General features: G+C 34.8%; 3 long non-coding RNA genes across 3 annotated transcripts; 2 read left to right on the top strand and 1 right to left on the bottom strand.

Annotated features, from left to right (window-relative positions):
• The first annotated feature begins 14,516 nt into the window (after positions 1–14,516).
• LOC105489950 (uncharacterized) lies at positions 14,517–32,120 on the top strand. Its single transcript, XR_011614749.1, has 4 exons — positions 14,517–14,622; positions 18,025–18,157; positions 19,035–19,120; positions 32,004–32,120. It is a non-coding gene; the product is annotated as an uncharacterized lncRNA (long non-coding RNA).
• Positions 31,744–59,309, bottom strand: LOC139359222 (uncharacterized). Its single transcript, XR_011615137.1, has 4 exons — positions 59,029–59,309; positions 48,605–48,686; positions 44,415–44,498; positions 31,744–32,150 (listed from the first exon to the last, which is right to left on the bottom strand). It is a non-coding gene; the product is annotated as an uncharacterized lncRNA (long non-coding RNA).
• Positions 49,983–64,015, top strand: LOC139359097 (uncharacterized). Its single transcript, XR_011614750.1, has 3 exons — positions 49,983–50,129; positions 63,672–63,769; positions 63,898–64,015. It is a non-coding gene; the product is annotated as an uncharacterized lncRNA (long non-coding RNA).
• The last annotated feature ends 8,074 nt before the right edge of the window (positions 64,016–72,089 follow it).

Here is a 72,089-nt window from a genome sequence, read left to right as displayed (position 1 = left end):
GCTTGATTTTAGAGTTAGAAATGTTAGGCAAAGTAACAAACTGTTGGCTAATTTCTGCTTGCCAACATAATTTCACAAAGCCCCAGATTCTGTGAGGAGGTGCAGCTCTCCTGAAAGATGCTTTGAAGACAAAACAGGAGAGAGCACGTGGTCTCCTCTATGTATTGCCCGAGTCACCACATTCCTGAAACAATAAATGTTCCTAGCCTTGCCTTTTCCTACACGTAAGATATTGTCTGATGGGAATAGTGATTATGCCTCTTCTAACATACAACCTGATGTACTCTTACACCCAAACCTTGATGAGATTCTGCTGTAATGTAACATCTGAGCAAGTGTGATGTGATTTTCACATAGCGAACTCTCGCGACCTGTATGTAAGCAGTGGGCTGAAATCCTGTGCTGGAACAGTCTAACAGAATTGCTCATGGGCTGTAGTCATCTGTAAGACTTCTGAATGAAACTGACTTCAATTCTTTAAAAGCTTGACTCCTTTTTCTTTAGTCAATATAAATAACTTTAACAACTAGGAGAATTCACAGATACAAATTCTGCAAGTGATGAGGATTGACTGTTTAAGGTAGGCACTATCCTAACTACTGCAGACAAACAAATAAAATCTATGCCTTCAAAGATCCTTATTTTTTTAGTATAAGGGAAACTTCAATACTCATAAATGTTTTGTAACTTATTTTCTTCACTCTTTAAACAGATATTTGTTAAGTACTGACTATGCATTAATCACTTTGTTATTTGCTGGAGGTATGTCAGAGATCAAAAAAAAAAAAAAAGGTGCAATTTCTGGTCAGCACAAAAACCCTACTGAGAGATATGGGCCAGCAAAAAGACAAGCAGTATGATATTCTGAACTGGAAAGCCTAGGATACAATTGGGAGACATGAAAGCAGTACCCAACATAAAAATAGGTTAATAATGACATCTTAGTGGACATGACTTTAAAGATGAAACTTGAAAAAATACGAATTTTAAAATTACCAAGTAGAAAGTCAGTGGACAAAAGTAAACAAAACATATATTTAATGGGTTAGAGGTGAGGAACAGCAATTGAAAGTAACACAGTATAGCTATTGGCAGTGGGAAGTGAGGAAAGTTAATGCATGAGAATTATTGGTAAACGGAAAAGGGAATGATAAAGAAGGAGCAGTGATATAAATTAATCTAGAAATGCAGGCAGGGGTGCTCACGGAAGGCATAAAAGGCATTAATTTAAATGCCTTTCATGAAATGCAGGCAGGGGTGATCATGAAAGGCATTAATTTAAATTAGTTTAAGGAGTTGTCAATTTTTTCTGAGAGCAAGAATAATAATAAATATAGAAACAAAATGATTGGAATTAATTTGTATAAGGATTGTTTGGTTCTAGATTTGAGATTCACTGAGGATTTGATGGGTGGGGTAGGGCAGGGCCACAATGAGTAAAGGCTGTTTTAGTAATACTAATGAGAGACAATGTGAAGTTGCCTGAATTAGGATAATGACAGTGGAGATCAAGACCAATGGATTAATTTAAAAGCTATTTAAGAGTTGAAGTCAACTGGAGTTGGTTATTGATTGGATGTGAATAGTGGTTTTTGGGAGAAGCATTCTACCTTGGGCTCTGAGGATTATGGTTGCATATGGTAAGATTTAGGGATGAAATAAACAGCAGGACTACTAAATACTCACTGTAAAAGCAGTAAATTCCCCAAACTCAGTTTTGTCTGTTTTAAAGCAATGCACTGAGTATGCTGGTATCTCTCTGGGCTGATCTGCATTGCCCCCATGGAATTTGAGGGTTATGGTGAACTCTGAATACTTTTGTCTTGAGTAATAATGTCTTTTGTCTCTGACTCAGAAGCCACCAATCCTCTACCTATATCCATACAGTAGTAGCAGGCCAGTTTTTTAGGTTGAACATAGGGTAAATTCCAAGGCCTTTCGGAGTTCCTAACGGTGGTTAATTACGCATGTCTGAAAAATTTTTCAGTAACCAAAGATCACTGGAACAGGGAACGCAGGATGGAGGATGAGCTTAAGTGAGAAGAAAACAAAATCTGTTTTAGAAATTTTGAACTTGAAGTGTTGAAAGCACGAACAAGAAGAGATGCCCAACAGACAGTTGGATGTATAGATCAGTGGACAAGGAGATAGATTTAAAAAGTAGGGATTCTAAGATTACAACTTAGTGAATAGAATAATATGAGAAAACCTAGCATGAACATCTAGACTGATTAAAAACGGTTTATGCAACAGAGTTTTGAGCCATGTAAACATTTATGGGACAGTAGAGAGAAACATTTCAGTGTGTCTAAAACATCAGAAGTGTTTGGCATATAGGATAGCAGGCAATAGAATGGTTTAAGAAGAAAGTGCTGTATAGAGTGAAATCATACTAACACTCCAACATGACAGTTATGTATAGCAACATGAAGGACATTGACAACTTAGCACGAACACTTTTACAGATTTGATGGAAGCAAGAACCAGAAAATAATAGTTTGTGCATTGAATAGGCTGAGAAGTAAAAATAAGATATTAAGAAGGAAAAGAATGTAATATGGTAATGGAAAAGAACGTAAGATTACAGGAGTATGTTTCCTAAAATGTAAAAGATCTGAGCATGCTTTGGTCTAATGTGAATAAAGAAAATATGTTTTGCAGCAAAAGTTGAAGGAGGTACTTTCCGTTGGCCTCTATTTTCTCAGGGCTGTGAAAAAGACAGTCCATCAGCAGCGAGAGGAGACAGGTGAGAAAGTCAGAGGTTTGATGGTAGTGCATAAAATTTAAAAGAGTTGCTGTTTAGAACTAGAGAGAGCTGCCTGAACATATGAAATAAGATTCTTGAGTGGTTTGAAAAGACAGTTGCTGCTGAAGACCACGTGTACAGGCATTTGAGGTTCTGCCTGATATTTCTAAGGCAACCCTCAGCATATGGTAGATTCATTCTATAATGTACATAAGAAATAAGAGATCTTTAAATTCATGGGGTCGAGTGGCTTTTCACAAAGTGGTGGGACAGAAAAGCAACGAAACAACTTACATGGATATATTGGCAAAAGATGGATTAGGTGATAAGTCTTAAGTAATGATTTAGTTGAGCAGGGAACATAGAAACATGGAAGAAAAAATATTAGAATAGTTGAAAGGCCTGGATATCTTATTGAGATTGAGAAAATTACTAGCAGGGGTAATTTAAGGGGCAAATTAGATGATGAAGAAATTATTTTATGAATTGAGATATTGCATTTGGATTTCACATAAAGCAGTTCTAATTCAATACATAACAAATATGTATTGAGATCCCCATATATACTGAGAACTATTTTAGGTGCTGGAGGTATATCTGTGTAAGAAAAAGTCCAACTGCCTCCATTCCTGCAGTCTATATTGCAATGAAAAAAATTTACTGCAATTTTATTTGGTGAGTAAACCTCCATATATTTTTTCAATATGTATGTGTTTAATTTATTTTGATTTTCCCTCTTTGAAAAAGTATTATATTAGACACATTTTTTTTCAATCTGCATTTTTCTGTTAACAGACCCTATCTAGATCTAACTCACCATTTTTTTACAGCTATAAAGTTATAGTGTGAAAGTAGCATAAATATCTTTTGATGGTATTTGTATATCTAATTTTCTAATTACATTTTTTGGTCACCATTGAAGTTGAATGACTATAGGGGAAGAATAAAAAATAGAAATGGACATATTGTGACAAAGTATGTGAAAACTTTTATATTTATAAGAACTATAAATATATGGGAAATATATGGACATCTAGATCCAAGAAGGTCAAAAATCTCCAATTATATTTAAACCCCAGAGATCATCTCCTAGACACATTACAATCAAACTACCAAAACTCAAAGATGGAAAATTTTAAAAGCTGCAAAAGTGTCAAGTCACATGCAAGTGAATCTCCATTAGACTATCAGCAGATTGTTCAGAAGAAACCTTGAATACTAGAAGATAATGGAGTGATGTATACAAAATTCTGAAAAAGAAAGAAAATTTTCAGCCAAGAATAGTACATCCAGCAAAGCTATTCTTTAGAAATAGGAGAAAAATAAAAACCTTCCCAGACAAGCAAAAACTGATAATATTTGTTACCACTAGATTCACCTAATGAGAAATACTTACAAGAGTACTAAAACTGGAAGTAGAAGGGCAATAATTACCATTATGAAAGCATATGAAAATATAAAACCTACTAGTAGATATAAATTCATAATCAAACTCAGAATACCCCGGTCCTGTATAGGGACTATGTAAATCTTTCCGTTCTCTAACATGAAAGTTAAAATTTAAAATAGTCAAAATTAACAACACTTAAAAAGTGGCTAGGTAACCACAATTGATAAAGATGTAAATAAAGGAATCAAAAATAGAAATTGTGAGGGGGAAGGTAAAAAGGCTAGAGTACTTTCATGTGACAAAGTGAAGTTGTTATCAGCTCAAAATAATTAATTATAACTAGAAGACTCTTTATGTTAGCCCTATGGTAACTACAAAGAAACAAAATACAGTAGATACCCGAACAAGAAAGAGAAGGAAACAAAGCTTAGCATCATGGAAAATCACCAAACAGAGGTAAATAACAATAAAGGAGAAAAGAATCTGCAAAACAACCAGAAAACAATAACAAATGGCAGAAGCAAATGTTTACCTATAAATAATCATCATAAATGTAAGTGAATTAAATATTCCAATTAGACATAGAATGGCTTAATAGATTCAAATATACATATATATATGTGTGTGTGTGTGTGTGTGTGTATACACACACACACACACACACACACAAAGTCCAACTGTATGCTGCCTACAAGAGATTTATTTCACTGTTGAAGATACTCATAGGTTGAAAATGAAGGCATGGAAAAAAATATTTCATGAAAATAAAGCTAAAAGCAAGCAGTCATACTTAGATAAAATAAACGTTAAGTAAAAACTGTAAAAATAGACAAAGAGTCATTATATAAAGATAAAAATATTAACTCGACAAGACAATATAAAAATATATATGCATCCAACATTAGAGCACCAAATATGTGAAGCAAAATTAATTAGATCTAAAAAGAGATATACAGTGCCATGTAACAATAGGAGGGATTTCAGCACCTCACTTTCAACAATAGCCAGATCATCTAGATAGGAAATCACCAAAGACATAATGGACTTAAACTTCACCATACCAAATGGACCCAAAAGACATGTACAGAACATTCCATCCAACAGCTGCACATATACATTATTCTCAACTACATATGTGATATTGCCCAGTATAGATCATATTTTAGGTCACAAAAAATTTAACAAATTTAGGAAGACAGTGATAATATATCTTTTCTGACCATAATGTTATAAACTAAAAATTAACAAAAAAAATTGCAGAAACTTTAGAAATATATGCAAACTAAACAACATGTCCCCAGATAGTTAATGGATCAATGAAGAAATTTAAAAAAAAATTTAAAATAATTTCTTGGAACAAATGAGAATGAAAATACACCATACCAAAACATATAGGACAGCAAAAGCAGGAAAATTTATAAGAAGAAATGCCTACATCAAAAAAGAAAAAAAAAAAGATTTCAAATAAACAACCTAACAATGCACTTCAAGGAACTGGAAAAGCAAGAACAAACTAACCCCAAATTGGTAAAGGCAAGAAAATAATGCAACTCAGGGCAAAAATAAACGAAACAGAGACTAGGAAAACCATCTAAAATATCAACAAAACCAGGTGTTTGTTTTGGGAAAAGATAAACAAAGTTGACAAACCTTTAGCTAGACTTACTAAAAAAAAAAAAAAAAAGTAAAAGACACAAATAAAACCAGAGATGAAAGGATTCAAGGAAGATTTAACATCTGCAAATCAGTAAGTATAATCCACTACATTAACAAGAACAAAGACAAAAACCCTATGATCATTTCAATAGATGTAGAAAAAGCATGTGACACAACATGAATACACAAAAGCACGTATCCCCTCATGATAAAAACTCTCAACAAATTATGTATAGAAGGTAATACCTCCACACAATAAAGGCCATGTATAACAAAGTGATGGGTAACATCATACTGCTGTCAGCTTTTCCTCTAAGATCAGGGACAACAAAAGAATGTAACCTTTCACCAATTCTAATCAGCACAGTGCTGGAAGTTCTAGCCAGAGCAATTAGGCGAGAGGAAAAAAAAAAGGCATCCAAATTGAAAAGAAGGAATTCAAATTGACTCTATTTGCAAACAACATAATCTTATATATAGAAAACCTTAAGACTCCACCAAAAAAACTGTTTGAACTAATAAACTAATTCAATAAAGTTGTAGGATACAAAATCAACATAAAAAATCAGTAGTATTTCTATATGTCAGTAGTAAACTAGCCAAAATAAATCGTGTGATTTTATTTACAATAGCTACAAAATGAAAATAAGATACCTGAGAATAAAGTTAAGGTGGTGAAAGAAATGAATTTCTACAATGAAAACTAAAAAACATTAATGAAAGAAATTGAAGAAGACAGGAATAAATCTTCTTTTCATGGATTGGAAGAACTAATATTGCTAGAATGGCCACACAGGCCAAAGCAATCTAAAACTTTGGAGCAATCCTTATCAAAATAACAATGACATTATTTACAAAATTCTTTTGAAATCCTAAAATTTGCATGGAACCACAAAATACTCCAAATAGCCAAAGCAATCCTCAGTCCAAAGTACAAAGCTGGAAACATTACACTACCTGATGTCAAAACACATTGCAAAGCATTAGTAACCAAAACAGAATGATGCTGGAATAAAGATAGATACATAGACCAATTGAACAGAATAGAGAACCCAGAAATAAATTTACACCCTGACAGCCAACTGATTTTGACACAAGTGCCAAGAACACACGTTGGGAAAGAGACAGTATCTGATAAATTGAGCTGAGAAAATTGGATATCCACAGGCAGAAGAATGAGACTAGACCTATACCTCTCACTGTATATATGAATCAACTCAAAATGGATTGAAGACTTAAATGTAAAACCTTAAACTACATAACTACTAGAAAAAAAACCTAAAGGAAACACCATGACACTGGATGAGGTAAGGATTTAAGTAAGACCTCAAAATCACAGAGAACAAAAGCAAAAATAGACAAATGGGATTACATCAAATTAAAATACTTTTCCACAGCAAAGAAAACAATTAGCTAAGTGAAGAGACAACCTGTATAATGGGAGAAAATATTGCAAAGTATGTATCTAACAAGGGTTTAATATCCAGAATATATAACAAACTCAAATAAAAATAGTACCACTAATAATAAAATAACTCTATTAAAAATGAGCAAAGTACCTTAATATACATTTCTCAAAAGAAAACATACAAATGACCAACAGGTGTGTGAAAAAATGCTCAATGTCATTTATTGATAGCCATCAATTAAGTTTATCTATACAGAATCTCATTTTGAAAAATAAGTGCGACATATATCTGTATTTGCAATGTAGGTAGGAATGGACATATATGTGAATTTGCAATGTACATACACATATATCCTTGATAACAAAAAAGGACTAAAAATAAGAAGACATATATATTAGTCCATTTTCATATTGCTAAAGAGACTACTTGAGACTGAGTAATTTATGAAAAAAGAGGTTTAATTGACTCAGTTTCTCATGGCTGGGGAGGCCTCGGGAAACTTACAATCATGGTGAAAGTTAAGGGGGAAGGAAGGCATGTCTTACATGGTGATAGGAGAGAGAGAGAGTTAGGAGAAACTGCCAGTTTTAAAACCAACAGATCTCATGAGAACTCCCTCAGTAACATGAGAACAGTATGGGGGAAACTGCCCCAGGATTCAATCACCTCCCATCAGGTCCCTCCCTTGACACGTGGAGACTACAATTCAAGATGAGATTTGGGTGGGGACACAGAGCCAAAATATATCAGTATATTAATAATTATTTTTAACTAGTAGTTAAATTATGAATTTATTATATGTTTTCTATGTATTTTTCTGTTTCCTAGTTGTCTATAGCATAATTAGTCTATACTAATTTTATTGTCAAAGTAAAAAAGATGGAAAAGAAAAAAGCTTGGAATTATGAATATTTAACTTTATGGAATAGCTCTGAGCATGAATAGAAGTCATAATTTAGGGAAATGTCTGGCTATGCAGGCTCCCAATCTTGTAATGAAAGGATTCCAGTTGTTATACACTCCCCTTTCCCTTGCAGACATGGTCTTGAACACTGAACATAATCTAACCCTGACTGATCAAATGCAGTCAACTTGAAGTCTGAAACTGCACAGAGAGATGAAAAGACATCAATTGTCAAATAATTCCCATTGTGGGAAGGCAGCATCAGCTGGTGCTCAGCGGTGGTTTTAAGGGTAGAGTGACTGTAGAGCACCAGTCAGCATCTTACCCAAACAATCTTAGCAGGATCTAAGCTGGGTTTTATACCTCATTATCCTCTCTTGTTGCATCTGCTCTTTACTACTCATTTTCTATACCCAGTTTCCCTTTCTTTGCATCAAATGTTCCCATCAATTATGATTTTTTTCCATCAATTTACAAATAATATAATCTATACTTCAGATATCCAGAATTTTCACTTGTTACTAAGAAACATAACAACTTGATTTTGATTATTTCAGACAGACACACACCCAAATAGAATGAAATACAGGGGAATCCAGTTGAATGTTTAACAGTGATACATTATAAGCAATACAAAATTCACTTAAAGCATTTTCAATAATTTACTAAAGTCATATAAATACAATCCTAGTGGAAATAATTTTTCAACAAAGATACACATTTCAAAATGATCAGATTAGCTGAAATACAACCTTAGCACATCTTGCAGATTCCAGTAACTATGTACTAAAAATATATATTTACTTCAGACTTTCTGTATGTTAACCTAAAACATTAAGCAATACCAATTAGCATAATTTTTCTACTCTAGTAATATTTTACTAGAAATTTATTTTTTTCTGTTGGAAATTAAATGAAAAATTCTTCACTACTATGTGCCTTAATTACTACATATTTGGTTATAGATATTTGGACTCATAATAACAAAGTACATATTAATAGATTATAGATCTGAAAAAAAATTAAAACTCAGAAAATAAATCAAGATCAGTAAATCAAGTCAAAGGTGACCTCAAAGTCAGAAAAACTGTTTTATTATGTAATTTTCTTCCAAGTAGATTTCTGTTTAAATCTAGATTTTCCAATTCTCTTGAATAAGATGTAATGCATAAATATGAACTATATCATAGAGCATAAATTATAGAACCAATAGATGTCCAGTCAGTTACATTTTGTAAAGTTGTGTTATGTTAATCTTTCTTTTATCCAGTTAGATTTATCATAGGCTGAGGGCCGCTGTGAAAGTTTGTCAGTTATGAGACAGGTGACTGTAAGAGGAAGGTATTTTAGAGGAGACAAATTAGTCCACATAAGTTAAGTGAGTCTATGACAATATAAATTAGAGAAAGTTATAACTCTAAATCATATTGATTTAAATGTAATGGTGTATCTTCAAATGAAGGATAAGGTAATATGCAAAATAAAAAATATATTTATTTGAATTATATTAATCATCAAAATCTGAGTGTTATAACAACAAGCCTTCAAGTATTTCACAAGTGTGTTACAAGCTCTTAAAATATTTTAAGTATCTTTATTTATATTATATTTTATTTTAGATTAAATTTCATTTTTATTTTATTTTAAATTTTAATATTTTTCAATGGACATTTTATTAAGATATAGTTAATGACTTTAATCCATTGTCTTAATTTTAAATATAACTCAAAATAGAACAGTTAAAGCAGAAAATTATTTGTGAATAAAATAATTAAAAACATAATATTAATTAAAGAGTAAGAAATTTATGAATAATGTATTGAATATTTGATAAAAGCCAAAAGTTTACTAAGTATACAAAATATGAAAGTTTGCTACAGAAATAGAATTCCAACTTACTACCAAATGGAAGTTTGTAGATTTCAGAGTCAAGTTAATAACCTTTACAAATAAAAGAAACAAGACATTATATTTCTATTCTATGCATCTCTAATGGAGATTCAAAAACCTCAAAAAAAATTGTTAAGGGATGTCCATCCACACTGTGGTGTTTTTCATATGTATCATGGTTTCTAGACTCCATTGTGTGATATGCAAAAATAACAACTAATTAGCTCCCATTTTAAATAGGAAGAATGTCACCAATAACTACACATTTTAAACTTATAAATATACTAGAGTGGAAATATTTATTTAAATAGTAATTATAAAATGAATATGTACTGTGTGTGTCTGTATAGATTGTTACTATATGTACAGTTTGGTCCATCGAATCTATAAAATTATATATTTAATATTTGCATACTAATATAGTATAAAATACAAACTTGTGCACAAAGAAACTATCAACTACAAAATTTCTCTCAAATAATTTAGTAGAATTGAGACTTGAATGGAAATTTAGCTAGTTATCAACTTCATTTCCTTTCCAAATTGAAAATGTCTCCTTCAGTCTCCCAGACAAGTCCTTCTCCGACATATTCACTTGAAGAAAATTGTCACCTCACAAAATTGACAATTCCATTATTGTGTAATACTAAATTTTAGAAAATCCTTTCCCATAATGAGTGAACAAATCTTTCTCTCTGTAATTTCTATAATTTAATCTCCATTTTGCCCCCTCTATTATACGCCAGAGTAAATATGCATCTACTTGCGTGTGACATGTATGCTCTGGCTTCAAATATTTTCTTCTGTGATATAAAGGTTCTACTTACTTCATTAATTTTCCATATGACATGGCTTCTAGTTGTCACAAGACTTTATTCATCATCTTTTTTATACAACTTGAGTATCAAATATGCCCTTAAAATAGGATGCCCAAACTGTACAGATAATTTCAGATGTTGTCTAATAAATACAGAGAATAGCTGAATCTTTTTTAAAGCAAGTACTTGAAATTTGGATTAAAGTTTCTAAATGTTGAAATATATTTGAGGATTTTGTTTTATTTATAATAGTATTTATACTATATTTCTGGCTCATAAAAATAATTTTGAACAAATTTGTTTTATTAATAATATGCTATGAAATGTCTTTCATATTGTATTTCATATGTGGTTGATAATTGAATTCAAAGCTAAACTCTACATTTTTCCTAAATATCAACTAAGTCATTATTTTTTCTCAAACTTGCAAGAGGAAGAGTCTCTGGGAGAGACTGTTTTTGCCATCTAATTGATTTAAATCATCAAATTTGATCAGGATGTCCTCTAGGTCTTATCAGAGCAGCTATTTAATAGGACAGTGCTTTGAATAGATTCATGTATCCATGCTTAACGACTTCATCTGTTAACAACGAGATTAGGTTTTAGGTCTCTCATAAAATGTGATGTGATCCAGAAGATGTTTCCTTACTTGTGGTGAAATAAGGTAAGAAATACTTACTGCATGCATTTTTTTTTTTTTTTTTTTTTTTTTTTTTTTGAGACGGAGTCTCGCTCTGCCGCCCAGGCTGATGTGCAGTGGCACGATCTCCACTCACTGCAAGCTCCGCCTCCCGGGTTCACGCCATTCTCCTGCCTCAGTCTCCCGAGTAGCTGGGACTACAGGCGCCCATCACCGCACCTGGCTAATTTTCTGTGTTTTTAGTAGAGATGGGGTTTCACCGTGTTAGTCAAGATGGTCTCGATCTCGTGACCCCTTGATCCGCCTGTCTCAGCCTCCCAAAGTGCTGGGATTACAGGCGTGAGCCACTGCGCCCGGCCTATTGCATGCTTTTTGTATGTCAGGCATGGTGGAATGATTTCCGATAAATAAACTATTCAAGCTACAAGTAATTAACATTTGCTGTTTTGTCTGTTTAAGTAATTTGTTGAGAAATTACGTGAATAATCAATGTTCATGATTCTATCGTTTATAGACAATTGCCTAGTGGTCTGTAATCGCTAAGGATTAACATTTTTCGCTATTTTACTTTTTTTTTTTTTTTTTGGTCTCTGATTACTTCATTTTCCACAGTTTTTCAGAATATTGATACTGTAATTCTTCGACAATGCCTAAACATTAAGCCACAGAACTTAACAGGGCTGGACCAGCAATATCACGTTTATGACAGTACGGAACCAAAGGCACTATAATAGTCAATGAAAGATCCCAGGTATTCATCAGTTTTAATTCAATGTCAGACCTTTCTTATTTGTTCAAGGAGTACCTTTGAGTGCCACTATGTGCTCAGAACCGTGCTAAGCACCAAAGTCACAAGATACAAGTGAAGACGGTCCCTGCTACCCCAGCTGAAGGAGGAATCAGCACAGAAGCACACACCAGCCTCAAGCTAGAGAGGTCCAGATTGCGACGGAGCCCCACCAGACAAAGTGCAGGCGGTATGCAGGACAGGAGCAACTTCTGTGCCCCGAATTAAAAGGACGAGCTGATCTTTCAGAGAATCAGTGAAGAACGAGATGGGATGTCCCTTCTGAAGAATCTCCTATAACCGTTGAAGATAGGTTAATGACGGAGGAGTCAGGATGCCAGTGAGGGGCAGTAAGTTAAACAAGGGACAGGGCTGTGTCTAGTGTGACCTAATTAAAATGACAATAGACAATTTAAAAAAAAATTAGTCTACGTTAAACATTTTTTAATACTACAATATCTTACTTAGAAAGGCTTTCCCCCTAATTAATGAAATAGGTTTGGCACAGTTAAACGAATCAATTCAGTTGCTTAGATTGACGGTAGCCTGCCCTTTCCATAAAGGAAAAGAATCTATATATTTGCCATTTTTTCTTCTATTTGCCATCTACCCTTTGGCCATTTCATTGCCCATTAACTCTTCAATTAGGGGTTTCAAATGAAGTAAAATAAAATAAAGAACAATAAATTTCAAAGCTCTGACTACCTTGGAAAACTAATACAGAAATGTGACAAAGAAGGTGAATTTTAACAATTTAAAATGTAGTTAGAAATTTTAGAGCTCAGAAGCATATTTTTTCCTTAAGATTAGAGGGAATGTGCTCTACAATTATATACATAATTATCTCAAACATATATATTTTCTGCTTAGTCAGATAATAAAAATATTCTTGAACATTGTGTAATATAGACACTGCTTACCTTCCACTTTACTTTGTGCATGGGGGGGCGGGTCTTTGCTACTAACGTAAATATGAATATTAACCTTGATAAGAAGCCAATGTTTATTATTTCCCAATAACCAATTTTTACCTCACTTATACAGATAATTATTTTAATCTTCCTCTTTTGCCAGCACAAATATATTGGCTAACAAAAGGTTAGATAGGAAAGATTTATTTTCTTGTTTAAAAAATTCTGGGTGATGAGATGAATCATATTCTAAACCTCACCATCAAGTGATATAATCAAGAAACAAACCTACACACTACCCCTGAATCTAGAATAAAATTCAAAACTATTAACAATTTTTTAAATGCAAAAAACCATAATATAGAGCTTAATGAATAAAATAATACACTTTTAAACATTAATTTCAGTTATTTGTACCTTTATTCCTATTTACACTAATTATTACATTAATATTACAATTTTTGACAAATTATTTAACAAACAAAGGATGAAGGTAGACAGCTTTTCACAATTGCTTTGAGATTTTGAGAGGGAAAAACTTTGCTAATAAACCTTTTCAATTACAAAATTTTCCTAGTAATATAGTAAAGAGTAGAAATATGACATTTCTTTCATTAAAATTATTATTACATGATTATTATCATTACTGATGTTCTCTCTGTTGTAAGAAAAACATAATATTCAAGGGCATGGTTGATTCTCTAAAGAGTTTCCATTAGTTACACAAGCAAAATGTGGATATAAAATGTAACTGACCATGAGAGGTCAGTTAAATCTCAGAGGCATGGAATAGCTTAAATCTTTTCTTAGACATAGAACCCTATTGCAGTTTTCAAAATGTGAGATATTTGTCTATCAACAGTATTATGCATTTTCTTGTTTTCTAAAAAGTTGTAAGGTTAGCTGCATAAAATAAAAAATAATTAAGGGATTAGTTTTTGTGAATATCTTTGGAGACACAAGAACAGAAAGAATTTGCAATTGTACTATTAGCAGCTTTTTAAAAGAAGTCTATAATTATACAGTCTATATGTATTCAAGTCTTTGTTTTTAACAGCCTTTTATTTAAAATGAATTATACATGTCATTGAGTTATAACTTATTTTATATAAATACATGTTCCTATTAAGGAAATATTAAAGGTGATATAGTTTGAATGGTTTTTCCCTCCAAACCTCTTCTTGAAAAGTAATCCCTAAGGTTGGAGCTGAGACCTGGTAGGAAGTGTTTGGGTCATGGGGCATTCAACCCTCATGAATGGCTTGGTGTTACCTTGGTGATCTTGTGTTGTCATGAAATCTGGTTGTTTAAAGTTATAGGACACCTTCCCCCAGTCTATCTTCCTCCCACTCTCACCAGATGACTCTCCTGCTCGCTCTTTTACCCCCGCCCCCACCATGATTGTAGGCTTCCTGAGGCCCTCACCAGAAGCAGATGGTGGAGCCAGGAGAATTGTACAGCCAGGAGAATTGTAAGTGAATTGAACCTCTGTTTTCTATAAATTACCCAGCCTCAGTTATTTTCCTTATAGCAACACAAAACACAAAAGGTGAATAATTCCAGTTGAATTTATTTATTCAAAATGTTATTGATTGTCAGCTATATTCTAGGTAGTGGTGTGATCACTGAGGATATGGTGCTGTAAATGATAGACACAACTATTTCCCTCATCAATTATAGTCATCAAACAACAAATAACTAAGTTAGCTAGAGAAATAATCACTGGTTCAGGTAACACAAATAATAATAAGTATCATAGCAGATTGTGGCAGCTTATTTTACATGTATGCAAGAAAGCTTGAAGATAGAAATGCATATAGTGAAATTGGAGGATATTGGGAATGTATATCATACCTATTTAGCCTGTTTTCAAATTGTAATAATAAGTGTATTTACTTAAGAATTTGATTTCTGGCCTAACTTCCAGTATTATGTTTGTAGGCATACGCTTTCTTTAAAAATACATAATCCAGACTATTTTTATGCTTGTCATTTGTATGGCAGGATGTCAGATGACACATTTTATAAGCACATTTGATTATATAAAAAATCATGCTATCAAAATCATGTCTGAAAACTATAAAAATAGAGGATAGTTTAATATTTTAAATATGTAGACAGTACTCTATATAAGAGTTGTTCTTATGAGATAGTGTATCTTCATAGAAACATTAGAGGATATTAAATATAGTTGTATGTTTTAAAATGTCAATATAGTTTACAAACTTTTGTATCAAAATATTGTCTAAATAGCATACTATATATTGAATTGTGTATTAATCTGTTCTCATATTGCTAATAAAGACATACCCAAGACTGGGTAATTTATAAATAAAATGAGGTTTAATGGACTCACAGTTCCATATGTCTTGGGAGGCCTCACAATCACAGCGGAAGGCAAAAGTCCTTTTTACACGGCAGCAGGCAAGACAGAGAACTTATGCAGGGGATCTCCTCTTTATAAGACTATCAAATCTCTTAAGACTTATTCATTATGAGAAGAACAGCATGGGAAAGACCCACCTCATGGTTCAGTTACCGCCCACTGGGTCCCTGCTATGACATAGAATTGCAGGAGCTACAATTCAAGATGAGATTTGGGTTGGGACATAGACAAACTATATCAATTAGAAATAATATATATAATACATAATATATGTATATGCAGGACTCTTAATAAATCCCTAAGGGAAAGACAACAACCCAATAGAAAATATAGGTAAAGACAGGAGGTTTACAGAAAAGGAAATATTCAGGTCAAAAATTTATAAAAATATTTTCTCAAACTCTTTAAACATTTCAAAATTCAATTTAAGAAAATGAATATAATTTATAACAAAAATATCATAGATTTCCCCTAATAAAGTTTGATAAGACCTTGCAGAACCCTAGACATATTCAGAAAACTGTTGGTGGAGATATATGTTGGCATACTGATGATAGCCTGTGGAAGTTTTCAGCTATTATTATTATTATTATTATTTTTTTTTTTTGAGACGGAGTCTCGCTGTGTCTCCCAGGCTGGAGTGCAGTGGCATGATCTCGGCTCACTGCAAGCTCCGCCTCCCGGTTCAGCTATTATTATGTTAAATAGATTATCTATGCCATTCTCAATTTATTCTCTGTTAATCCTATGATGCAAATATTTGTTTGCTTCATGGTGTCCCATAAGACTCCTAGGTTTTCTTTGCTCTTTTTTATTCCTTTATTCCCCATGTGACTGGGTTATTTTGAAAGAACCGTCCATCATCAAGCTCAGAAATTCTTCCTTCTTCTTGATCTTGTTTATCTGTTGTTGAAGTTGTAAACTTTTATTTTTTATTTCATTCTTTTTTTTTCCTGTTCAAAGATTTCTGTTTGGTTTTTTATTGATTGTTTCTACATGTTTTTGAGAGTCCTTCTCCTGGATGTTGGTTGGGTATGGCGGATTGGCTCTGTTTCCAGGTGAACTCAGTAGCATCTCTGTCCAGCTGTAATCTGTCAGTGAAGTCTGTGATTCCATCAGTAGCCTAGGCTTTGAGAGTTTATACCAGCAGTGGTATGGTTTTGCTGTGTGCAAGAGCACCAGAGGTTACTGGGCTGGACACAAATGTGCACTGGCATAGTGGACTGCCTGGCTGTGTGGTGGTCTCTCTGGTGGTGAGGTTCTGACACACATGGGTCCCCCATCTTACTATTTGTTTGGTGGGATGTCGGTAAGCACTGGTGCAACATTCTAGCTGGCTGTATGTTGACTTTCTTGCTGTGCAGGTTTGTCTGTTCCCTGAGGGTGAAATGTTGTTTGAATTCAAATTCTGCAATTTCAGCCTTGCTGTTGGGTCCAGGCTTTAGTTATCCTGTGTTGTGGTTCTGTGGTCACTAATGTGAGCATGATAGAATGACTGCAGAGCCTCAGGGATGGTGAAAGGCAGTGGCTACTCACCCCAAGGGCAAGATGCACTCTAGTACTGGGCCCAGTTTCAAGATGGCACCATGATATAGCAGTTTAGCTCATGGGGCTGAGGAGTGTACAATTAGGCTATTACTTGGGGGCAGTGCAGGCTTACAAATAATTGGCAACCCTCCAAACTCAATTCAAGGCCTGTGAGGACTTCCGGACTCTTTTGTAGTAAAGGCTTTAAGTTTCTGCAGTAGTAATTGCAATTGCTAGGGTTCTCCAGCATACTTTGTCCCATAAGAAGTCCCCCATGGCTCCAAGCTAATCCTGGCAAGTGAGACGGTGGCAGAGCTATGGTGCTATCCTGAGCGTCTGTGCTCCATGTATATTTTGCCACTCCCCTGGTGCTCTTCAATGTACCTCCTCAGTCATTTCTATCAAAATATTGTTTTTCTTGTTTTGGGGTGTGTGGGAAGTGCTAGGAAACTCTAGTTGGTCACCTTGCTGACGTTGCCTAAAAACATAATTTGTATTATTGTACAGCATTACAGTCTATAAATGTATCAACATTAACTTAAATATTATTTTGTTGTTGAATACAGAAATTGTTCATTAGTTATTGTTATCCTTATAAGTAACAACGAACAATTTTGTTCAAAAATTGTGTATATTTTTAATTTTCTTTAGGATAGATTTCCTCAAAACAAAATTTCTGGAAATATAGACCATTTAAACATACCGATGGTTTTCCTAGGAAATTAATTAGTCTACTAGTGGTGTAAAAAATGTATTTTAAACTCTCAATAATAATATTTTGAAAAATATTACCTTATAGAAAAAATCATTGCTCATTCATTTTGGCTTAGTTTGTCCTTTTGTGAAATCAATTTATTTTACATGTATATATATTACATGTGTTACAATGTGTTAAGTATTGGGATACAATGGTAAAGAGAGACCCAAATGATTCCTTAGCTTTCATATCTTGTAATATAGAGAAATAAACACTCATGGAGCAATCAAAAGTTAGTTTGGAAGAGATCCAAAGTACAGAGGATGCTATAGGAAGACAAAATAGGAACAGCGGAGCCACAGCTCAGAAAATCACCCAGGCTTCCCAGAAGAATTAGTAAGTAACATGAGAGTATACTATATAAATGAAGGGGACCGTAGAAAAATTATTTCAGATATTGGAGAAACAGTAATTACAAAAGCTTGTTATCATGAAAGTGTAAAATAAGGAACATGAAGTTACTTAGAAAGTTAACAGTATAGAATTTGAAGGATGGTGGCATAACATAAGTCTTAAGAAATAAACAAGAGCTAAATAATACAAAGCTAAAATATAAACAAGTAGGTAAACTAAGAGATTGAAACTAAAGTTTGGCAACAATAAAGGTATATTGATTTTACTTATATATTTTTAAATCAGGAAATGTCATTTAACATTTACATATTAAGACAATTATTCTTTCTGAATGTTCCTAGAAGGAATTATATGGAGATGGAGGTAGAAAGCTGTGACAATAATTTTGATGACAGATAACGCTTAAAAAATAAACTTCAGAATTGGAAAGAAGTAAATATTTTGATTACGGATTTTGTATTGGGTAGTGAATGCGAGTGAGAGAAGGAGGAATAAAATATTACAAAGTGTTCAGTTTGGACCACAGTACTTTTTAAATGTCTCATCTGCAGGATATCTAAGAGGATATTCAGAGTAGGTGGCTACCATTTTGATTCTATCATATGTCAGAAGAGATGACTGAATGAAGAAGCAGAGAAGAAGCACTGCAACAGAAACCATTTAACACCAACACCTACCTAGAAATTAATAGATTAGTTAGTCTCTGCTCATCTTTTAAGTTTTCCTATTATGGCTGGTCATGTCTTTTTAACCCCCATTGATGTTTTATTGTTTTCCCTAACTACGTATGCAAGACCTTTGTAGTAATAACAATATCATATTCTAATAATTTCTCATTGTTTCAATTGTGTTTTTTCAGTTGTGATTGATTTTCCATAATTGTCAAAGTGACACATAGAGAAGTCAATCAGTCAACCACATAGTATTGCCAGTCTCCAAATTGTGGTAATCTTTAACTTCTTTTCTAATGTCTTTATTTTATACTTAAAATGATTCTGCTTTTTGCAAACTTACTTATACATGTAAAAGGTTTATGAGAGACTAATGCTGGGCTATTTTCTCATTGCACTAACAAAAAATGTTTTCAGCCATGGATTAGATGAGCTGTGTTGCCTAGCAACACTCTTCCATATATACTCTGAGTTGCTTAGCAGCAAACTTTCAATAAAGTGCTATCTTGAATTGGTATAATACTAGTCTTCTTTAAGTTGAGAATTTTACTGCTACCTGGTTCCAACCTCCTCAATAGTTGTATTATGGAATCTGGACAGAGAAGCAAACCAATGTTCCCAGTGTGCTTTGGCTCCTATATTCAGAGAATTGTCTTCCCAAACATATTCTTGTTATATACCAGGGGCCTGAGAATGAAACTTTGCATAATGACTATCTAATTTATCTCAAAAAACCACATATTTCATTGATCTTATACTCAGGCATTATTGGAGGTAGGATAGATATATATATATCTAAAACCCAAATCCAAAAAGAAAATTGTTTATCATAATTTTATGTTCCCATATCTACTCTTCCACATCATATAGTTTTAAAAAAATTCTTAATTACAGATTGAACTATAGCCAATAACAGTGCATTATTTGGCAGGAGAAGATTAACAAACTGTCAACTGATCTCAATTCAGAAGTCTTTGCCTTTATTGATTTCCTCAGTCCATTTTAATATGTTTATGGTATTTTCTTGGCCTCATCAGCAATAGAAATGTTACCAAAGAGGTCAACTCATTTAACATCTTGGTGGAGATATTACCTCCTCAAAATCTCAAAATCAAAATCCATCATTGGATTTTTATCATATCTAGCTAAACAAGAACATAGTACAAAACAAAGCATAGTATATTAAGGAGGGTAATTATTTCCTGAGTGAAAACAGAAGTTCAAGATACGTGACTTGGGGATTCTGTATTCAACTCTATTTATGCTTTTATTTCTCCTTAAAACTTAACCCAAATTGGATTACATCATCTAACAATAGTAAAATGGGCAAAAAGTACAAAGTATGCTTAATAAGAAAAGTTTTCCCAAAAAGAATAAGCCCAAATTTTATAAGGCACATAGAGTAATACAATTCAGAGACAAATGGTAACATGGTGGTTGCAAGGGCCTCGTGGGAGGAGATACGTCCCAATCACTGAATAGGTAAAGTCATTTGCCCAAAATTACAAAGAGAGCCAGAGCCCAAGGGCTACAAGAATTCATGTGCTTAACCATTGTGCTCCACTGCTCATATAGGGATAATTTCTATTCTATTAAGAGCTTACTATATGTCAGATGCTTTTTAAAGTTCTTTACATGTATTATTTCATTTATTCACCAGAAGACTAGGTTACTAGCTAACAGTTATCTAAATATATTAACCCATTAAAATCATGCCAGTCCTGTGAGTACTAAAAAACACTATGCATGTTAAAATATTACCTCAGTTTCTGACCTACAGTAGATACTAAATATATACTATTATCCATACCATTTCAAGATGTATAGTCTCAGAGTCATTTCTACCAAATATCCTATTAGTTATACTTCAACATCCTTGTCAATAATTCAAGAAAATGCATTATTTGGATCCTATAAACAATATGTTATGGCAAATCTCCCTGTCATTCTTTTGTCTTTTTTTTAGTTTATCTTTAAGCCTTCTTAGTGTTCAAAATTTTGTCTTTAGTCAATGACAAGTATAATAGGTACAATCTATTCCAATAATTTTTATTATAGATTTTATTATTAATATAACTGTTTAATTCATTGGTACATTTTTATGAATCACATCAAATTGGTAAGGAAGATTCTTTGTGTACCAAAGGTAAAATTTTATTCATACTTTTTTATAGGCAATGTATGTTACATTTAAATAATGGAATTTTAAATAGAATCAAAATAGTGGATAAGCAGTGTGGTTGTTCCATTCCGCCTCTAAGCTATTGTGTTACATAGATAACAAATTTGTCCTATGTAGGTCTCAGCCAACTTCAAGTCCAGGATAACAAAAATAGTTCACGTTCACTAGGACACAATCAAGGTGAATCGTGATTTATGTGCCTACCTGGATATGAGGGGCAGAGATCGGGGGATGGCATGCATTGTAATGAGCTAGCATTTTAGTTTGAAGTTAGACACTATTAGACCCATATTCTCTTATTCTCAAGAGAAGCAAGCTAAAATAAGAACTGAAATAACAATCCTATTAAGTAGAGGCACTTAAGCAAGTATTGCAATACATAATCTTTTGATAGAAAAAACATTATTCTAATTTACACATTAAAAATTATGATTATAGGATTAATAGATTTATGAGCTTACCCTCCAATGCTATTTAACTGCAACACTAAGCAAAACAACAGCAGCACTTACACATACGATTACAAAGCTAAATCTTCTCCAGCATTTACACCTACAATCACATTCAGTCCATCCTTTGACCTTCCTCAGTCTAGCCTATGCAAAATCACTAGCTTGCTATAATCTGCGAACTTTAAACTTCTTGCTCTTTTCTAGAATAATTGTACTGAGTTCTTCATACACAACATTTTAATAATGGCTTGAGATAATAAACTTGGTTAATTTATTTCTCTCCACAAGGCTTGGGAAATTCAAGGACCTTATCCAGAGAAAATAATTTGCAACAAGAAGGGCTTGAAATTAATCCCTGCCAGTCAGCAGATCAAGACTATGTTCTGGTGTTTTTTTTTTTTGTTTTGTTTTGTTTTGTTTTGTTTTGTTTTGTTTTGTTTTGTTTTGTTTTTTTTGTGACGGAGTCTCTCTCTGTCGCCCAGGCTGGAGTGCAGTGGCACGATCTCCACTCACTGCAAGCTCCGCCTCCAGGGTTCACGCCATTCTCCTGCCTCAGCCTCCCGTGTAGTTGGGACTACAGGCGCCCGCCAGCATACCGAGCTAATTTTTGTATTTTTAGTAGAGATAGGGTTTCACCATGTTAGCCAGGATGGTCTTGATCTCCTGACCTCGTGATCCGCCCGTCTCGGCCTCCCAAACTGCTGGGATTACAGGCGTGAGCCACCGCTCCCGGCCAACTGTGTTTTTATCTTTAAGGCTATGCAGCAGTTCAAAGAACAACAATGTAAATAAAACTAATGGTGATTGCCATCAACAAACAGAATGCATTGTATTATGTAAGAGGTATATTTCAACAAAAAATGTTTTGAATATTCACAGTAGATAACTACTGTCTTGGAATTCATCAAATAAAAATAAAATGACTGGGAATCTAAAATACAAAGAACTGTGTGTTTTAGTTTTGCTTCAGATCTAAACTTCTTCTAATCCACAAAAGCAGAATTTACTAGCACAGATAATTTTTTTTTCTTTTTTACATGGTATAATTACAGATATGGTTTGGTGGAAATTAGTTCTTCATTCAGAATCTGAGATATAGTAAAATTTCAAAAATTCCTGTCAATATTTCCAAGAAGATATATGCACAGTTATGCCAAATTTCTGTAATATATTCTTAAGTTTTAACACATCCATGTGCAACTTTGCTATTTATGTTACTTTACACTCGTTTAAGCATGGATATATGCGTTTCTGATTATATTATATTGCATTGTACCATATTATGTTATATATACTTTTTCTCTTGACGTGGTTTTGAAGGTTTCCAATCTTGCAAAATGTCAAGGCATAAAATAGAAATGACTCAACACATTTTAAAAATATAATTGTGTTTTAAGTGACATGATCTTATAAATATTGCAGAAAATTTGGGAGATTTTTAGGTTAATAATTGTCAGTCATAGTTTGGGCCTAATTCTACTTCTTCATGGAAACCTTCCATTATCACCCACTCAACAGCTTTCCTCTCTAACCCACTATTATGTATCCTATTAGCCTATTTATTTACTTTATATGTTTATATAGTTTTATTTGTATATTATTCATGCCTTTCACATTATAATGTAAACTTCACACACAAGCAGGATCTTGTTTCTGTTTTTGACCGCTGCATTTTGATCTAGACCAATATTTGCCTGTGAGGACAATAGATTAATTATAAATATATTTCTGAATGAATAAATAAATGAGGAAATAAATATTCTCATTATTATTATTATTTTTCTTGTTCTATATTTTCCTATTACTTACACAGAGGAAAAAACATAAAATATAGTAACCATTGACTTTATAATTTCATTATAAAGGTACATTTAGGGTACATTTCATTGTTCATTGTTCAAACATAATTATGTGAGACAGTGTAAACTGTTTAGATATCAAAATTTGAAGAAATAACCCTTCTCTTTTATGATATGATTTATCATAAGTAAAAACGTTTTAAAACAATGGATTCTGAAAAGTGTGAAATCATAACACCCACTTCAAAAATATAGCTTTAATAAATCCTAAAATAGAAAGTTGCATATTTTTACAAATTTATGAATGATGAGATCAAGTAATTTTGTTTTCATTTAGTTGGATATATCTATAGCAAAAATCATGTGGAATGAAAACCAAAAATGTAATTAAGGTACTTTGATATTTAATATTAATTTTATTATACATTGGTTATTTGTTATACAAGCTTTCTAAGCAGATAAATTTTGTAAATCTCCATTAATTGTGAATCCTTAAAATAGGGTAAATTTATGGTATTACACATTTTGTTATGTTTAATCATGGAAAGTGCAATCAAATGTGGCATTCTTAAATCCAATTGTCAAGACTTATTCATGAGTAAGTCTTATGAGAAGTCAGAGTAGGCAGTTGAATATGTCATATGATTTGAAAGCATTGGAAAATTATTTTTACTTAAAATATCTCCCTCATTACCTTTCTCTGCGCCTGAAATTTCATCTTTAGAAATCTCTCTTGGGATTTAACTTTAGTTTTCACTTAGTACTTGGAAGTGTGACTCCTCTATCTTTCACAAATGCTCTTTGAGAACTCATTTGGAGATTCAGGGAAGATATCCTTTCTTATAACCACCTCCCCCCAACAAAAACAAAATAAAACAAAACAAAACAAAAAAAACCTATTTTCTTGTTTCAGAGATGTCTTTACTTTCATCAAATTCTGATATGATACATAAAAAAGGGAAGGTCATCTTCCTAGCTCGCCAGATCAGCCAAATCATCCCTGAGGATAAATAGTAAGTCACTCACGTTGCAGTCAGATTATACTCATAAACCTGGAGGAGTTACTGGAACAGAATTAGGGCCAGGGGAAAGGTTGTGAGTAGGAAGAGCATTCACAAAATAAAATTTTTCTGATATTAAATTGAAGAGAATATCCAGTCTAACCCTTCATCTTCCTAAGAAAATTGAGGATCAAAAAATTATGAGTTGCTCAGAGAAACACAGATAGTTCTTGATAAGAAACTACACTCACATTTCCTGACAATGGTCACTCTGTTTCTCTGCTACACACAATTAATTGCTTCTCAACCAAATCAGAAAGAGGATATAATACTGTTGGAGTTAAATTATTCTCTGTTGTTCTTTCTATTGTGTGTGTGTGTTCTTATTTTGTTAGTGGTGTTAATGAAATTTATGGCTTGAACAGATTACCCATCATAATGAAGTTGTGTATTTAATTTGTTAAGCAAACAAATACAAAGTAACAAATAAAACCTCAATCCACTATTTAAACATTATTTGTTCTACTTCCCAGTTTTAACTTATGAGTAATAAATATAAACTATTCAATCACTAATATTTCCCATTCCCCTTTTCTATTTTAGTTTACACTTAACATTACTACTCTTTAACATTCCATATGTTTCACTTATTTTACTTATTTTATTGTGCATTCCCTGTACCCTCCACCAGAATTAAGCTTTATGAGAGCACAGGTTTTTACTGATTTTATTAATTGATATTCCCAGTGCCTGAAACTGCTTGGAAGATATTCAGTATCTAATAACATTTTTGAATGAATTAATGGATGAAATTTTATACAACATCAGCACAGCCTTTATTACAGCAAAATAGGTAGCTCTCCCACCACTAATACATATCATTTCTAATACCAGATACAACAAGTGTCCAGGGCAAATGCAGATGTTCTAAACATGCAGTGACAAATGATTCAAGGGGACCCAGTAGAACATGGTAATCCTAGAGAATAGCAAATGACATGGTTTAGTGGCCGGTTACTTTATAGTTCAGATGTCCTTCTTAAGTCAGTGCTATTTTACAGCTTCTAAAACTGCACTGCAAGTTTCTGCAAGATTGTAGCATTTATTTGTTTATGTCCTCCTACTTTTCATTTCAAAATTTCCTATTGAATAAAGATAAAAGTACAAAGAATTTGACTTCAGCCAATCTTCACATATTACTCAGTGCTCATCTGTATATATGTAATATCTACATACTCTAGCTACATTGAGCAGAAAAGGCCTGGTTTAAAATGTTAAAAAATAATAGGATACAGAGAGCAATTCAAGGAAAGTATAGAATTGGATTGTCTGGTGGAAGATAATGAGTGCTTGGTATTATTTTAGTTTTAAAATTATGTGTTACACATCAACCAATGGAACAGAATAGAGAACCCAGAAATAAGACTGCACACCTACAACCATCTGATCTTTGACAAACCTGACAAAAAGAAGCAAGAGGGAGAGGGTTTCCTACTTAATAAATGGTGCTGGGAGAACAGGCTAGCCATATGCAGAAAACAGAAACTGGACCAATTCCTTACATTATATACAAAAATCAACTCAAGGTGGATTAAAAACATAAATATAAAACTTCAAACCATAAAATCCCTAGAAGAAAATGTAGGCAATACCATTCATGACAAAAAGACCAAAAGCAATTGCAACAAAAGCCAACATTGTCAAATGAGATCTAATTAAACTAAAGAGCTTCTACATAGCAAAAGAAACTATCATCAGAGTGAACAAACAACCTACAGAATAGTAGAAAATTTTTGCAATCTAGCCATCTGACAAAGGTCTAATATCCAGTATGTATGAGAAACTTAGACAAATTTATAAGAAAAAAAATAAACCACATCAAAGAGTGGGCAAAGGACATGAATAGACTCTTCTCAAAAGAAGACAAACATCCAACCAACAAATGTATGAAAAAAAGCTCAAAATAACTGATCATTAGAGAAATGCAAGACAAAACCACAGTGAGATGCCATCTCACACCAGTCAGAATGACTAGTATTAAAAAGTCAAGAAATGATAGATACTCATGACATCATGGAGGAAAAGGAATGCTTTTATACTGTTAGTAGGAGGGTGAATTAGTTCAACCATTGTGGAAGACAGTGTGATGCTTACTCAAAGATCTGGAGGCAGAAGAACCACCTGACCCAGCAATACCATTACTGGGTATATACCCAAGGAAATATAAAGCATTCTGTTATAAACATATATGAACATGTATGTTTATTGCAGCACTATTTACAATGGCAAAGACTTGGGTGTAGAGGACTACGTGCTCGCAAAGGAGATGTTCCCGATAAGTCCTGCTCTTGCAAATGAAGCAGGGCATTCCTTCCCTGCAAACAGGGAGGACAAAGGGGCCAGCTGCTAACAGCAGACCCTGGGGGCTTGTTTATGTGTAAACATCTTGAAAATCCAGAAAGTCAGGGAAAGGTCAGAAAAATAACAATGTGTCTTGTGACTTGGCAACATTCCACAAACGACTGTATAAAATAAAGTAGAGCGCACCATTGGAGGTGGCCACCATGTTTGTCTTGTCTTGTGTTGTCTTGTGTGTTCATTCCTTTGTTTAGGAAACACGCAGACCCCAACATCTGGTGCAGCGAGCAAGGTTCGTGGCTCCACGAGAGCAAGGAACGGGAGGGGGAAAACCCCAGGCAGGTAAATAAATGAAGGGGGACCCACGGAAAAATTATGGGGAATTCCACCTCTCTGGCCTCTGAATATTTGCGGTTACTCCAGGGACTGTTGATGTCTATAGGAGTATAAGTAAAAGAAAAGACTTTGAAGCCATTGTTTGCCCATGTTGAACAACATTGTTATTGGTTTCAATATCAAACCAAAGTGCAGTTAAATCGAAAGGAATGGCTACAAGTGGTTAAAGTCCTGTGTCGAGCTCATCAGCGAGGGCAAACGATGCTTCTGACTTTGTGGACTTTGCGTAGTTCCATTACTCAGGCATTAGAGTTACTTGAAACTGACTCAGAGCATGGCGATACTGCCACAGGAGGTGAGGCATCTGAAACTTTAGAGAGGAATGATCCTAGAGAGGAACATATTTACGCCCCGGTTGTTGAGGACAAATAATTGGAAAAAGAGCTAATGCCTCCTTCATCTGAAGGAAATTCTGATTTGCAGCACATTTTAGAGATGTTACAACAGTTGTTAAAATTGCAAGGTACCGCTGCTCCTGTTTCTCCTATCTCTCCACCACAAGCCTTTCCTGTTACCTTCCCTTCTGCTCCTTTGGAAAAGGATTTCCCTTTGCCTCCACCTCCAACCTCTTTGCCTATGTCAGGTCAGGTTTTCTCTGTGCCTCTTCCTCCTGTAGGAGAAAAGAAGGAATCGAAGGAAAAGGATGATTTCGAGGAATTAGATTTATTCCCAATAACACGGGCTGCTTTCGGCCCCAGTGCTCAGTTCCCAAACGGTGGCCAGAATGTGAATTTTACAGCCCTACAATTTAACTTTTTGAAAGAAATGAAAGCTGCAATTTCTAATTATGGACCTCAGTCACCGTTTGTTCTTGGCCTTCTCAATTTCTTCTCTTCAGAACATATGATGATTCCTATTGACTGGGGAACGTTGGGACAGGCTGTCCTTGATCGTTGGCAATGGCTTCAATTAAAAAGTTGGTGGTGGGAGGAAGCAAGAGTACAAGCTAGAAAAAATGCTACCTGAAATCCCCCAGGACCTACTGAAGAGCAGCTTACAGGTTCAGGACAATACGCCACTCTTAATGCTCAGGGAGGCCTAGATGGTATTGCTCTCACTCAGATTAAAGCCTTGTTTATAAAAGCGTGGACTAAGGTTGAAATAGCAGCTAAAACTTCTTTATCTTTTGTAAAGATCCTACAAGGAGCCACTGAGCTGTATCCAGATTTTGTAGCCCGTCTTCAAGATGCTGTATTAAAGACTGTAGGTTCAGGCCCTGCTGCTAAAATTCTTTTGGATACTCTGGCTTTTGAGAGTGCTAATCCTGAGTGCCAAAAATTGCTGCGTCCTCTAAAAGCTAGTGGAGCTGATTTAGATGAATACATTTGGGCTTGTGCAGGTGTTGCAGGAGCTATTTACAATGCTCAATTGTTTGCTGGGGCACTTTCTAAGGCTTTAAAAGGCAATTCTAAACAAGGTATATGCTATCAATGTGGAAAACCCGGTCATTTTAAAAAGGAATGCTGGAAAAAATTAGGCTCTTCAGCTCTAAAAGAAAAAAGGTTACCATCTGATATGTGTAAACAATGTGGCAAGGGTCAACTTTGGACCAATGAATACCGTTCAAAAACTGATAAAAGTGGGAATGTATTGTCACCCCTCTTGGGAAACAGGAGCCGGAGCCCACAGGCTTGGGGCCCCAACAACTACAATGCAGGCCTACCCCAGTACCCAGTGAGCAGTGGCTTACAACATCAAGGAATGACCTTGAGTCCTCCTTAAAGACATCTTACCCTACCCCAGTTTCTCAGCTTTATGCTGCCACTAAGCAGAGTGCTGCTGTTGACCTAGCTATTGTCCAACCTTATACTTTATCTCCTAATGGAGGAATATATAAGTTGTCTACCGGAGTTTGTGGTCCTTTGCCAAAGGAACATGTAGGACTTTTACTAGGTCAAAGCAGCAGCGCTATGTGGGGGTTAATGGTGGCCCCAGGAATTATTGATCCTGATTTTACTGATGAAATCCTTATTATGGTACAAGTCTCACAATTTATGTGCCTAGAGGCAGGGGAACGTATTGCACAATTGCTTTTATTGCCTTTTTTTCCTTTCTTATCTAGAGATGTGTCTCGTCAAGGAGGTTTCGGTAGTACTGGGAAAACTGTTTTCTGGGAAACTTTAGTTTCTGATCAAAAAACTTTATGTTCATTGCAAATTAATGGGATAGTTTTTGAGGGATTAGTCGACACAGGAGCGGATGTATCTATTATATGCTTGGCTCAATGGCCTGACCATTGGAAAAAGAAACAAGTATCAGTTACTCTATCTGGCCTAGGTACTGCTTCTATAGTCTACCAAAGTGTTGAGCCCCTGAGCTGTGTAGGACCTGAAGGACAAGGAAAAGTGTTCTTTTATATTGTTCCCATTAATATTAACCTTTGGGGCTGTGATCTTTTACAACAATTTGGTGCCTTTTTAAGCATTCCTCATATTTCTTCAACTGCCAAAAATATGATGTTCAAAATGGGCTACAATCCTTTAAACTCTTAGCCACTGTCCACAAGCCTCAAACTTTACAATTGAAGTGGAAAACTACAACTCCTGTTTGGGTGGAACAGTGACCATTATCTAAAGAAAAACTTAAGGCTTTAAACAATTTAGTTAAGGAACAATTGGCTGAGGGGCATATTGAACCAAGTACTTCTGCATGAAATTCCCCTGTGTTTGTCTTGTCAAAAAAAAAAAAAAAAGAGGAAAATGGCACTTATTAACTGATCTTAGAGCAGTAAATGCTTGTATTCAACCTATGAGGACTTTACAACCTAGGCTTCCTAATCCAGCTCTTATCCCACAAAATTGGAAATTAATGGCTATAGATCTTAAAGATTGTTTTTTTTTACTATCCCGTTACAACCCCAAGATTTTGAAAAATTTGCCTTTACTGTTCCCAAATATAATAATAGACAGCCTACACAAACATATCACTGGAAAGTTCTTCCTCAAGGTATGCTTAATAGTCCTATGTTATGTCAAGAGTTTGTTCATAGAGCCTTAAATCCTGTTAGATGTCAATTCCCTACTGTGTTAATATAACATTATATGGATGATATTCTATTAGCAACTCCTGACGAAGTCCTACAAGGTCAGGTTTTTCAGGTCTTACAACAACAATTAACTCAATATAATTTACATATTTCTTCTGAGTAAATACAGACTCAATTTCATATTCAATATTTGGGATACCTTTTAGCAGAAAAGCAGACTCGGCCACAAAAAGTTCAAATTTGAAGAGATCAACTTTTGACTCTTAATGATTTTCAAAAATTGCTAGGAGACATAAATTGGCTTCGCCCCATCTTAGGCATACCTACTTACAAACTGCGACATCTATTTGCTACCTTGGAAGGAGATTCAGCTTTAAATATTTCTCGTCAATTATCCCCCGTGGCAGAAGAAGAATTGTCATTTGTAGAAAATAGAATTAGTGAAGCTCACCTTGATTATATTGCACCCAATTTTCCACTTTCGTTGTGTTTTTTTCATACTCCCCATTCGCCAACGGCCGTTTTACACCAAGATAATAATATTCTGGAGTGGCTGTTTTTGGCTAATAAAGCCATTAAGAAAACTCACCCATATATTGATAAATTGGCTGAATTCATTATTAAAGGACAACATCGAGCTCGTCAGTTGCTTGGTGCTGACCCTATAAAAAATATTACCCGATTATCTAATCAATACATTGAATCTCTGTTGGAAACTCATGAGGGTTGGCGAGTGGCTTGCACGGAATATACTGGTTCTTTTTCTCAGCATTATCCTAGTAATAAATTATTTGCTTTTCTGCAACAATATTCTTTACTGCCATATAATCCTATATCTTACACTCCAGTTAAAGGTCCCACCTTTTTTACTGATGCTTCAAGCAATGGAAAGGCTGGATACTGGACTTCAGACAATTCAAAAATTTCTCACTATCCATTTGAATCAGTGCAACAAGGAGAACTTTTTGCCATTCTTATGGTTCTACAAGACTAGCCTCAAACTCCTTGTAATATAGTTAGTGATTCCCAATATGCTGTATATGTAACTAAATATATATCTCAGACTTCTTTACCATTATTTCCTCAAACTCCTTTACAAAAATTATTTTCTTTTATTTGTAACTCTTACTTCCCGCACTGTCCCCCTTTTTATCACTCATATTCGTTCTCATTCAGCTTTGCCAGGACCTTTATCTTTTGACAATAGTCAGATTGATTCTTTACTTATTGGCAGTGTCCAACGAGCTCAGGATAAGCACCAACTACATCATACTAATAGTTTAGGATTACAACGGCGATTTTTTGTAACACGCCGTCAAGCCCGAGCTATTGTCAGAGCCTGCCCATCTTGTGGTCCTATTATTGCACCTTTTTTAAGTCCAGGTATTAATCCTCGAGGCATTCAACAAAATCACATTTGGCAAATGAATGTAACTTATGTCCCTTCCTTTGGTCCTTTAAAATATGTTCATCATACTATTGATACGTGGTCACATTTCCAGTGGGCTACGCCATTACCCTCTGAAAAGGCTGACTCTGTTATTACTCATTTACTTACTTGCTTTGCAGTTATGGGAGTCCCTGCTGAACTAAAAACTGATAATGCCCCTGCTTATTGCTCTTGCAAATTGACTGCCTTCCTCTCTTTATACCATATTCATCATTCCTCTGGTATTCCATTTAACAGTCAAAGCCAAATAATTATTGAAAGAGCCAATGCTACCTTAAAATTACAACTTTTAAAACAAAAAGGGGGAGATGGGTGAGATTCCCCAAAACATCAAATTCTGAAAGCCCTTTTTACTTTAAATTTTCTCAACCATTGGCACCAATTACAGCAGTCTGCAGCGGTAAAACATTTTCAACAGCCTTTAGAAAAGCCTCAAAACAGTAATATGTGGGTGTATTATCCTTCATTACAAGGGCAATATTTAAAAGGAAAAGTTTTACAATGGGGCTGAGGCTATGCTCTTGTCCATACAGGTGCCAGAGAAGAGTGGTTTCCATCTCGACCGTTGAAACAGTGCCATGGCGAAGAGGAGCCGATCTGAAGAGTTCCTCAAGGAATTTCAGGAGCTGAATCTGAGTGCTCAGAGAACACTCACCTTCAGGACTCGATGTGCGGAGCCCCTGGCATGGGGTCAACAGAAAAAGGTTACTCAGAAAGCTGAATGGGTTGTTCAACAAGCTGGGCAGCCCAAAACCCCACTGACTTTATTCCTGCCTATGCTGGCCATAGTAAATTGTCAGGTAACAGCTGGAGAATTTACATACTGGGCTTATATTCCTTTTCCACCCTTATATCAAGGTGTGGCCTCGGGAGACAGAAAAGTCCCAGTACTTACTAATGATACTGCTTGGATGCCATCGCCTTTGTTAAACCAGGATCCTGAATTAAACACTGGCACAGTAAATAGTTCATATCAATTTGGGGTTGAAGGGTTACGTATATGTCTTGGGAGTAGTCCACATTATCTGCATCTTCTCATGAGGCTTGGGCTGTTCGCCATAACCATAGTCATATCTCTGCCTTTACTATGATTATTGTGGCTCAAAGTTTTAAGTATAATCATACTGCAGTACTTAATGAAACTCTGCCAAGTACGTTATCTTTATGCCCTATCCCTGATGTGTCCGGAGGTGTTTCCCAACTAGAGTGGACTAGATGTAGAAGTAGTGGGCCGCGATTGTTGTTAGAAGTAAAAGGGAAGAGTCATAAATACCTTGTTACAGATTGGAGTGTACATGGAGATTTTCAAACTAAATTCAGCCATGTCAACCTGCGTTGGCATAAAGGTAATCACAGCATTTCTGCAGATGGCAATGAAACTATTATTTGGCATGATGGTGGTCTATCATGCCCTATGCCACATTTGGCTAATACCTCACAAATACAAGGTCATATTTGGAAGTTGCTAGCTGCTGGTAAACCAATGTTCACTTTCACGGGAAACATGTCCTTAAATCTTACTAATATTGCTAACCCTTTCCATATATCTTTGCATCGAAATAGTTCTAGATATGTTATTGCATGTGTAAGAAAGCCTTACTTGTTGTTGACAGGAATTTTTAAATGGGATAACAATACGGGGTAGTTAACTGTACAAACAATTGTACATTCTTAAGTTGTATAAATACTACTTGGTGGAATAATAATTGGAATGAGTCTCACTCCAATTTATATATACTAGGAGCCAGAAAAGTAACCTGGCTACCTGTAAACTTAACACGTACTTGGAGTGAATCTGCTGGGGTTACTCAAATTTACAAGGTTATGCAAGATCTTGTCCTCCGTAGTTGGAGGATGGTTGGAATCATCGTGACCGCAGTGATGGGACTTGTAGCAATTGCTTCCACTGCCGCTGTTGCTGGATTAGCTCTACACCAGAGTATACAAAATGCAGAATTTGTGCAACAATGGCATGAACAATCACATTTGTTGTGGCAGCAGCAATGAGACATAGATGCTCATTTGACTGAACGAATGGATAATCTGGAGCAAGTGGTTTCTTGGTTGGGAAATCAGCTAACAGTGTTGAATACCTGAGCTTTGTTGAAATGTGATTGGAACACTACCCAATTTTGTATTACTCCTGTTCCTTTTAACAGCACTGTACATAATTGGACTGAGATAAAGAGACTTCTAATTGGTCATAATAATCTTTCCCTAGAAATACAAGACTTAACACAGAACATTTCTGAAACATTTCCCAATCAGTTACCGTTGCTGACTGGTACAGATTTGATGACTGGTATTGCACAAAGTTTGACATCTTTGAACCCTATGAGCCCTGTAAAAACTTTGCTGACCTCTGTTTCTAGTAATGTATTGATTGTTGTTCTTGCCTTTGTCATTTGCACAGTCTGCTGGAGATGGTACCAAAGGGCAAACACCGAATCCCAGCGAGCCCAACATGTAATGATGGTTTTAAAAGAAATTCAAACTTGTAAATAAGGAAAGGGGAAATTTAGAAGACTATGTGCTCGCAAACGAGGCGTTCCCGATAAGTCCTGCTCTTGCAAACGAAGCAGGGCATTCCTTCCCTGCAAACAGGGAGGACAAAGGAGCCAGCTGCTAACAGCAGACCCTGGGGGCTTGTTTATGTGTAAACATCTTGCAAATCCAGAAAGTCAGGGAAAGGTCAGAAAAACAACAATGTGTCTTGTGATTTGGCAACATTCCACAAACGACTGTATAAAATAAAGTAGAGCACGCCATTTGAGGCGGCTGCCATGTTTGTCTTGTCTTGTGTGTTCATTCCTTTGTTTAGGAAACACGCGGACCCCAACACATGGGACCAACCCAAATGCCCATTAATGATAGATTGTATAAAGAAAATGTGGTGCATATACCCCACGAAATACTATGTAGACATAAAGAAGAATGAGATCAGGTCCTTTACAGGGACATGGATGGAGCTGGAGTCTATTATCCTCAGCAAACTAACATAGGAACAGAAAACCAAATACTGCATGTTCTCACATGGAAGAGGGAATTGAATGATGAGAATACATGGATACGTGGCAGGCAATGATGTCAGAGGAGGAGGTAGAACATCAGGATGAATAGCTCATGGATGCTGGGTTTCATACCTAGGTGATGGGTTGATCTGTGTGACAAACCACCATGGCACATGTTTACCTATGTAACAAACCTGCACATCTTGCTCATGTACCCCTGAATTTTTTTTTTTTATGGTATATGTTATTTGACTGTAAGATAAAAATTTGTCAACAACTCAATCAGTACACACAAAAAAATCTGTTCTCCACATCTTTTGAAAAAATGCAAATATTAAATAATTTGCTGATTTTTGATATAGTGTGTGTTCACTGAGATCACAATCAAAAATTTTAACTATCTGTAATAAGAAATATCATCGTTTATGGTGTCTACTTTCCAAATTAACTAGAGATAGAGTCCTTTTAGCAAGTGTGCATCCATGTCTATTTGACTTTGGTTGACTGCTTAACATCTTTGCTTGCCTTCAACCAACATAAAGCTTGTTTGAGTCATTGAGTCTACACATGATTTAAGGTTTTCATTTCATATAGAGAATGTGATTTAAAATGTAATTTTCTTGAACATTTGTTGACATAATGTTATAAATTTAAAAAAGAAATATCAAAGCAGTTCAGTCTAATGCATAGATTAGCCCTTTATCATGAGTTAGACATTTCAGAATAACACCTTAGTTACAAGAAGGCTCATCTCCTACATCCTCAATCTTATGGTGCATAATCATGATTGCAAAACTAAAAAAAAATCTTGATCATACGGGAGAAGCAGCTACAAACAGACTCTAACCAAGCAGTTACAGGAAGCATCTAATTTTATATACCATAAAAATATAAAACCTCAAGAAATAGTTGCAGTAGACAATAAAGAAATTTAAGGTCATCATCTAGAAGCATGAGGTCTTAGAAGTAGGGTAAATGACTCATATAGCTACAAAAGCCTGTATTACTAAACAAGCAACGTAATAGTAAGTCTCTGTAATTATCAGTTTTAAAAATTACATTTACCTTCTTTCCTTTATCTAGCTTGGAAGCTTATAATTTAGAAATATAAAAATTTCTACTACAATTCAATGGGCAAAAATAAAGTATTTTTGCTTTACTTAAGAAATGATGATAAACATGGTAAGTGATGAAAATTTAATTTCATTTTTTCCTTTTATGAGACAAAGTCTCACTCTGTTGCCCAAGCTGGAGTGCAGTGGTGTGATCTCAGCTCACTGCAACCTCTGCCTTCCAGGTTCAAGCAATTCTCGTGCCTCAGCCTCCCGAGTAGCTACGATTAAAGGTGGCTGCCACCACGCCTGGCTAATTTTTGTTTTTAGTAGAGACAGGGTTTCACCATGTTGGCTTGGCAGGTCTCAAACTCCTGACCTCAGGTGATCCACCCGCCTCGGCCTCCCAAAGTGCAAATGTGAGCCACTGCACCCGGCCGCCTTTCTTCTTCTTCTCTTCCTGCATCTCTTCCCCCATCCCTCCTTTTATTCTTCAGTCATCTAAATCATAATTATTGCAAATGAATTATATATTACAAATCTGTTTGATACCAATGCTGTAAAAAAAAAATGAGACTCAACCCTCTGACCTCAAAAAGCTTAGAGTGGAAAATGTGGAAATTTGCAAAGAAAACGATATCATCCCTCCCTGCTTAAATAAAATCAACACTAATGAGATCCTGGCTATACAGAACTTCCTGAGATAGATGGCCTTATTTTATTTTATTTTTTTCTGAACTGTAGTTGCTACAGTATTTAGCATGTTGAAATTGCTCAAAATAATTCTACTGAATTATTATTTTGTGTGTCTATTACTGTTAACTTTCTAAGTAGAACATTTTTATGCTCACAGTTCCTTGTTAGTATTAATGTGGGAAGGACTTTTTCTATAAATTTGTTGATGATTGTAAGAAGACATGTAAACACTGTCTATTGATATTTAAAATTTTATATAGTTGTTATATTATGAAACAATCAAATTTTCTTTCTCTCTTTTCAATATTATGTATCTTTCTTTTTAATTTTTAATTTTTAAGAATTACTTTCTCCCTTATCATTACCCACAATATGCATCTTTATGTTGACCACACATATTCAGTAATAGCAAAAACATAATTCATAAAATAATAGAAGAGAAAATGAAAAAAATAAATCTTCAATACATTTATCTAGAGTCAATGTGTCATGTTTTATAAATAGTAAAGAGACAATTTATTATAGGAGTTCAAAACATGTACTTTTCAGTCAGAAAAAGTGCTTTCTAAAGTAAGCACAAGCTACCTAATTGACAACGGCATGTTATTTACTCTTCTTCAGTTGACTATGGACTCTCTGAAAAGGACTGGAATGTCTAATTCATCGCTGTATTTCTAGCACATAGCACAATGCCTGGAACATAGCAGACACTCAATAAATGCATCTTTTATAAATAAATTGTTCCCAAAGTTTCAAATTCCTATTTAGATCTTATGAGAAAGCTAATATCCCTTCTCACACCTTGTTTTACATTTTAACTCAAGCAGTTTTACTGGACACTGTAGAATAGATTAAGTCCTTCGGTAAATGTTCTAATAACACCTTGTAACAATTTTACATATCATTTACCACATTACCATATTTTCCAACTATTAGTTAGATTTTGCTATTTTACTTTTTGTTTTCCGTAAACTTTAGGTCCCCTGAGAACAGAATACATGTGTTTAAGTCATCGCTTTGTCCTTCAATATTTCCTGAAACAATATTAATAACCCAGAAATATGAATTAAATTATTTAAGAAATCACTGTGCTTTGGTTCACTACTGGTTAACACAAAGCTTAGTCATTCTTAGAATGGCTTTTGTCTTACAGCTACCCTATATTAAAAGGGTAAAATTGCAGGTTTTGTATGATTTTTCCTCACTTTTCTAAAACTAAAACTCAGAAACATCATCATCTGCAATTAAGTTAGCTCAATTAGTTCTAATTTTGCATCTATTAGATTATCAGCACTTTAAATATTTTCTAAAACTAAATTCATTGCTTAAAGAAGTAATTGATTATCTACTATTAAAATGGAATATACTAATTTTACTTTATTTAGGCAAGAAATCATTAAGTTAAGGATAAAGCAACAACTCTTAACTATTTTCCATAAAACTCTAAACTCGTCCTTTTATGCTAGAATTATATTGTCTTTCAACAGCTAAAAATATGAAGAGCAAGGTAACCTTTCAGAAAAGACAAGAGAAATGTCATCTTTATTGCCGATAGGGCACAAAAACATGACTGATTTTTTATTAGTTATATTCAGGAAACTGATGACAAAGATGTCCTGTCAGTGAATGATAATTGTTGAATTTTGAGAAGTGTGTTGGAAATTCATTGTTCCTATGCAAGACTGTGAAGTGGGAGAAGTGTATCTTTTTTCCCTCTTTACTTTCATTACAAATTCTCTTTTAACACATGGTCTCCATAGCTGTCCATTTCCCATGAGTCCCCTTCATTTTACAGCTTCTCACTTAAACACACCACAGTTGTTATCTTCCCTGACCTATGATTTGAGTTATTTATGTCAAATCTCACATCCAATGCTCCATTTTCTAGCTTATCAGTTATTACTAAACAAAGGAATTTGAAAAATGAAGTCACACAAAGCTGAGTGTGTATTTTATTACTTTTTGCTTTTGTATTTTCATTTGAAAAACAAATCTGTGGATAGAACACTTAAAATCTACTTTCTTAGCAATTTTAAGAATACAAGCACTATTATCAACTATAGACACCACTTGTACAATAGATCTACTGAACTTATTTCTTCAAACTGATATTTTTTACCCTTTGACCAGCATCTCCCCAACTCCCCTCCACCATGGGCCCTGGTAAGCACCATCTCTAATTCTATGGATTTAACTTTTTGAGATTCCACATATTAATGAGATCATGCAGTATTTTTTCTTTCTGCACCTGGCTTATTTCATTCCACATAATATCCTTCAGGTTTATCCATGTTATCACACCACAAAAAATAAGTATTTGAGGTCATGTGTGTTAATTAGCTCAATTTTGCCATCTACAATGTATACATATTTAAAAACAACATAGTGTACATAATAAATATATACCTTTCTTTGGTCAGTTACATAATTGCCAAGTACAGTGGCTTGCACTTGTAGTTCCTGCTGCTAGGAAGGTGGGAAGATTGTTTGCAGCCAGAATTTCACGCCGTGGTGAGCTATGATTGTGCCACTGCAATCCAGCACTGCACTTCAGCAACAGAGCAAGACCCTGTCTCTAAAAATAAATTTAAAAATAAAAATATGCACACGTATGTTTATTGCAGCACTCTTCACAATCGCAAAGACTTGGAATCAACCCAAATTTCCATCAGTGACAGCCTGGATTAAGAAAATGTGGCACATATACACCATGGAATATTATGCAGCCATAAAAAAGGATGAGTTCGTGTTCTTTGTAGGGACACAGATGGAGCTGGAAACCATCATTCGCAGCAAACTATCACAAGAACAGAAAACCAAACACCACATGTTCTCACTTATAGGTGGAAATTGAACAATGAGATCACTTGGACCCAGGAAGGGGAACATCACACACTGGGGCCTATTGTGGAGAGGGGGAAGAAGGGAGGGATAGCATTAGGAGATATACCTAATGTAAATAAGTTAACGGGTGCAGCACACCAACATGGCACATGTATATGTATGTAACAAACCTGCACGTTGTGCACATGTACCCTAGAACTTAAAGTATAATAATAAATAAATAAATAAATAAATAATAAAAATGTTTTAAGTAGGTGTATGGAAGTGACACTATCTTAACTCAAATTAGTATAGCAATAATCAGGCAAATATAGGGACTTTATGTAGACAGATTTAAAGCATATCAGACAGAGCTGAATTCCTACTGACTTTCAAATTCCATGTTTTAGTTGCCTATGCTATCTTATGTGGTATTTCTTTGATTTGCCAGAAAAAATATCATTCAGTAGTCCCACTTATTAATCCTTTTGACCAAAGGACACAGCCTTTAATTTCAAAAGTCTTCTGTGGTATTTTTTGGAAGAAGAGAAATGATACTTGTGTTTAAAGTAGTTAACCTAAGATATGTTTTATTTATCATCCTTATTTCAATGATAGTGCCAAACTTGTCAGAACATTTCTGTGAAAATGTGAATCTTCTGCCATGCTACATGTGAGGCCTGTTAGAAGCGCACTCAGGAATTCTTTCTTATAACGTATTAATTATCATTGCCACTGCAATTGGAATTAGGGTCTCCTGGCAAAGGAGTATATTTGAAAGAAAACTACCAAACTCCCCCTTCTGGCAGAAGATAACAACAAAAAATACCCGTAGCATACAAATCTTTCTGCAGGCATCTTGCGAGAAGAAAAAAAAATGCTAACTATCAATCAGTATTCCCACGGAAATATAATAATCAGAAACCAATCAGCAAGCTAACTGCTCTGGGCAGTGAGTGACTTTCTAATGGCTGAAATGTAATGATACATAGTCAGAAAAACAGGTTTATAGGTAAGTAACCTTCATTTTTCCAAAGGCAATGCACACCATCTATTATACTGTCATGATTCCATAGCTGGAGGCTTAGAGAGCCCTTAACTTGTAAATAGATTTTGGATAATGGTTAACTCCAAATGAGTTCATTCTTGAGGCAGATTACAAATAGCACTTTCTTAGGAAGGTTTGATGGCAACACTAGCTAGTTCCCTTGCAATTTTCCACTGTTGTAACATTTCGACACTTAGAAAAATGTTCAAGTAGTGCTCTTTGACCCTTCTTTTTACCAGACAATTGTTGTTGTTATTAGAATAACTGCATCTCAAATGCTTAAAGTTTTCTTAACTCTTCTAATAATTTTCAACGTTAACTTTCAGAGAAAGATTTAACATCGAATATGTGTAATTAGTAAGGCATAAACTAGAGTCACTGTCTTATGCAATGATACTTTAACAGAAAAAAATTAATCCAAGGGCTCTACACTAAACTCCAACTAGACTTTTATGCATTGGCATATCTTTGAAGAGGTGACGTTATTGGGGAAATATTTCTCAGGGCAAAACTACTGAAAACATTTTGCTTCTTTTGTCTATAAAGGCAAATCGGTAGGTCTACATCAGTACATCTACAAGGTATTATTTCTACATACATGATCATGTGTTCAAAAAGGTTTGAGAAACACTGCTTAATGAAGAACTATCTCAGCGTTCCCAAAGTACATCACATATATTATCTGGAGTTTTAAAAAAAGTTCGTTTGACGCAGCCTTCACCAAACATATATAAGACTAGATTTTTTATGTTAATGCCTGTAATATCCTATGAAATACTGTATGAGAAATACTGATCTAGAAAATAAAGACAGTCTGGTCGCTGTATATTTTCTAAGGAATGAAGATAGAGTTAGATATATAAAGATTAAAAATGTATCTATACAGTTAGTTAATGTTAGATATAAAATTATGTCATGTTACCATATGTGAACTTATTTTAGGTGTTCTCAATGGCTGTTTCCATATTTACATTCCCTCCACAAATACTTTGCAACACACAAAGCTCATGGGAGGCTCTATGAGATGGTCATAAGGCAAACAGTTTTCGCCTGAAATAGTACAAAGATGTAAGTCACAAGAGATCAGAGAGGGAATTCTAAACTGATAGCACACTCAAATGCTAACAGGTAAGAAGGAATATGGTAATCCAGGGAAGTGAGGATGACTCAGCACAGAGGTAGGTTACTACATCTGCTGGTCTAAGTGTAGCATAGAAGAGAGAAGAAGATACAAGTAGAGGCAGGTTTTACATACAAGGTTAAAGCCTTCAGGCATGGCACTGTAATGTGTGAAGTGGAAGATTGTACGCAAAGAGGATAACTAAAGAAAAATAAAAATGTGCCCTACGTTTTTCTTGGATAAATTAAGGAGTTTTATGAGTAATATATATTCACATAACTTGGATGATCTAATTTATTGAATATAAGTATGTTACTGAGAAATTGGCACTGCTCTTTAATAATGAGAAGATTAATGTCTAGAAATATTTTAGATGATCACAAAAGCAGCTTCATATTTCACTTCGTTCATTTATGATTTGCTTTAAATTTTGCCAGGCAGGTTCACATGCATTATATGCTCACATTATAAGGAAAGTAACTGAGGTTCACAGATTTCAGGTTACTTTCTCCATCTCACACTGAGAAACAGCCAAAGATTCAAGTTGATTCCCTTCAATGCAACGTTTGCTGAGGGTTTATCAGGTACTGTGCTGGGCATTATGAATAAAGCAATAAATAATATATCTCTTCCTCACTTTCTTGAAAACCAGATATTTTTCTTTTTGTAGAGATAGAGTCTTAGTCTACTTGGGTCATCCTATCTGAAGCATTGCTACTACCTGTAATCTCCTGGAAGGACCAATGCTAGTGCTGCTTGCTATCATCAGGTTTATCCCAACATCCTTGACCCAGGTCCCAGCCGGAAGTCACCACTGCATCATTCATAGGCTGAGTATTTCTTTACTTTTCTTTTTTTTTTTTTTTTTTTTTTGAGACGGAGTCTCGCTTTGTTGCCCAGTCTGGAGTGCAGTGGCTCGATCTCAGCTCACTGCAAGCTCCGCCTCTCAGGTTCACACCATTCTCCTGCCTCAGCCTCCCAAGCAGCTGGGACTACAGGCACCCGCCACCTCGCCTGGCTAGTTTTTGTATTTTTTTTTTTAGTAGAGACGGGGTTTCACTGTGTTACCCAGGATGATCTCGATCTCCTGACCTCGTGATCCACCTGCCTCAGCCTCCCAAAGTGCTGGGATTACAGGCATGAGCCACTGCACCCAGCCAGAGCATTTCTACAAATTCCTTTTGTTAAACTCATTCTTGAGTTTGTAGTTACATGATGGTTGTACTATACTAACCCTAAGCCCAGTACTTCCCCTTTGTAAAAAATTGTAATCCTTCACTTGATATCAGATTGTGTCAGGGTTCAGAACATCATATCCAGTATCTATTAATTTTTGACGTTTTAGTAATAGCCATTCTGATTGGTATGAGGTGATATCTCATTGTGGTTTTGGTTTGCATTTTCCTAATAATTAGTGAGATTGAGCATTTTTTCATATGCTTGTTGGCCACATGTATGTCTTCTTTTAGAAGTGTCTGTTCATGTTCTTTGCACGTTTTTCAATGGGGCTGTTGGTTTTTCACCCATTGATTTGTTTAATTTCATAATAGATTTTGGATATCAGACTTTTGTTGGACGCATACTTTGCAAAGTTGGAATGAACTAGTGAAAAAGTACTGGAAAATGTTTGAGGGGAAACCGCTCCATAGGATATGTGGTGTATATTGAGTTATTTTCTGAGTTTGCAGTTATTTCTTCCCTGTCATTAAGCCATCTGTGTTTGCTGATGTGTACTTGACAGAAGTTAGGCTCTTACCCTTCCCACAGAGGCTAGGAAATAGAGGATTTATCTTCCTTCATGATTACAATTCAAAGGGACTGCTACCAGGTTCTTGAGAAAGACAATTTTGGGTTGTAAAACTGGCAAGAGGTTTTTTACAAAAGATATATATGTCTCAAAGCAGCAGATTAATAATTTTCAAGTTTTCTGAAGACAATCCTCCAAAAAAAGGGAGGTCAGGAGCTAAACTCAGGAATAATCCTGCTTAAAACATCAGCAAGAGAGATGTTTAATTGCCAATAAGTGGCAACTGTATTTGTAACAGAAATTTTCAGTTTAGCCACCCACTTATAGTCAGCTAAAAATTCCAAATTAGAACATAGGTCAGACAGTCTGAATTTTAAATGTAACTTAAATTATGGAATTTTTGAGACAATGAGCTGTTGTCAACAGTATATTTGTCTATTCCAAAGAATTGTTCCAAAGCAGTTAGCAGTTCCAAAGAATTGCTAACAAAGCATGGTTAAGTAGAGGTTCTCTAGGACTTTTTCTAATGAATAGATAAGCTTGGTTAACATTATATTTGCACTTAATAAGAAGGAATTACTTGAATTTGAATGTTCCCTCAGGTATGTGAAATATTCCTCATGTGACTTTATTTTCCTTTCATTAATTTTTTTTTCTTATATAAAACTAATGGGAAAAAAGTAAACTCTAGTCACAAAATTCCAATGTTGTGAGTTTCATTATACTCCTCTCTGCCCCATAAATGCACATAGTGAAATGAATTTTCAGTAAACGACTTTTATACTGCCTGGATTTATAAAGTTAGATGTTTTTATAAATAACCTAAATAAGAATGGAAAAATTTTAAGAGGAGTAACGATGCAAATTGAGTTTATATCAGAGTAGTCTAGAATTATTGTTCGGCATGGAGAGTAATAAACTCAGAGAAACAAACAAACAAAATAGGTATATGTGTTTCTCACAGTCCTACATTGTTTACATTATTGCAACAAATGTACATGTCTAAATTTCAATAATGTCACATTTTAAAATTTAAGTACAGTCTTTACTAGGTTGAAAAGTAGACAGCATAAATGGCACTAATGAGAAGTCCTTAGCTGTTCTTGCTAAAAGATAAACTTAGGCACATTAAAATTTTAGAGTTTGAGCAGAAAGCTCACGAATTGTGCAGGGCCAGATGGTAAGCATTTGGGCTCTTCTGAGAGAATGCAAAGGGAAAATTTTACAACGCGTTCACGGTGCAAGACAAAAAAAAAATACATCTGAGTGGTTAAAGTCCAAAGTCTCTAGTTAGAGGTTAGTTTGGTGGCTTCTGACTGGTTAAGCTTATGTTTTTTACTGTCTCCGTTGAGTTGCACTTTGGTTTGCTTATGTAGGAGCTCAGCAGGGTGCTGGAGCGTGTCAGCTTAATGGCCTTATGATGTTTGTGTTAACGTTATAAAAGTACCTATTAGCAGTGGCTTATCCACAGGTGTCTGCAGCAATGCGTAGGACGGTCGAATTCCTTCTTGCTTTCTCAGAGGAACGAATTCTACAGAGGGGCATAAGAAAAGTGAGAGACCGAGGCTAATGTTAGAGCAGGAGTGGAAATTTATTAAAAAGTATTAGAACAGCAATGAATGGAAGTACACTTGGAAGAAGGCCAAATGGATGACTTGAGAGGGTCAAGTGCACCTGTTGACTTTTGACTTGGATTTTATACATTGGCGTGCTTCCGGAGGGTTACATCCCTGGATTCTTCCTTTGGGGCAGGCTGTTTGCATGCACAGTCGCCTGCTAGCACTTGGGAGGGGCCGCATGCGCATTGTGTTTACTGATATTGTACACATGCTCACTCCAGGTGTTTTTCCCTTACTAGTCCAGTTTCTAGAGGAAGGTCATATACCAGTTAAAGTCTGCCATGTTGCCTCTTAGTGTGCATGCTCAAGTTCACTCACCTAACTTCTGAGATCTCATCGGAAAACCGCTGATCACCAACCTCAGGTGTTTCTATCTATTAGAAAACTGCCTTTCTCTGGCACTGGTTGCCACCAATTATTATTTTAGAGCGACAGTTTCACAACCATCTGATCATCACCTGATGGTTGCCTGACATTCCTGGTGGCACGTGGTTGGGGGGAGGCTCTCCTGCCCCCCTAACTTCTGACGAGCTACCTACTGTAACATACCCACTTAAACAAACAAACAAAACAAAACTAATGAAAATGTATTTTAGAGTATAAAAAATTAATAAAACCTATTTTATGTTGAATAAATTTCTCTCTTTAAAACAGTGCTACTAATTTATGAACAGAAAATAATTCCATTACAAAATTTCTTATTTAAAAATATCTTTAATTATAGTAGAATTTAAATACATATAAATAATTTCCCATGAAAAGAAACTTGCTCTTTATCAAAAAACGAAGTGCTATAAAACTATTTAACATTAGCTAACAAATAATTAAATTACCAAGAATTTTCACATGTTAGTAATTTGGTAATTTTAGTTGACATTTTCTAGTAATTGAATGCATTAGCAATTTATTAGAAACAAATTTTTTTATTAAAAAGTAACACACTCTCAAATTGTTCTATATCAATGATGCTCTTTGCCTTGCAGATATTGAGTTGACCTGACCACTAAATACAGAGTTTTCTTTATGATGGGATTTGCTAGTTGGGGGATGATATCCCTGATTGTTAGCATTATCACCAGGTAGGGTACAAAATAAAAGCACTGGGCAACATGGAGGAAGTGGTCAATATCTCATTGGTTCTGCTAAATAAGATTTGTACTGCAACGCTTCCTCAAGCTTTAATCTATAAATTATGTGGAATCCTTACCCGCCAACTCAGGGACTTATTAGCAGCTAAAAGTAGGAGAAGAAATTATTTCATGTGTTGAATGTAACCAGAGGTCTGAGTCCTGAAAAAGTAAAATACAAAATAAACATTTTATAGGTATGAAGATGCGTGAATGTAATTGTGTATAAAATCATATTCTATGATGGTAGATAAATAGTATGTTTGTAACTGTCCTTAAAATGCAGACTACTAACATGGACAGAGAAGTGTATGAGATTATAATATATCTTATAAAAAGAAGGATTGATAGGTATTTTTAAACGTCTTGGAATTATAAAGACTTTTTATTTTTTTTTCCTGCCCAGTGCTGAGAGCTATAAGCTGAGTGATGTACCCAGACCTTAAGTGTTTAAGTGTTCTTCAGTGCCCTGGAATTTGTTTTCCACTTAGTACCTAAAAATAGTAACGTGACATAAAGAACGTATTATTAACACAACAATATTTTAAAGAGAAAGAATAATAATTTCCAAGAAAAAGTACAGGAATTTATTATATATCTTTTTGAATTTAGACAGAGAATGATTTCATAGACATATTTAGACAAAGTTAGACTGGCCTGAATTTAACTGCAGGTCCTGAGACTTATTATTAAGGTAAGTGAAGGTGGGCCAGGTATTGGTAATGCTTTCTGATGTTCAGTTTGACCATCTAATAAAATAGGGGTAACAATGATTTCTAATAACAAATATTATTACTTAAAATTTTATAGAAAATCCTTAATGTGTGTACATTAGTGTCCCTCAAAAAGTATGTACCTCTAAATATGTAGGCTATTGCTGTTTTATTTTTATTCTTGTCCTTTTGTACTGTGCTTGCTCTAACTCATGCTTTTGTTATTACTCATTCATCAATAATTTACTCTTTTAGGACCTTATAGTAATTATACCACCACCCTCTTCACAAACTTTCTCTGAATTTATTTGAGCAGATTTTCAAGGGATTTTATATTATTATTTTTACTACAAATGATATTTTTTCTTTCTCACTTTCAAGAGGAAAGTTAAACTGTGTGACTCCCTATTTCTCAGATATTTCTTTCTCTGTTTCTTTACCCATGGCATTGTTCCCTCATTCTGTGGCCTTTCCCCCACTGTTTTTCTGGCCTATAAAAATTTCCCATCTTCTAAGATTCAGCCAAATCCTGCGTATAATCTGCACTGACTTTCATCTTTCTCCTCTCTTGTGTTATATTGTGTGTACAGTATTTTATAGCACAGACAGCAAATTACTTTATGTTACAATAGGGTAAACTTTTCACCTACTTTCCTAAATTATAAATGTTATGAAGGCCCCAATACTATCCTATAAATCCATGTAACCCTAGCATGCATATATATATATATATATATATATATATATATATATATATATACACATTTTTTTTTCCTGAAGAGCAATACTGTGGTATTAAGCTTACCTGAAGCATGTTCTGCTCACAGAAATGAACCAGTTCTCAAATGAAAATCAGAAAATTTGATCTGCTTTTTGGCCATTAAACCAAACACTTAAATATAGAAGATACATTGCACTGTGTAATAATATTGCAGTCACAGTTTTATGTAACATACTTTCTGACAATTTAAAAAACATTGTTAATGTAAGAGCTATAACCTTGAAACAATTTTTAATTTTTTTATATTTACAAAAGCTGAAGATAAAACTTTGTGAAGAAAGATGTATCTATATCTATAAAATAACAAAACACACTTTATTGAAGAATTCTATAAATAAAGGTGCAAAGCAACTTTACAAGGCTTTTATTAGGAGATGATTATAAGCTAACCTTGAGGTTAACGGAAAGTTCGCTTCAGAGTCCTTTTTTTAAAAAAACACTGGAGCAAAGAGTAATACTCTGTGAGCCAATGTCACTAAACATTTTACAGCAAAAGAAATTATTTTCAAATTAATATATTATGTGATCTATTATTTGGATAAAATTTAGAAAGGGGCATGAAAATATGTTCAGACTGATTTTTTTTGCAAGATGAATTTCACAGCAACATCCTACACCAGCTGGAGTTGATGCAGTTTTCTCTTGGGCCAGAAGCCAGCCGGAAACTGCAGTAATTTAAGCTTGAAATAACAAAAGCATGAAGGACCATGTCAAGGTCTCATTCAAATGGACATGATTGCAACCTAGTAGGGGGTCTTTTATGAGAAAGAATGATATACAATCTTCCCTAGAAAATTATTTCATTTTACTTTATTTTTATTTCAAATTGACATATAGTAATTGTATATATTTATGGGTACAATGTGAAATTTTAGTATATGTATACATTGAAGAATGATTAAATCAAGTAATTAACATATCCATAATTTTACAGGCTATAATTTTTTGTGATGAGAAGATTTAAAATTTAGTCTTTTAGCAATTTTGAAATACACAATTATTATTAACTATAATCATTATGCTGTACAATAGCTCTCAAAAGCTTATTCCAGAAAATATAGGAGGCAATAATATTTATGATTATTTATTTTAGTTAGAAATCAAAACATTTCATTCAATTAAAGACAAAATCTTTAAAAATATATTATAAAGTAAAAAATAATTAAGATAAAAAGCAGCATATTGTGGCTTCAATTATTTCTGTAAATATAATTCCACAGTTTGTTGCGAAGTAAAAATTGTGAGAATTAAAATGGAATCACTTGTATTATAAAAACTGTCAAATAGAGCCACAGAGACCCACGAAGAGAAGAATTGTCATGCATAAATGTCTGATAACAGAAATAATCACAAAAGAGCCAAGAAAAGCATAAACTTGCACAAAAATCATCACAAACCTTTTACAAAAAATACTTCTGAGGACATCTGCCCAGCAACTGGTGGTCCAACCTCAGATTGGCATCACTCTTCTGTTTGATCCTTATTTCAGAATAAATCAAACAATACAAAGGTAATTATTTCAGAATAAGTATGTAATCCTCCTTATTCTTTAAAAGTCTTTGTCTCCTTTTACCTCCTGAATATGCACATAGTTTACTGTAACATGCGTATTTCCGTTGCAATATCCTATACCTGAATATCATTTTCTTTTAGAGAGCCTCTCTTTGTTGGTTATTTAGGTTGACAGTGAATCTATGTCATATAACTATACTGTAGGTAACCTGGATGGCTAAAATGCAGGCAACAAGCAAAATATGCTCCTCTTGATCATTATTTTGTGAGTAGAATCCAACTCCAGTAGAAACACTTTAAAAGTATAAAAGCAATAGGCAGTGTATCAAAGTGGTTGAATTAAGAGTTAACAGTAATATATCAGTTGTTATAAAACACATTTAAAAAATGTTTTTAAAAATCAATCTTATCACACAGACTGAAAAGAGAAGATATAAGTGTCTTTGATCTAAACCTCAGCTCAAAGCTTAAGGGATGAAGGGGATTATATTTTGAAAGCAAGAGAGGAGACTATCAAGAAGCAGCCAAAAAAGCCAGTAACATATATTTGGTGCTGACAAAAGCAGAAGAGTCTTGCCGTATTTATTTGTTTTATTCATGTGTCAAAGGAGTCAAGTTTTCCTGAGTCTCAGATTTATCAGTTATAGATAAATCAGACATTCCTATTTTAGCTTTTATCATTGATTTTTGACCTACATACGGATCTTCAGATGTGTCATCAGAAAAACACCTGAAACAAGCATAACCTTCTAGTCTGGTGACTATTGTTTTTGAGAAATCAAAAAGTAGCAGAAGCACAATAAATTGTTATCAGCAATCTAAGGTGCCTTTAGCACCCCAGCAATGATAAGTGTTGATTCACAGGAGCTTTACTGGAAAATCATACAAACATCAATTGTGTCATATGTCCACACATCTACCCTTCAGACCAGAGGAGAAGTTTATTTCTTCTCCACCTCCCAAATGTCATGTGACTGCATTATTTTGACAAAATTCAAACCAGAGTTTTGCTCTGTTTTGAACCATGTCTAGAAACATGATTCTAGTTTCCTATTGCTTAGGAAAATGGAAAAAAATTTAGAAGAGCATGCATGACAGGAATATCCCAGAAAATCTAGCATCCAGAAGTTTGATTATTACTTATCAATTAGGAAGAAGTAATAAAATTTTTAGCAAAGTGTAGATGCTGGATATGACGAGTATAAAAATATCCAGAATATGTTTTATTATCTTTCAGGTCATATTTGCCAATGTCTGGAGGGAAATAGACTGGGAAGATGAAAAGCATCAAAAGAAGATTTCTAAGGGCTACCAAGATTATTAAGAGGATACTGAGAAACATGTTTTTTATTTAAATATTTCCTAGGATTGACCTTCACTCTTTTTTCAATGAATCTACCATTAAAAAAGGTAAGTACATTCATATGTAATCAGAGCTTATAATCTAGTTATATAGTTCAGAAACATCTCTGTAAAATAGTGACTGGGCATATCTGCTGAAGTTGAAAAATAAGTAACTAATAGTAAATTGAGTCATAATATGACTCCATCAGATTTGTTAAGAATTGAAAAATAAAACAGTAAAATTTATAACAAAAATTATCTTTAAAAACAAAACTATTCTAACAATTTTATTTCAAAAATAAGAAAACTGAGGCTCAGAGAAGTGAAGTGTCTCTCTGCATACATGTGTGCATACATGCAAAATGCATACATGTGTGTATTTTAAAAAACCTGTCTCCTTGTAACCAAGTCCAAGCTCATACAACTTGCCACATGACAGCCAGTTAATTAAGAGACAGGGTGTTGGGGCAAGGAAAGAAACTTTATTTGGAAAGCTAACAAACCAAGAAGATGATGGACCAGCATCCTAAAGAACCATCTTAAATTAACATAAACTTCAGGCTCATTTTTATGTTAAGGGAAGGGGAAAAAATGGGTGATGAGGTAAAGATGTAATGATGACCACAGTAATTTGGGGGTCAGGGAGGGTCTGAGGGGGTTGTGAAACTTCTTTGTTTTCGGTCAGTTGACTGTGGTTCAGATGAAGTAGGTCAGGTCATGATGTTTCTATTAACCTTGAATAAAATGCTATTAATTCTGTATACACTTCCTTATCTCCTTGAGAATGAGGTTTGAGAAAGGCACTATTATCATTTTTCCCCTAAAGTTGAACTACAAGCTCAATCCCTCCTATAATTAGCTGGTCTACATGCAAAGGTAAGCAGAAGCTTTTAACATAAAGGATATTCCACAGCTGGAGGGGTCAAAGGCAAAATGGAGTCAGTCATGCTAAGCCTCCTGCCACTATTAGATTCTTATTTCTAAGATTTTACTCTCGTTATGACACCATCTTTAGGTTATATAGTAGACAGCTTTTGTTTTTACCCATTTGGCATCCATTTATTTAATTTTAGTAATGACTCCTGTCTTGGTTTGAGAGCAGTCATACTTTCATTGGATATATTCCTTATTGCAACATTAATCAGCCTGTCAGAAAACTCTGCCAAATGTTGTGCATCTGACAAAGCTAGGCTAAATAGGTGCTCTATCCTTTCAATTTAAGGTAAGGTACACAGGACTGAAAAAGTGAATAGTCTATATCTACAGTGGTATACTAAAAAGACTTCACTAAATTCTGCATAAAAGCTCATTTCCTCTTTAAGAATAGATTGTTTCCCCATTAAATTACGTGATATAATTTACATAATTTCAAAAAGCTCGTTTTGCTTACAGTAGGCATTTTAATTATTGTTACTTGAGATCAATTCTAAGCATGCAAAAATTGTTTCCAGAGAATGATTGCTCAGATCAGGTGGCCAGGAGCATGTAGATGACCCAGTAGTGTGGTAATAGAATAAAAGACAGTGATATGCTAGTTCATGTTACAGAATGGGCATACTAATCCATGATATGAAATTGGAGTGAGGGTACCTTACAATGAGACTTGGAAACATCCAAACTTCCAGTTTCCCCTAAACATATTCAGCAGTTCATGAAGATTTTCTTACTTATAAGACGAAACTAAGAAGGCCTTCTAGAGTTCATCCTTGTTTATTATTATGCAATCTAACAGGTGCTTTTGATATCAATAAGTGTATAGCATAGTGAAAGCAGAGAACAGATGGAATCATGCAATCACCAACAAATATTGAGTAATTTTAACTGTCATAGGCAGCTAGAAATACTCAGTAATGATAGATACAAAAGAAGTCTCAACCTCAGAAATCTCTAGATGTGGATAAATAATTTATATGAACACGCCACTAGCAATAAAAGGCAAAAGAAAGGAAAATTTGTTCTTGTGAACATAACTATGATTTGAGACACTCTGTGAAATAATTCCAACTGTAATTTTCAGGCTTCAGTTGCTTCACAGACTGAGTCCCTTAAATGTAAGTACCTTTGAGGAATATTTCTGCTATAAAATCACAAGTGCATATTTAAACTATCCTCTTGTCCTTGCCCAAAGTGTGCTATTATTATTAATATAGGAGACTGTACCTTTTAGACCAAGCAAAATAACTAAATATATTAAGGGAATATTTAGTTCCGAACTTACTTGAATCACACAGAAATGTGGATACCACAGCTGTCCATGAGGTAGACTGTGGAGAACAGATGGCAAATGTAGTTTAATAGTGAAATCCTTTACCTAGATATATTTGTTACCTCTATAGTAGAAAAAGTTAAATGCAGCAGCTCCTTGAAGAATCCTAATATAATTAGAATTACTTTGGTTGTGGTGCTAAATAAAATACATTGAATCTTTTGCTATTTACCTTGTGTATTCTTGCATCAACCACTTGAAACCCTCAGGAGTAAGATTTTTAACTTCTAAATCTGTCAGTGCTAATTGTTAATCAGGCAATTATAGCTGTTATTCCAGATGTAGACTTTTTAATAAATTAATATGGTTGGCTAGCCATGGTGGCTCACACCTGTAATCCCAGCACTTTGGGAGGCTGAGGTGGGAGGATCATGAGGTCAAGAGATCGAGGCCATCCTGGCCAACATGGTGAAACCCCATCTCTACTAAAATAGAAAAAATTAGCCAGGTGTGGTGGTGTGCACCTGTAGTTCCAACTACTTGGGAGGCTGAGGCAGGGGAATCGCTTGAACTCAGCAGGCGGAGATTGCAGTGCTCCAAGATCGTGCCACAGCCCTCCAGGCTGGGAGACAGAGCAAGACTCCATCTCAAAAAAAAAAAAAAAAATTTAATGTGATCTTTGGCTGCTAGTATATGGTTATCAGTTTGGCAAGAACTTTCATCTATATTATGAGGAATAAAGTATATTAATAGAAATTAAACAAAGAAGCCAAGACAGCCATAAAAAATAAAGGATTTGTTATAGGGATTATACTATGCAATTATGGGGGCTGACAGATAATTCTCTAAAAGGCTATTGCGTATTAGAATTTAAGACACCACAGTTAAGCTAGGTTCATGTTTTTTTCAGATCTTTAATCAAGAAGGAAATCTGGATATAAAATGGCAGAGAGCAAGGAAAACTGAAACCCACCACATTACAAAACTTTCAAAGAAAACATGGAATGTAGGAGGAAAAACTAAAAGACACACATGTCTTATGGAAATACAGAGCTGGGTCATGGTAGTTCATAAGATCCAAATGTTAATTTCCAGAATTTGTTGTGACAGTGAACATGCCAGTGGTAGGTGAAAATTGCCGAAGGCGGGAGACTTTTCATCATAGAAACTGGCAAATTCTAATCAGAACTTTTATTTTCTGGGAAGCCAGCTATTAAATATTCACTACTGCCTCTAAATCTTGCTCAATTTTTCCATGTTGTAAACCCTACTTCAGAAGTATTCAGAGAAAGGGATTCTGGAAAATGTAGTTCCAACTTAGCTAGGTTGACAAAGTACAAAGCCAGTGCACAGCCTGATGCAATGTTTCCACTTCTCTGGAATGCTATGGCTCCTTTCCATTTTACATAAAAGATATGTCAACTCTCTAATATGGCAATTTCTCAGAATGTGCCAATCATCTACCAGGCTGCTGATATTGTGCTTATAGAATCTGAAAAATATGTGGCAGTCAGATTCCTACCTAGGGAATCTCATAATAAATTCCCTTGGTGGACTAGAGCCCATTTATCTCTAACATTGTGGGGGATTGAATTTTATTCCCAACTCTTCATTTCCCCATTAGTAGCAGTACGAACTGCACACTTGCAACATTCTCATTGTGAGTGGAGTACACTTCTACTTTCCTAGACCATGAATTTCTGCTAAGCCATGTAACTTGCTTTAGCCAACGAGATGAAACTATCAGCATGAAATATGTATGGATGTTTGGATTAATGCTTTTGTGCTTCTGCTACTGCAACATGGCAAGAAATACTCCAGATAGCCACTATTTGTGAAGCCTGAAGCCAAGCCCAGCCGAACTGAGCTGAGGCCAGTTGAGTTCACGGAAATTTTCAGCTAACCTGCAAATCTGTGACTTGAAGCAGAACCATACCAGCTGGCCTAGAGAGCTACAAAAAATAAGATAAAAGCTTACCATTGGATGCCAGTAGGCTTTGGGGGAGGGAGATATTAATAAGCATTATTGGCAAGAGTTAACTAACACAGACACCTTGTAAACAGCCGATTTTTATTACAATGTTTTTAAATTAACTAAAAATATATAGCTTAAAAATAGATTTGATATAATTGCTTATAATATATTAGTTTGAATTTAGGCAAAAATGTATTTAACATATAGGGAATCATATAGTCATCTTTCCACGGCAGTGGGAAAGAACAGAACATGAGTGCGGTTGATGGCAAAGATATTCCACTTGCAAAGAAAAACCTCCGTTGGAAGTATTTTTCTTGTCCTGACTTGTGAGAAAGGATACAACCTCTCCTGGATGGAACTTGGCAACACTTTACTACAGTTTTTCTGTACATTCACCAGGCATCGTATCCTGCCCTGAGAGGCAATAATCTACTCTTTCATTACCTTTTAGCATCATCCTTGTTTTTTGACACTGAAATGAGTGGAAATAGCTTGACAAATATATTTTTCTTAAATATTATAATGCTTTGTATTACTTTCCTAGTGATGCTGTAACAAATGGCCACAAACTGGGTGATTTAAAACAATGGAAATTTATTTTTACATGATCCTAGAGACTAGAGGTTTGAAATCAAGGTTTCCACAGGTTCACGCTCTCTCTGAATGGTGTATGGAAAAACAATTTCTTTCCTCTTCCTAGCTTCTGGTGGCTCCAATAAATCCTTGCCATTTCTTTAGCTCCTGGCTGTGCTCCAATCTCTGCCTCTGTCTTTGTATATTATTTTCTCTGTGTGTTTCTGTTTCCTGTACTCTTTTTATCATGTAACCAAATAATTGAATTTAAGGCTTACCTAATCCTCTATGGCTTCACCTTAACTAATTACAACTGCAAAGACCCTATTTCCAATAAGGTCAAATTCCGAGATTCAGGGTAGACATGAATTTTTGGAAAGAATTATTAAGACCATTATAGTCTGCCTTATCATTCCCTAAAATTCACATCTGTCTCTCATGTAAAATATATTTACCTCAGCTCAATATCCCCCCAACACATTCCAGTATTAACTCTACATCCAAAATGTCATCTAAACATCAACTCAAAATAATCTAAATTTTATCTGGATCAGGTAGGTGACACTCTGGGTATGTTCTTGGGGTAAAATTGTTTTATATCTATGACCTATAAAAGTCAAAAACAAGTTACCCGCTTATAAAACACAATGATGGGACTGGCAAAGGGTAGGCGTTCCCCCTTAGAAGGGGAGAAAGTGGGAAAAATAAAGGGAGCACTGTTCTAAAGCAAGTTCATAGCCAAGCAGAGCAAATTCCATCAGATATCAAGACCTGAATTATTCCAGGAATCTTCTGTGACTTGATACTATGTCCTTTGGGTCCTGGGCAGCAAGTGTGGCCCCACCTTATTCATAACAAACCATGTCACATCTTGGTGGCTTAAATGGCAATTTATTATTATCTTGAAGGGTTTCATAGGTTAACTTGGCACAGCTGGTGGTACTTGCTTGGGTCGCTCATGAAATTGCAAACAGATTGCATCTGAGGCTGGAATCCCTTGAATGCTCAACTGGTCTGGACATGCCAGATGGTCGGCTGAAAATACCAACAATTGATATTTACCCTTGGATGGGGCTGTTTACTGGATCCTGCACATGGTGTCTCTGTGTGACTGGGCTCTCAAAACATGGCAGCTGCGTTCTGGGAGGGAACATGCCAAGAACAAGAGTCTCCAGAAGCAGAAATATGAAGTTACTGGCAAATTGGAGGCTACTCTCTGAGTAATTACATTGTCACTTCTGCCATGTTTCATTGGTCAAAGCAGTCATGAGCCTTGTCAGATTCAAGAGAGTTAACAGACAAAATCTATATCTTAATACAGGAGTGACAAAGGCATGTTGCAAAAGAGAATATGGAACGAGAGCTACTATTTTGACCATCTTCCTAACTAGAGCCACCAGGTTCTTAAATACATTTTCTGTTTTCCATGTTATTGCAAACTGTTGCAGACTGTGTTGTTACACCTTCCAATACTGTATAATATAGGTCATGTTTTCCTCCATCCTCCAATAAAATATTTTCTTACATTTCTTTTGTCTCCTCAAGGCATCCATGCTTTTGCCTATTGCCTGTTCCTAATACTAATGTCATATGTTGAGGGTATTTTTTAGAATAGAACCTCAAGTCCAGAAACCAATTTCTATTCCAGTTATCTATTCTTGCATACCAAACACCCCAGTATGTAGCAGTATAAATCAATCATTTATTATTAGCTTTTGTATTTTTGTAGGTTGTCTGGGCTTAACTAAGTTATTCTTATTCAGATAAGAATCAGTTAGGAGCAGCTAGAGCTAGAGTCACCAAGAAGGGTCGCTGACATGGTAGTTGATGCTAGCAGGTCAGCTGGGAGGTCAGCTGCGGCTTTCTGGCAGAGTATCTACAGGTGGTCTCTCAAGGCGACCAACTTGGACTTCAAACAGGATAGTAGCCATGTCCCAGTGGAGAACAACTCAAGCATCAATATTTCAAAATTTGTGAAGCTTCAAGATTGATTGAGGATCAATCAAAGTTTCCCAGAACTGGCCAGGTCCTACTTTCCCCCTGCTCTACTTGTTAAACCGCCTCCACAGCCTGCTTGTGTTCAAGGGCCTGGAGAAATAAAGTGTTGTTTCTTCATGAAAGCATGGCAATGTCACATTGCAGAAGTGCACGTGGGAATAAACATACTGTTGTGGCCAACTTTGGAAAATATAAATTCTCAAAATCACTTTGGAAAGGGTTTCTCTTTTGACAGAAATCAAAAGGTAACCATCTAAAAGCACTTCTGTTTTCCTTCTGGGCACAGAGCTAGATAATATTTCTAATTTCTGTAACTCTTAGGAATGGCTATATCACTTACATTTAGCCAATGGAATGCACAGACAAACGTGCATTTCACCCCCTGGTCTGAGCCATAGTTCTCCCCAGTGATATCCCTCATATTATTGCTCTTTTCACTTTACCATTATGACAATGCCTAAGGAAACCTAGGGAGGCATATGTTAAAGTTGGCAGAATTTCTGTGACCCTGAGTCTAATTTGATCTTCAATGACTTTCATCCCTGTTTGAGTGTGAGCAAAATCTATCAATAGGATGACATAGTACTTCCATGAGTATGTTATAGTTTATAGCAAATGAGATTTTATAGTGTAATTAGGGTTTGAAATCTGTTTTTTAACTGTGTCAAATGAGTCATTAAACTTGTCCTGTGTGTAATTTTTGTGATGTTTTCTTTTATGTCATTGCCTTGTTACTAATGTTATATCTTATGGTTAACTTGGCCCTTTAAATACCTTTAATTTTTATTTTATTTTTTCAGAAATAGTAAATGAATTTCATGTCCAGTGATTCCAGCCTCCTAACATGTGATGCCTCTCTTTTTGTTTTCTCAACCTTCAGTTTCTTATTTCCAGTTATGGTTTGTTTTCTTCAAATATTTGTGGGATATCTCTGAAACCCGGAGTGAAGATTTTTCAAACTGTCCATTCACATTTTTTTAGTTGTTTCAGTGGAGGTTTGGTCTAAATATTCTGGTGCATTGTATTCTTGGAATTGTATGTCTCAAATAACATGTCTTGCTTTCACTTAACCTAGAATAAGAGCTGATGTGAGGTCAACATATTAAAATATATATATATATATTGGCAGTGGTTACTTATCCAGCCAGTTGTGAGGTACCCTGCCTGTGGTAAAAGTAGATGGCTAATGTCAAAGTTGTTTAGGAAAAAGTAAATAAGTGGACCTATTTAAATTACTTGGAAATTAAGACTATCCATGGACTGTGTATGATTATCAGGAGAAGTACATTACAAAATAGGTTATTTAAAAATTTGCCAGAGAAGGTGACCATTTTAAGATTAATGAGTTCATGAACAGAATGAGAATTGTGACAAAAAATACTGGCTACAAATGGGCCCCAAAATATGGGCTATTCTCACCATAGATATCACTGCCACTGCTACTGCAAGATTTTCTACAGGCAATCACTAACAAAAAAATCACTATGTGCTCCTGATATGTCAGAACAGTTGGTGATTTTTTTAATGCAATAAGCAATTATTTTGTAATTTTTAAATTTCACTTATTCTCAGACTTCTTCCACTATTATAATTCGGAAATTCATTGAAGAGTTTTAGGATGTCTCACACAGCCTTGCTCATATCTCATATATCACTGGAGGAGCTAGTACACGTGAAATACAATCTTCCTAACACGTGTACCTTACTATGGAATTAATTTGCTTTTACTGTAGAATGGTGATGCTATAGCTTTGAAAGTCAAGCTATATGATTTTTTTCCTTCCATGTTAAGAGTCCATGTTGCTTGGAACCAAGTGTAGGAAGAGTCTTCTGGAATGATTTCTAAACATGTTGCCTAAGTATTTGCTTATCAGGAAACTGTGCTACATTCTTTGAGACATTCTAACATTAAAACAAGAAGTACTTTCACCAGAGATTGCTTCTGAGACGGCAATTTGTTCATTCTCAATTTTTTATAACACAACCATTAATGGGAGAAAGAGGGGAAATGCTGTGATGATGGGAGTGAGTGATTGACTCAAACTGACACATAGAAATAGGTATGCTACCACATGGTAAACATTGAGAGATGTCCCGAGCTGCGCGCCCCGGCCATAGCAAATAATAATTAATGATTAAACGCCCGAGCTCTATTCCTTTCCACCTTCTACCTCCTCCCTAGATTTGTTGTTTCTCTTTTGTATCAATACCTCATAATAGATGGCGCTCTTCCTGCTTCTTCTTCACTTGTTTTTCCCCCGGCGGCCTCGAAAATTGTTACTTTGTAGCACAGGCACCATCCCGTGCCCGGGAAAATTACCAACTGACAGCGCAGGTGCAACATGACGTTTGACCAGAGAAACCAATACCTACTTGGTCACGCCCTCTGCGATGAGATCATCTCCGCCTCTGGCCCAACCCCTTCCCCTCCAAGTGTATATAAGGCACTGCATTACCGCCACTAAACGAGACTTGATCAGAGCACTGTCTTGTCTCCATTTTTCGTATCTCTTGTTCCCCAAATTCCCACCCCCTCCTCCAGGGCCTGCTCTGACTATCCCGTGGGCCGGGATAGAGAGAAGCATTGATAAAACTTGAAGAGGTTCGGCCAGGCCCGGTGGCTCACGCCTGTAATCCTAGCACTTTGAAAGGTAGAGACCGGTGGATCGCCTGAGCTCAGGAGTTCGAGACCAGAGACCAGCCTGGGCAACGTGGTGAAACCCCGTCTTTACTAAAAAATAACAAAAAAAAAAATTTAGCCGAGCCGAGCCTGGCGGCATACGGCCGGCAGGCCGCTCCTGTAGTCCCAGCTACTAGGGAGGTTGAAGCAGGAGAATTGCTTAAACCCGAGAGGCGGAGGTTGCAGTGAGCCGGGATAGCGCCACTGCACTCCAGCCTGAGTGACTGAGCGAGACTCAGTCTCGAAAACAAAAACAAAAGAAAAAAATCTGAAGAGGTTCATGGGTCACGTTACGTTCTAATGTGGATGGTGACAGCTTTAGTGATTTGAGGGTGGAAGAGTTGATGATGGAGGATCTACTTCCAATAGAGCTTTTTTCACTTAGTGCTTGGTGCCTTAACGTGGGTGAGTAGAAGGCTCAACTCATCTGGATCTGATGTTCACAGATGTTAATATAGTCTGTCTAGCATAATGACCTCTGCATAGCTGGAATGCAACTCAGCTCAGTTTTACAGTGAGTAAGGTGGAAACTACGTGGCATTTCATGACCTAGGCTTGAAAATTACATAGCACCACCAGCTGCTCAACTTGGTTTGTCAATGCAGGCATAAAATCACCCTCATCCAAGGCAGAGTGACATAGTCTCAGTCTCTCTGTAGGATGTGCCACAATGCGTGTGCCTATTTTCTAAAGCCCGTTAGCCCATTCTGTGCTCACAAATTATTCTTACACTTCCTGCATAGAAAGTAAACTCCCTCCCTCCCATGATCCCCCGAAAATCCAACCCTTTTATGACATTAGACTCAGGCTTAAGTTCTAGATTGCTTCATCGAAATCAGGTCAAAATGAATATGAGACTCCTCAGTCTTTGTTCTTTAGTATAGCTTCTATCTGAAAACTAATGAACTAGAGACAAATTACCTGCCTCTCTCATAATGAACATAAAATGAAAGAAAATACATTGCATAACTGCAACAGCCCATAAGCAAAATAGCAAAAGGGAGGGTGCTCACTTTTCATAGCAAATCTGAAATCAAGTCAAGCGGATAGAGCTGGGTTTTTTAAATTATTGTTATTAGACTCCAGTCTTACTACCTGGAAATGATTGTGCATGATTTTTAGGCAGAAAAACTAACCCTCCGCCTTAGTCATTCTTGCCTTTCCATAATAAATACAACTATAGCAGATAATTTTCTCAGTTCCCTTTCTACCCATCAAAGTTTGGGGCTTCATTTTAATGTTTTACTCTGGTCCTTTACTCTGAGCTGTGTTTTCAGAGAGCGTTTTATAATCTTCTATATAATTCAGCCCATTAGACTAAAGCCAAACACACAAATCTCACTGAAAGTCACCCTTCTTTACCTTAGTTTCCTCTGAGCTTGCTGTGAGAAAACGAGAAGATTCTTAATAACATATTGTTTGAGAGAAGAACCACAAAGCACACTGTTCAGAACATTTTTTCTATCTCAAATATCTTGTGATGCATAAGCTTAAATCTTTTTCATAATAATGCCTAAGGGATTTATAGTCACACTCTTGGCTAAATCTTTACCCTGATAGTACTTCTCATTTTATCTTAATATTCTGTCTTATTTAAAGCATCTTTAAAGGAATCTTATCCTAGGACAGATTTCAGATGAAAGACAACTTTATATTTGAACACAGCATGTTTAATTACCTTTATAATTTTCTCTAAATTTTTCCTGAAAATTAGAGAATTTCATCTTTACCTTATCTCTAGATTTGTACCACATAATATGCAGCCAGAAGAAGCCAGTTCTGCTTCTACCAATGACGTGTTCACTTTCCATAGGCAGTTTCTGATGGTTCAACAGATATATTTTTTACTCTCCACTTAATGCAGGTAAACATTTGCTAAATGTAGTGTAGCACATTACAAGGGTCTCCTTTCCTGCAGTTTTTATAACATTTTTCTTACTTGAAGTTGTCATTAACAACCTTCTGGGGGCCTATCAGGCTTCTGTTAACAGTGTCTCCAAAACTCTACCTCATTCTGCCTGTCATGTGGTCACAAACCCAGTGCTATACATTTTCAGACTTTTCTTACAGCAGCGTCTCACTTTCAGCTAACCTGGTTTGCATGGAACTTGGAGGAGTAGTGCTGGAGTATCCACTTCCAAGGCAACTTCTTTACCATGATGGTTGGCACCTTGGTTGAGTTGGATGGAGGGGTGGAATTATCTGGCAGACAGACGACATTCGAGTTCTTCAGAATGGCAGTGTCATGGTATTTGAACTTATTTCATGATAGTTCAATGTTCTGACCAAAAAAAAAAAAAAAAAAAGTCAAATCTGCATTACCTTTTAGGCTTAGAAGTCATTTCTGGAGTTGTGCATGGGTCAAAGCAGTAGCAAGTCCATTTATGTTCAAGAATTTCAAAAAAATTAGTGGCCAGGTTATAAGATCACCATACTAGAAATTCCATTTATACATGTAAAGTATTTGAGAGACAGAATGAGTGGACTTTATTTGTTCCTTTTTGGAATTAGGAATGGAAAAGAGGAACGGAATAGGAAAAAGGGATGTAAGGACCATAAAGTTAGCTGATTTCCTCAGGATAATTGCAAATAAGTGGCGGAACTAGAATATAACACTACGTACTCTTTTTACTTTTCTGCTACTTTTGGAGTAAAGGGAGTGGAAAAGAATAAGTTATGGCTCAAATCAGTTTGTTTCTCAATATGTCCAAATTCAGCATGAAAAGGAAAGAAATGGTAAGACAGAAAGCCCAAAGTAAACTATGCTTTTCTGAATATTTTCTTGAATATAGCTCAAGCTTTTTGAGAACTTGTTTCTCTTGGTATATTGCATTATACTTAACTTGGTAAGTCTTTTTTCTGCACATGCATCTGCTCTACAAATAAATTATACAGTTCTCAAGGACAAAGTAACTGGTTAGTTTATACCATTTTTCAACATTTCCCACAATGAGTTCATAAATGTTAATTCCATTTTGGCAATTACATAAAATGTATAATTATTTGGAAACAATTCACATGCTTTTTCTGTCTTTGGAGGCATGTGAATGTTCAAAAATGAAACATTTATATCACAATATATTTTACATTTTTATTCCATGCTCAAAATTATAATTGACTAAATTTTGGATATAAACTTAGCAAATACCATTATTAACAACCCATGCCATAATAATCAGGACAAAATAAAATGTCTGGTATTTACGTGCTTTTGTTTTCACTAAAATAATCATACATTTTACATTCATATTATTACAGAATTGTCTAAAAACAAGTAATGATCTTTTATACTGTTGCCTTTTTATTTTATCTTAGTTCACAGAGAAGCTACAGACTAAATATACATACATGTGTATGATTTATAAATCACTCTTCCCTACTTACTTATTGAGTAAAATCAGTGAATTTGCCAAAGTTTCACTAAAAAGTGTGGAAAGACAATGCTCATTTCGGCAGTATACAGTTTGCATCAGTTAACACATCAAATGTGATATATAACAGATGGCGATACAAAAGCAAAGTAGGGTTTCCCTTTTAGTGCTTTTATGTGTCTATTTATTGGGGAATAAAACAGCTAGTCTGCTAAGATTCGGCCACTGCACTCCAGCCTGGGCGGCAGAACAAGACTCCGTCTCAAAAAAAAAAAAAAAAAAAAAAAAGGCTAGTCTGCTAATATTTTAAGATGGAAATTGAGTTTTAAGAGAAAAAATTCAGAAAAAAAGATTGTTAATTTCAATGTTATGTTGAAGATATCATAAAAGTGTAGAAATAAAAATAAAAGCTCTTCAGTTCACATAGTCTGCTGTATATAGCAATGAAAAAAATGGCAAGAACAGTTGTAAAACTTTGTGTGTGTGCAAAACTGTACTCACAAACGATAATTATTCGGAGTATTTTCACTAATGCTTGGCGTATGATGAATTAACTGACCTAAGTTCATTGTTAACACTGAACAATGTCTTGGCAAATAAATTACAGTGACATAAATAAACTCAAATATACAAATAGTATCACTGATTTTTTTATTTCATATACAAATCAAAAGTGCTTTGGTATATATTTTTTCTTGTTTGATTCTTATGATAGTTTTGTATCTTATATTCTTAGTTAAGAAAATTGCAGTTTAAAAAGCAGTCTATTTAGTTTATTGAGCAGATATTTTGTGTTGTGCAGGTTATGCTTCACTCTACAACTTTCAAAACTATGCCACATGATGAAAATATAGGAGAAGTCGACTTGGAAAAGAACAGATTATCAAGGCATTAACAGAGGTAGTTTTGTTATGATACTGGTAGAAGTTTAAGCTTTGGGATATCTCTACACTCCCTTACATAAAACATCCTAAACTAGGCACACTTCTCTGGATGCCCTAACACATTTTACTTCTAACGTATTTCAGAATCCCCACTGGTAGATTCTCCACATCATCATATGGAAGTATAGTCATCAACACTGTTTTACTATTGTCTTATGTATTAGAAGAATCTGTGGTCATCCTGGAAATATACAGAGTGACATGGTGACAATTGTGGATCCTCTCCTTTGGGATAATGCACTGTGTATCCCATTGCAAGTGGTTCTTAGACATCAGTGGAAAAGACCTCTTCAGAAATCTGACCTAACGTGTAAGAGACTTGAGAGCCAAGATCATGTTTTGTTCATTATTTTACTCCTAGAACCTAGGACAGTCCCCACCAGCAAATGCCTGCTTAGTGATGGATATGCTAAAATCTCCCCCTTATTACAGATGCATTTATTTCATGGAAGAGTAGAAAGGTTACTCTACTGAGGGCTCAACAGCTTTATGAATTAATAAAGGGCTTTTCAGAAACAGTAAATATTTCTAGTGCTAATCACCTAAGAATAAAAGGAGTGGGTTGTCCCAAATAGTGTATAGGTGATCCATCTGGATGGGCTTTAGATAAGAGCAGAGGAAATTGTCTATTTATCACTGACCTTAAAATGAAATTCAAATTGAATTTATGTCTACTTTATAGATGGTGACTAGGAACAAGAAAATTGAGACCACTAGAATAGATTATTACCTGGAGATATAATTAATAGGCCAAATTACATGATATCATGTTACTCTTTGTGCAAACTTCTGTAAATCTTGATATATGTATGTGGATTTTAGGTGGGTTTTACTGTACCATAAACGAAAACAACATATTTTCCCCATTTAATAATTGATTCACTATTTACCCTACAAACAAGCATGAATAAACACACTTGACCCTCCACCACACATATACAAACAAACCTTTCTTATTATTGTCACTAGGTCCTTTGTAGATTGGAGTCTTGACATCTTTATTATTAATACAATTTTAGCATTATTAGAGTTGCATTAAGATAGCATTAAAATCTGATTAACTGTGTCAGCTCAATTAAAAAAATAGCCTTTTTTTTTTTTTTTTTTTTTTAATTTGATAAGGGGTTTCGCTATTTTGCTGACTGGTCTCAAATATCTGGGCCAAAAAGGTCCTCCGGCCTCAGCCTCCAGAATGGCTAAGACTATAGGTGCAAGCACCATGCTAAAAATAGCAATGTTTGGAGGGGAAAACTCTCAAATACATTACTTTCCAAAAGTTCTTGTTTATTAACTTTTATAAAAATGAGAACCCCTTAATCTAAAATACAAGTTGAAGAAATTGTTAAAAAATAAAACAAAAATAAATTTAAAAAGAGAAGAACCATGTCAAATACAGAGAAACCAATGCAAGCAAGAGTGGGGAAGGACAGTTAGAGTCCTGCTAGGGAATCTAATATCATATACACACAAAATCACTCTTACAGTTTAATACTTTAAACAGATTGAATTACGTTGATGAAGTTGAAAGACACAGTAGAGTCTGAAGCCAGAAATATATTGCCAAGAATATTAAAACATAGAGGCATGTCTGACAAAACAATGGTAATCCCTGTGGCACCATTTAAAAATTATTTTACTGGACATGAATGGAATAGATGCCATGTTATCATGAGGTTGTTCCCTAGTATCAATTAGGTAAAGTCAAAAAAGTATTGAAAGAATACAAAGTTCTCCTTGATGTGACTCTGTCCAACCAACATTCTCAGACTCAACACCTGAGCAGATCAAACTGTACACTTTTTTTTATTCTCTCTATAGCAAACTATCACCTAATCTAAAACTCTCCAGCTCATTCCTCATCCACATGCTCCATATTCAGTATCAAAATCTCTGGGGAATCCTTTTAGGATCCCCTTTGTTAACTGAATACCTCTCAGTCTTCTCTTCTGGACTATAAGTCCTATGACATCACAGGTTGTTTTTTCTTCTACTCACTTGGCACAAGATGAAGAGAGAAAAATGTATCCTTCCCTGCTAATTTGGACTTTGTTTCTTCCATGTTCCTGTATTGGGACCCATCTCCTTCCAAGATGAATATTCATCCTCATAAAGAAACAATACCTCTTAGCGTTACTTTGTTGGCATAGCATAGAATACACAGAATAAATGATTATTTGATATACAAATGAATTAAAGCATTTCTATCCTTATTTGACTTAAAGAAAAATTAGGTTAGGGAAAAAATGATTAAAACTCTGAAGAACATTTTAAAATAGAGGTTATATGATTTCTAACCTATAATATGGTAGAAATTAACTGTGAATTAAGGAAATGAATTAATCAAATATAAATTATTTGTGTTTTAGAAATATGAAGTGTTAGTTGAATCTATTTGTTCTCGTTTGCTTCTCATTAGCTATTTTACCAAATTATCTAACAAATATATCTGAGTTTAATAATTTTTTTCAAGAATGATTTAGTTTCTTTGCATTTTAACTACATGTTAAATTTCAAGGTAAATTTAACATTTCAAGGTAAATTTACTAAATGCATTCAATGGCATGGATTTGGTCAAGTTATGTAGAAGAAATAACACAGTATCATTAAGCAGATAAGAAAAGGGGCTAAGAAATCAGAGTTTGTGTATAAACAGATTCTTGGTCAGCTCTCACTCCTGAAGTTTACTAACCTGTAACTATGGACAAGATTATACTGACTTTTACCATTTGTACAAATGGGATAATATTAGTCCTTTCTACCTAATGCATTAGAGGAATTGAATGAAATAAAATTTACAATAAATTCCCACAGTGCCTGGAAAATAATAGATGTTCAATAAATATTAACTCTTATTAATTTTAATAATGTAGGAGCTTGCATAATCAATAATAGAGCAATAATAATTTTAAAAATCAATCAATTCTAACTAACCAGACTTTCTATTTGAAGATCCCAGGAAATACAGTTATTAGGATTATGTTTTGCAAAACAGATGAAAGTCTATGTGGAAGGTGGAGACTGGGATAGATGGGTCCCACTAACGACCTTGGTGAGAAAAAACAATCAGCAGAATCACTGATCCATAAAACGTGCTGCAAGGTAGCCTAAAGGAGATCTTTGAAAAAAGAAAATGAGCACAAAATAAAGAGGCACAGAATTACAGAAGCAACTGGGTGAAAGCCATTTTGAGAAGTTTTGAATTGATTTTTATTTTTACTTTCTAAGATATCGTGATGAATATTTTAAAAAATACATTGTGCTATGATTCCTTTAACATCAAAAGGAAAGAAAACAAACAGGATAGGTGCTGACTGAGAAAGCAATTCTACCTGTATCTCCAAATAAACCATACATAGTATATTTTTATGTTAATGGGATTTATATCACAGAGTATACAAATAGCAATATGCTTTCTTTGTTACTGTGTCAAATAAATATGAACAGTCATGAAGCAATCTGTTAGGAAGGTTGTTAGTATTCATGATGGAAAAATTTACTAATTTTTAAGTGATATCCATTTCCTAAGAAATATCTTTTTCCTAAAAAAGATAGCAATTTCAGAAGAGTGGCAAAGTGACAGTAGGCTGAAGAAAACATGTAACTGCGTATTGCAGAAAAGGAAAATATTCGATCCATGTTGTACCCATAATACAGCTGTAATTTTACTACCCATAAGCTGAGTTTTCAGTAAGCCTACAATAATGTTGACATTTCTGTCTGGGAATGCTTTCATTTCTAAAGGCACAAGTAAAAGTTTCAGCCAAAAGAGCACACCACCATTCTTTAATCAGATATCTATGCCTTTTAGTTTAGTAGTGAAGTCCAATGATCTAGAACCCAGTAGTTTCAGTAAATGCTGAAATAGTCCTCCACGGAAAGACCCAGTCAAATTCTGTGTTTCAACACAGTGATGACCTCATTCTTAGATAAATCTCTCTCACTAGGCTTTCAGTTTTAGGCAGTATTGAAATTCCTTTATCGCAAAAGAGATATGAAATAAATACTTCATAATAGCAAGATTTTACAAGGCATTTAAGAAAAAATGATATAGTCTAGAAAAGCAATTTTGAACAAAGAAATTATGCGAGCAGATAAGCAACAAATGGACATATCCAAGTAGAAAGTATAAACTATTTCAAACAACAAAAAAGAAAATGATTTTTAAGAATATTTTGTTTTAAGCTAATTTCATAATTATATAAAAATTACATGAAAAAATGGTACAAATAGTTCTTTTCTATTCCTCACTCTGCTACACAGCAGGCAAAACTTTTGAGGAGAAACAGGGCTTAGATATTCTCAGTAGTTCTCCCAAGACATTTATCAACTACAAAAGGAGAAGGGAAAAAGAGTAACTTTACAATGGAGAAACAGAATAGACACCAACTAAACCAACTGATTAAGGTAAACATCTAACACAATTTTTATCACCAGTGCCTCAAAAGAAAATCTTGTTTTTAACAAAAGGAAGATCTATCACCAAATGACCATAACATACTCTTTGGGTATTATATAATGAGAGTCTTAATATAGTTTAGTAATAAATTAGACATCAAGAAACCAAAAAGAAGATATTTAACAAATTTGACTCTACTTAGAAATGTGTTTATGTGGGTTTATAGAGTTTTCAAGGTTAGTATATTGTAACTAAATCAGGTGTATTTTTCTTTTCTTTCTTTTTCTTTTCTTTTTTTTTTTTTTTTGTCTTTTAAAAACCTCGAAAATCTGGATACACTAGTTTTGCATTCCCTCCTGGTGACTGCCACATTTAGACAGAGAGAATTGAGAATTCTGCAACAAATCCTAAATCCCTACCACTTCTATTGACTCATTTCTTAGCCATTCCACTTGTTACCTGTCTGGTTACATGGATGTAACCCGATCTGTGGGTGGAGCCTGTGTGCCCAGACACGTAGTACTATGCCACTTTGGAACCTCCTCCCACTTTCTGGTCTGTGTGACCATCATTTTTTTTTCCTTTTGAGATTACAGAAAAATAAGAAGGAAATATAACTTAACACTTACCTCTGAGTTGATATCATTAGAATGAGATTGTGAAAAAAACTATTAACATTATATTGATGTATCTATGTATTGTTTGGCATGTTAAAATAAATATGTATTATTTTTAATTCAAAGGAAAGTCTCATGACAAGGATACTATTCAAGACTAAAATAAAGACAGAAAAGGAGAGAGAGAAAAAGAAAAAAAAAAAAAGAAAAAGAAGGGTCACTCTGATTGAGAATCATGGTCACATGCATCCTACCGGGATCAAATGTGGGAAAGAATTTCACATAAATGAGTCTAGTTTTATCTAATATAAGTTATATAGTTAATATTAAAAACTCTTAACAGGTAGCACATCTGGGAAAAGGGAAAATGCTGTAATCTGAAGACACTAAATTCTTTCCCTTAAAGGGTTAAGAATTTATTGGTAGAATAAGAACAATTTTCACAGAAGTTAAAAACAAAACAAAAATAAGCAAATAAATAGCATAGTTTAAATACAAAAGAGTGACTATAATTTTCTAAATAGTGTAATAGACATGTTTAGTACTTAAAAGTTATTTTTAAGTTTACTAATTCAACTATGTTCACAGCATGTTTAGGAAATAAGCAAGTAAGTGTCATCACTCATATTTCAGATGAAAAAGAAAACCAGATAAAGATGCTCAGAAGGAAATGTAACCATCCATGTTTATACCAGGCTAGAAGTAGAAGCAAAATTATCTGATTTTTCCCTCTAGACCACAGACCCTTTTGCTATAATGTGATGTCTTAGAAACTTTTGAAAATGATCAGATAGTGGAGTATTTAATTTCATTTTTACAACATTGAGATAGATTCTTAAAAAATTGGTATTTGAGCTCTAATTTGAGTGGAGGCCTACTAAGTTATCTTTAGAACGTTTTCTCCTAATAGTTATCCGGCATTAGTCAGCCTCATTAGAATCTCCTGGGATTGATACAGCCTCAGATTTGCAGTTGACAAAATACAGATTGTTTTTTTCCCTGTCCCATAACTGAATTAGTAGTTCTGGGGTTAGCATAAAAAATGTGGATCTTTTAAAAAACTTTCTAAGATTAAGGAACTTCTGACGTTTAAACAAATGTGGGAACTGCCAGCTTGCTAAAATGAAAAGGAGAGAAGAGATAATTCATGTATATTGAAAATGTGAGAAAAAAATAAGAATTTTGAATGGGTTTTGTTGTAAAAGGAGAACAATGTGCAGACGAACTTGGCTTGAATGAAGAGTATAGGACTTTAATCTGGACAAGGTTAAATGCATAGATTTTAAAGTTTCTGTCAACTGTGCTCCATCTGGCCATGATTTTGCTGTTCTGAGAGTAGCTTTTCTTTCCTCTCAAGGTCGGCATCAATGTAGTCTTAAAACATCAACAGGAGTAAATTTGATTCTGCAGTAGCCTGGGGCGATTGCTTGTATTTTCTGTAGTTCTCTGCCTGTATCTATTCCCAAACGTCCATTCAAATAATCATTCACATCATATGCTAATAACAAAACTTGCAAGGTTAGACACAAAGTTTTCAACAAAAGTGCCCTGAGAAAAATAAATCCTAAATTTAATCTGTGAACTTTGGAAAAATCAAAATTATTTAATCAGTGGTTAATATTTACCTTGCATTGTTTTAGGGCAAATAGTTTTGCAAAGTGGAGGGGCAGCTGAAGGAAAAATGTAATCAAAAGCTTGTTAAACAAGAAAAATATTATTTAAAAGGCCCCACGAATTATAATGTATGTTTGCACTAGTGTTAAATAGGAACATTAAAAAAAAACATCACTGGTGAGAGAATGTAGAAAAAAAGATTTGAAAATATTTGAGGAATAAATGCAGAAGATAACTAGAGAAATGTCAAGAATGTCACTGAATTTACTTTTCTAACAAAGTTATATTAGATATTATCTTAGTCAGATGCTCTTCTTTTAAAATAAGGCAGGTCCAGAGAATAAACTGATTTTAGGAAATATCGATTAGTTTACTTTTCAACATGTTAAAAAGTTTAAGGTGAACAGAAAGCTAGATGGAAACTGGAATGGTTTAAAGACATGAATGTTCAAAAGTTGACTATTAAGAAGTAGTTATGCATAAAGTCAGACCTGGAAAGGACAAAAGTGGTGCTTTATATTTTGTATTGAATTCTGCAGTGATTTTAAAACATTGCCCCCAAAGTCTTTGGTATTCTCCCATTGAGAGACCATTTTTAATTTGGGCTGACCTGTGACTACTTTGACCAATAGATTACAGCAGAAGTGATTGCCAAGACCAGCTCATTCTTTTAGGATGCTGTCTCTGAAAGATCTCTAAAAACTCACAGCCACAAGGCTGTGAGAAGCTAAAACCATATGAAGAATCTATGTTTTAGCTCTCTGGTCATCAGTAGCTGCTGAACACATCCGATAGCCACTCAAGCCCAGGACCAGACATGTAAGTGACAAAGACATCTCAGAGGTGGATCCCCCAGCCTCAGTTCTACCTTTTTCCATTTGAGTATTTTCAGCTGTGGTGTTCTTTCTAAATTCATGGAACACAGAATCCATGACCTTAATAAAAAATAAAAATAAAAAATAAAAAATCTTAGGATTCTGTGTTATATAGTAACAGAAACAGGGAAGCCTCTGTTAATCATGACAGTCATTCAGATCTTTCCAACTGAGGCCTCAGACTCATGAAACAGACAGGAGTCATAGTGCTGTGCTCTGCCAAAATTCCTGACCCACAGAATCCACGAGCTTTACAAAACATTTTTATTCCACTAAATTGAGGTGTTATTTTTAATCAACAGTAATAACTAAAGCATATAGCCTTTGCAAATGTGATGAAATTCATGGATGTCTTCCCAACAGTGCAATGCACTCAAAATATTGCTTAGAAATAGAGTTCTCAAATGTCTTTGTTTTTATCACACTAATAAAAATAGTTAACATTGAGTAGGTGCTTATGGGCAAATTCTTTCAAGACCAATTTATCTGAAAAAATTGAACAGTCACTCACAATAAACAATAAAGTGCTCTAGTTATCCTTATTTAACATATACAGTGCTAACATAAACCACACATAACAAAGCCCTATAAGGTAGGTATTATTACTATGAGTCAAATTTTACACTTAACGAAGCTGAAGCTCAAAGCAATTAGGTATTTTTTCCCAAATTTATGGGATTAGCTATGGAGAAAGTACATAAACGGATAGTCTGTGTTGAAACTTTATGCTGTTAACTCCAATACTATCATGCTTCTCAATTAAACCTAGAGAAG

The sequence above is a fragment of the Macaca nemestrina genome, chromosome 16 (genome assembly GCF_043159975.1).
Source record: "Macaca nemestrina isolate mMacNem1 chromosome 16, mMacNem.hap1, whole genome shotgun sequence".
Classification (NCBI taxonomy): Eukaryota; Metazoa; Chordata; class Mammalia; order Primates; family Cercopithecidae; genus Macaca; species Macaca nemestrina.
The sequence above is the reverse complement of the archived record's forward strand: the minus strand, read 5'-3'. Positions and strand labels throughout refer to the sequence as shown.